Source organism: Manis javanica, chromosome 9, assembly GCF_040802235.1.
Source record: "Manis javanica isolate MJ-LG chromosome 9, MJ_LKY, whole genome shotgun sequence".
NCBI classification, from domain to species: domain Eukaryota; kingdom Metazoa; phylum Chordata; class Mammalia; order Pholidota; family Manidae; genus Manis; species Manis javanica.
Window position 1 is genome coordinate 588,543 of NC_133164.1, and position 51,067 is coordinate 639,609.

At 54.3% G+C, this 51,067-nt stretch overlaps 2 protein-coding genes across 7 annotated transcripts; one reads left to right on the forward strand and one right to left on the reverse strand.

Annotated features, from left to right (window-relative positions):
- Window positions 1-733: 733 nt before the first annotated feature.
- Window positions 734-24,496, forward strand: GRTP1 (growth hormone regulated TBC protein 1). Of its 4 annotated transcripts, none has more exons than XM_037024933.2 (8): window positions 734-892; window positions 1,014-1,165; window positions 7,177-7,335; window positions 9,966-10,090; window positions 11,899-11,995; window positions 19,649-19,821; window positions 19,901-20,086; window positions 22,775-24,496. In XM_037024933.2, exons 1-8 carry the CDS (start codon window positions 855-857, stop codon window positions 22,862-22,864), a joined length of 1,020 nt encoding a protein of 339 aa, XP_036880828.1. In that variant the 5' UTR covers window positions 734-854; the 3' UTR covers window positions 22,865-24,496. The 4 variants fall into 4 exon arrangements, with proteins under 4 accessions (XP_036880828.1, XP_073068411.1, XP_036880826.1 ...); XM_037024931.2 differs by lacking the exon at window positions 734-892 and adding an exon at window positions 1,647-1,754 and having other exon boundaries at window positions 1,028-1,165; XM_073212310.1 differs by lacking the exon at window positions 1,014-1,165 and having other exon boundaries at window positions 767-892.
- LAMP1 (lysosomal associated membrane protein 1) lies at window positions 24,320-37,924 on the reverse strand. 3 transcript variants are annotated; one of them, XM_073212308.1, is made up of 10 exons: window positions 37,714-37,924; window positions 34,794-34,912; window positions 33,015-33,231; window positions 32,743-32,901; window positions 27,485-27,568; window positions 27,171-27,361; window positions 26,463-26,588; window positions 25,882-25,948; window positions 25,643-25,813; window positions 24,320-25,220 (listed from the first exon to the last, which is right to left on the reverse strand). In XM_073212308.1, the coding sequence occupies exons 1-10, from the start codon at window positions 37,760-37,762 to the stop codon at window positions 25,081-25,083; spliced, it is 1,323 nt and encodes a 440-aa protein (XP_073068409.1). In that variant the 5' UTR covers window positions 37,763-37,924; the 3' UTR covers window positions 24,320-25,080. The 3 variants fall into 3 exon arrangements, with proteins under 3 accessions (XP_073068409.1, XP_073068410.1, XP_036880786.2); XM_073212309.1 differs by having other exon boundaries at window positions 34,794-34,915; window positions 37,714-37,913; XM_037024891.2 differs by lacking the exon at window positions 27,485-27,568 and having other exon boundaries at window positions 34,794-34,915; window positions 37,714-37,913.
- Window positions 37,925-51,067: the final 13,143 nt, after the last annotated feature.

A 51,067-nucleotide genomic window follows, 5' to 3' on the forward strand; every position in this document is an offset into this window, starting at 1 on the left:
AGGATGGGGCTCACTCCTGCCCCCAGGCTTCGCACACTAGTGCTTGGGCACAGGCAGCAGAGGGGGCAGGCCCCCTCTGCCCGAGTAGTCAACCCTGTCACCCCAGATGACGAACCTGCCATCCTGCTGGGCGCAGCCTCCCCCTGCAAGGCCCCCCCCCCAACCAGGCCAGCAGCTCCCAGAGGCTGTGCCCTCTAGTCCAGGGCCTGCTCCTGGAGGGCAGGGGGGCAGGAGGGCAGGACAGGTTCCTGGGCAGATGTGGGGATCATGAGCTTCCCTACAGTGTTCTAAGGTGTGAAGTGTAGGCTGTAGGACAAGTGAAAAATTATAACTGGCTCTTTTTCCTAAAAAGAAAATAGAATACCCTGGGGTCATAGGTCAGACCGCTGGCCTTTGAACCTGCCAGCACTGGGACGTGAAGGGATCTTGTTAGAACCCAGACTGGGTTTGTCTCCGTCAACCTTTGCTGGAGGCCAGGGGCGCCCAAAGGGGGCCGGGGTTGGGGTGACCGCTGAGCGCCCATCCAGCTAGTCCCAGGCCCCCCGTCCCTGCCTCTGAGCCCCCATCCTCCCGTTCCACCCCACGGGCTCCCGCCCCACCCACAGGCCCATCCCCTACCAGCGGGCGGCCCTGCGCCCCCAGCCGCGCCTCCTTCCTGCGCCCGGGGGCGGGCCGGCCGACAGACACGGCCCCTCCCGGGCCCCCCGCACCCGCCGCGCCTCCGCAGGGGCAGGTGCAGCCCCGCCCCGCCCCCGGCCTCGCGGCGCCCGCGGCCCGGCGGAAGGACGCGAGCTCGCGAGCCCCGGGAAGCGACTGGGCGCCCTGGCACCCCCGCGGCCCTCGGCCCTCCCGGCATGGAGCCCGCGGGGCGCGCGCGGGCCCGGGTCCCCAGGTGGGCGCGGCTGGGGGCGCGGCCCGCCCGGCCCGCGGGCGGAGGGCGGGGGTCGGGGCGTCCCCGGGCCGGCCGGGCGCGCGGGGCTTTCCCGTAACGTGCGCGCCCCCCGCGACCGCAGGACCGACCCCTACGGCTTCGAGAGGCCCGCGGACTTCGACTACGCAGCCTACGAGGAGTTTTCTTCCGCCTACCTGGTCGTCCTCACGAGGAGGGCCGCGAGGTGGTCCGGGCTCCTGCGCGGGGGCGGCGGCGTCCGCAGGAGCGAGACGCGTGAGCCGGGGGCGCGCGGGGCGCTGGGGGCAGGGCTCGCCTTCCCTCTGCGCCTGGTGGGGACGCGCGGCCCTCTTCCAAACCAGGAGCCCGGGCTGGGGGTCAGCTTGCTCCTCAGAAGGCGACTGGTCGCCCCGGGCGCTGCGCGTGCCCACTCCTGCCATCCCAAGAGTGAACGGAGACCGTGCTGGTCCCCGGCCTCTTCTGCCCCCCCCCGTTCCTGTCCCCACCTGCCCCCACCTTGCCTACCACCCTCTCCTGCCCCCTCTTCTACCTCACCCATCCCCTCTATCCTGTACCGTCTCTCCTGCCTCCCCTGCTCAAGCGCACCTGCTGCCCAAGCGCACCTGTCTCTCCTTGAGGGTCCTCCCCACCCCGTGGTACAGGTCTTCACGCGAACGCCACCTCCTCCGAGAGGCCTTCCGGTATCCCTCCCTTAACACTGCACACTCACACACTCCCTCCGTCCCCTGCTTGTTAGGGTCACTGTCTGTCTAATGAATGAATGCAGCCTCTGCCTGCAGTATTGCTGGAGGTGAAGGCAGACGTGGTCACCTGCGCGCAGAATGCTGGGGAGGGAGGCCCTCAGGTAAATCTGGCTTCCCGAAATAGGAAGCTAAAGGCCATTAAGGCAAAAGAGCTCCTGACCTGAGACCGGGGAGGCAGTGCAGAGGGGCTGGGGAGCCGGGGACCCTGCACACACGCATCCTATGACCCAGGCAGAGGAGCCGGCTGTGGAAGGGGTTCTAAGCAAGGCAATGAGAGGATTAATGTTGCTTTTAAAGGGTTAGTGATTAGGGCCCCAGGGGGCTCCTGCTCACAGCGCTGGGAAATCGAACCAGGGGGGCTGATCTGGGAGCTGGTGGTCTGGAAGCATCCGGGTCGGCGGGGGCCACCGCGGCCCTCCCTCCTCAGGGCTGCTCCCGCATGGGAGTGGGTCCTACGCAGCGGAGGGGCCCCTCGGCTGGGCCCTTTCTCGCCTAACAGTACCCTGTGTGTGCCCAGCACAGGGCACCCAGATACTCATGCCAGCCTCACCTGTGTTAGCACCTTGCCATCAGCGCACACAGTGTTGTTACTTTTCTTCGTTGACTTACTTTTGAAAGTTAACTGGTCTTTTGGCTTTAATAAGTTTCATACAGGTGTGTAAAAGTAAAATTTATGCACATAGTAAAACATCTTAGCCTAAGAGATGTAAAGTGACATGAGTCTCCTGCCCTGGTGGCACTCCGGGAGAGAGGACCGAGGGGTGACCCCAGGTGTCTGCCCGGAGTCTGCTCCCAGGGAGGCTGTGCGCTCACAGTGGGCACACGGGCCTGCCGAGGCAGCAGCTCTGCAGTCTGCCTTTAGTGCACGAAGAGGCCTCTGGCCCAGGATGGCTGACTCTGGGCAGCCGGTCCGCACGTCAAGAGGGTCACTGGGAGACGTAGGTAGGCACACACAGACCTTGTCTCTATGGAACACACATGTCTGTGTTTGTTTTCCCATTTGTTATTTTGTCATTTGATTCTAGTCTTTGCATAGGGTGGGCCCACTAATTTAAGTTCTTTTTCTTTCCTTCTGAAACTACAGCCCATGCCTCATTTTTCCCATGTCGGGGTTTTTCCCTAGTGTAGCAGGAATGAGCAGGGGGATGCAGAACCCAAACCTTCAGGTGTTCAAGCTTCCGCTACCTTGTGCGCCTGGTTCAAAGATTCTGTCTTGTTTCTGTGTTTGCTTTTTTTTGAGCCCCGTCTCTGTCAACCTTTTCTAATTTAACTTGTTTTTTTTGTAAGAAATAACAATTTTTCTTTTTTGGTTTAATATTTTTGATCTATGTAATGTCGTTAAACTGTGGTGATGGTTAACAGTGTGATTGGCCTGCCAGGTTTGGGAGGAAATAGGTTTTTTTCTGGTGAGTGTTCAGCTTGGAGGATGCGATTCAGTGTCTGTGAACTGGAGAGCATGCTGTCCTTCCGGGAAGTGGGACGCGGGCCATCTGGCAGGAGCTGTGCAGGCCCAGAACAGCTCTGACCCCGGGGTGATGCTGAGCTCAGTGTTGCCCCCGGTGCAGGTCAGGGAGCCGTTCGCACCTGCAGTGCCCCAGGAAAGTGCTTGTCCGGCACCGACAGGAGTGGGCCACGGGAGTCCGGTGTCTCCCTGCCAGGCACCCTCGGCTGCCTGTAGTTGGGCATGTGGCATCCCAGGGAGCACACGACAGGGTAAGGGATGCTGGGCCCACCGTGTGACATTAGTAGCCAAGGAGTTCAGTCTCGGAGCCCGCCCTTGAGTGCCCGCAGGCTTGCCTTCAAGTCTCACTTTCTGTTCTTTAGCCCTATCTTGCTTGCTTGTTCTCACCATGTTGCCAGATGTTTTTGGAGGACCTTCCTCTGCACTTAACGTCACCAGTAACACAGTCACGCACAGATCTTGGCATTCGGCATGTCTCAGGTGACAGCTGTAACCTACCCTGTTTGGTAACGCTATTCGTGGGGACAATGAATTTTTTTTTCTTTGTCCACAGCAAATATCCACCAGGAGCCCCAAGACAGCTGCTTCTAGAAAGATTATCACCAGACTCCTCCTGCCTTGGCCCCCTTCCTTGTTCCTGTTCATTTCCTGTCTTGGTTTGCAGGGACTTTGCAAGGGAACAAGACTCCAGCCTGCTGCTTCTGCTCCATCCCTTTTTAGTGGCTTAGAATGTCGGTGTCTAAATTAGAATTAAACTGTAAAACCATATTTTCAAAGACAAATACAAAAAAAATGGGATCTGCTTGATTTTGTGAGGCCAGACAGTTGGAAATTCATTCTCTGGAGTCTAGCTTCTTTTTAAAGTTTTTCCCCAGTGTTTTTCCTTTATATGCTACTCACCAGTGTCAGTCATCATCTTGGGGCAGTCCTGCCCTTGGGAAGGTGTCAGCCTCTGAGGGCCAGGAGACTATTTCCACGCTCTTCTGAAGAAACACTGTGAATTCATGGAGAAAGCCAGGAGGAGCAAAGGTCTTTGTTCTCTGGAGCCGCTGCGGGTGTCACTGCAGCCACTGCGGCCCAGGCGCACTGAGCCCGTGTGTCAGACCCTGGGCTGCGAGCTCTACCTCCAGGACACGGGAGGAAGTGGAGGCCCCTGGGGGCCTGGAGCCTGGACGTCATAGTAGAGCCAAGTGTCCGAGCAGATTGAGGGGTTTAGGCATCTTCACTCTCCCATTTTTCCCTTTGTATTTAAAATTTGCAGTGAAATTCACCCTCATCCTTGTAGACAAACACCTGGAGTCATGGAGCCCCTTCTATAGCTGGCCCAAGAAAAGTGGCCCCACCCCCGGCTGCCCTGTGTACCCCCTGCCCCAACCCGGGCGACTGCAGACCTCGTTCCCAGAGGTCAGCCACTGGGGGCCGGCGTGGGAAGGGCATGTACAGCCCGCAGCTTCTGGGGTCTGACGTCCTACACGTAACATGATGTGTCTGACATGCATTATCTTGGGTATGTCGGCGTTTCACTCTGTATTCTGAGGATTCTTTCTTTCTCTGGATGGTGCACTGAAGATTTTTATCTGTTCGTCAGTTGAAGGGCATTTGGGATGTATACAGCCAACATCATAAAACACTCACATACAGCTTTTTGCATGAACTCAGCTATCATTTCTCTTGAGGAGATACCCCGGAGTGGGGTTGCTGGGTCACAGGCTGACTGTGAGCTTGACTTGTGAGAAACTGCAAACTGTCTTCCAAAGTGGCTGCACGACTTTGCATTTTCAAGAGCAGCAAATGAGAGTTCTCGCTGATCCACAGTTTTGCCAGCACGTCACAATGTTGGCATTTCTTATTTTGGCCATTCCTGTTGGAAAGACTGTTCTGTCTGCACTGAATTTCCTTTGCAACTTTATCAGAAAGCAGTTAATTCTATTTATGTTGGTCTATTTCTGGATTTTTTGCTGTCTTCCACCGATAGGTGCACATGCTTTCCCCAGAGCCCCGTGGTCTTGACGACTGAGCCTGCGGCAGGCCTTACGTGGGGCGCTGCGATCCTTACAGTTTCATCTCAGATTGTTTGGGTTCTTCAGTTCCTTTGCCTTTAGACATACATTTTAGAATCAGCTTGTCGTTATCAACTAAATATTTTTCTTCAGTCATTAATAGGAACTGCATTGAATTTATTGATCGATTTGGGAAGAATTGACATCCTAACAACATTGGGCGTTCCAGTGCGTGGACGCAGTGGATGTGGTGCATCTCTCCACTCATCTGGGTCTTTGATTCTTTTGGGGCTTCAGCCTTCACATTCTGAAGATACTTTGCTAGATTTATACCTAAATATTTCTCCTTTTATTTTTGGTGCTCTTATAATTGACACTATTTCCAGTTTTAAAATTTTGTTTGCTTGTCGTTAGTTATGTAGAAGTGCCACTGATCTTTGCACACGTCTCTAAGTTAGAGCAGTCCCTGTCCACACGGGGGCTGACCCTTGCCCTGGCTGGTCAGCACAGAATGATTAACCATTCCTCCTGGGCTTTCCTGGGTGCGCTGCCCTCTGAGGGGTCAGGAGACCTGCAGCCAAAGCAGCAGGAGTCTTACTGAGTTCAAGAGGAGGTGAGGCTCAATCATTAGTGTCTTCTGTAGACTTAGACACAAAACAAAGCTTATGCTTCTCACCTTCCCGTCACAGTGTGAACAGGCCAAGCGCACGGAGATGCTCTTGCTGAGACGCGATCCCCCCACATGCGTCTGAACCATCGAAGAGGGCTTCTTAAGTTCTGCTCTGTTTTCCGTGGGCAGTGGCTGAGCGTGTCCTTCCCTCCTCCGGGTCACCCCTTGTCCTGGTGCAGCCTGGCGGCTACTGAGTGCATTTACTGCTCCCATCTGCCCTCGCAGGAAGCGCAGGGGCAGGAGCCCGCACCAGGCACCCTGCGGAGATGGTGCGAGTTGTGGACCAGCCTTGGGTGGGAGATAAGGCCCCTTCGTGGTGCTTTCCTTGGCTGTGACCGAGAATGTTACGCCTGTGGTTTTCTTCTGTTAAATGCAGCTGGTGCCCTGAATTTTTTTTATAATAGTTGTGTGTGGAATTTCACTAGTTGCATGAGCTTATATTTTTCCCTAAAGTGTGGTTTCTTTTTAAAAATTGGCATTTGTAATATAGTGTCAAAGGAAAACAAAGTTTTGATACTTAATTTAATGTCAGCCTCACGCGCCTTTCCCACCTGCCTGGGAAGCTACCGGGCAGCGGCTCGCCGCGGCGGCTCTTAGCTTCTGGCTTCCTTTCCTGTGTGTCTCTGGCCTTAGAGAATCACTGGCTGCCTTTTTATACATTTACTGTCAATAAAAATACCCTTCCCGAATGAAGTAGTTCTCAGTTTACAGGGATTGGCTACAAGGCAGGACAGCAACCTGTGCCCCTAACGCTGCCTGCTCCCAGCCCCGAGTCTGCGTCCACTCTCAGCTCGGCCTCCCCCCGAATCTGTGTCCACTCTCAGCTCGGCCTCCCCTGCCCCCGCTCCGTCCGCTGCACGGCCGCAGAGGGCTCTCCAGAACAGCCATCCGACCCGTCCCTGGTCCCCCACGGGCTCCAGGACACCTGGGGCCTGGCCGGCCCTCCAGTCCACCCTGAGCTGGCAGGTCCCAGGACCAGCTGAGGGCATCTTCCTGCGCCATGTCCCCGGGCAGCCCCGGTATATGGTGCCCACGCAGTCACCCTGGATCACGGACCGTTGATGGTCTGAGTTGCCCCCTGACTAGGAGCTGGAGGTGGGCCAGCGGCTCACCCACAGTCATGTTCGCAGCCCCTGGCAATCTGGGGGTGGGTGGCCGGAGGGTAACCCTGGAAGTGAAATCGAAGCATTCATGCAGCCCTGTGCCCAGCCCGGGATGGTGTGCACAGTTCTGGGCACATGCAGGTGCCAGCTTTGTTGATGGAGGGATGAGGTGTGTCTGTTCCATCTGATTTGGGGAGGGAAGTGGGGCCAAAAGTGTGGAAATTGGCCACTGTCTGAGCGTCCTGCATGGCTTCTGACCTCAGGAAATGCTCCTTCTCTGGGTTTCAGTGAAGCGCTACATCCGGAAGGGCGTTCCGCTCGAGCACCGGGCCCGCGTCTGGATGGGGGTGAGCGGAGCCCAGGCGCAGATGGACCAGAATCCCGGCTATTACCACCGACTCCTCCAGGGTCAGCAGAATGAAGGGCTGGAGGAGGCCATCCGGACAGGTGACGTGCTGCTGTCCTCAGGCGGGAGGGGGACGGGCAGAGCCCGGCAAGGCATCGTTTGCACCCAGCGCTTAAGGGCAAGATGTTGACGTGGAAATGCATGTTGTTAAAGGTGCACCAAGTGGTTTTAGTTAGTAATTTTATTTTTCTTAAAGGAAAATCAAAAGCAGCACGCACGAGGGGAGAGTGTTTGTAGCTGAGTCAGCAGACGCTTGGGGGCCTAGCTAGCGAGGAAACTGGTATGAAACGCCAAATTCCTCCCATGAAGAATCCCTCGAGTGAAGTGGGGAGGCCGCCGAGCGCCCTGACACACAGGATAGCAGCAACGGGGTGTGTGCCTGGGGGGGCACCGGGACGCGCAGGAGCCGCACATGGCACGTAAAGCCGCCCCAGTTCTCTCCCTTCCTGTCAGACCGACTGTCTGCACAGTCTAATGCTTGCTTCTCACCCCTACTTTTCCCTCCATTTTCAGGCTCACCAGCTCTTAAAAGTTCAAAGTGCTCAAAAAAAAAGTTTGACCTAAACTGAACAGATTTTTAGGAAATACATCTGCCTCTCTGAGTTTGACAGTTTTGGAGAAATACAGACACAAAATACTTTTAAAAAATCTGATTACCAACAAGTGCTGAGAGGTTGGCCTGACTTGTGACAGTAAGTGGCTTGTCCCCCATGTAGGGTCTCCTTGCCCAGGGCCGTCAGGGAGCCGGCGTTGGCCACGTTCCCCAGCCGCATCCCGATGGCACGGCGAGCTGCACCCACGGGACCCAGGATGGGAGGGGCTCTCCGGGGGCACCGCCAGCTAGCCATTGTTGGGCCAGGAGAGCTCCCCCAAGGTGGGCAGAGGCTGCGGGTAGCCAGTCACAGTGCAGAAAATCAAATGCTGCCATTTGCTTGAAAAGGATTTGAATGTGTTTGGTGACAGCCTTTTGGATAACTGTCTTTTCATTGTAAAATAGCATAAAACTTATCATTTCCTCTTCCTAACTGAAACTCTGCCCCATTGAGCACTGACTCCCCGTGCCCTGCCCCCACCCGAGTCCAGCCACTCCATGGGCCTCATGTCCTGGAATCACAGCGTCTTCGTGACTAGCTTGCTTCATGTTGCGTGTTGTCCTCAAGGCTTATCCATGTTGTAGCCTGTGTTCAGCCTTTTTAAGGCTGAATAATATTCCACTGCACAACAACACCCCATCTTGCTGGTCCCCTCATCCAGCGATGGACACCTGGGGGCTCCCCCTCTCGGCCACTGTGAATAATGCTGTTGTGAACATGTGAACAGAGTCTCATCAAGACTCTGATTTTAATTCTTTCAGACAGATATGTGCCCAGAAATGGAATTGCTGGGTCACGTGTAATTGTTTTTTTGAGGAGTCTGGATAAACCATATCACAGGGACAGTGGAGTGGACGCCCCGCGCCATGTAGGCACAGACACTGTCCCTGTCCACACATACCTCCACAGGGGAAGCTGGGAAGGAGGGGCATTTCCTACAGAAAATTTTTAGAATGTGGAAAAACTTCTTACAATAAAAAATATTACATAGGAATGAGCAGCTGGTCACTCAAGTCTGAGTTAGAAAACACTCATTTCTTCCAGACAGATTCTATTTTCTTGGGGAAAAAAAATATTTTCTTAAAAACCATACAATGAAAAATGTGCTCGGAGGCCCTGGACTTACTGTTCTGCTCAGATCTAGTTTTTTATAAGCAAAGGTAAGGCCTGGGGCCAGAGGCGGGGAGCAGAGGCCACTTGCTTGGCAGCCGTGATGGTCAGCGCTGAGGGCTCGGTTTGTGGAGGCGCCGCGCCTGCCTTACCGCACCACCGAGGAAGCGCACGGGTGTGAGTCCCAGCCGGTTTGGGTGACGTGCGGAGCACGGCAGACACATCAGCTGCATCAGGTCTGCAGGGGCAGAGCAAAGGTGTCATCGTTCACGTGGCCCTATGGGCACCGGTCCTTCCACCCGCCTGGGGCTGATGCTAAACAGCTTTTAAAAGGTGGCACCAGGCCAGTGGAGGCTCCTCGAGCTGGGCTCATCCAGCGCTGGTGCACACGGCCGGGGCAGCAGGGTACGGGGCTGAGGAAGCGGGTCTGGTGGCAGAAGGACTGGCGGGAGCCTCCTGCACACACAGGCTGGCAATGCTGTTTGTTTAGCGCTCAGTTTACAGCTGGTCTGCTTGCCTCTGAAGGAGCCTTGATGTGTCCTCCTCCGTCCCCAGAGCTGGGCAGGTCTCCCCGAGCACTGTGTGCATGTCCGCCCATCACTGGGCCTGCAGTTCAGTGCCCTCCCTTGCCATGGGGAAGCATGAGGCCCCAGGGGCCAGCTAGCTGTGCACAGAGGAAACAAGGACGTGCCAGGCCTCAGCTCGGGAAGCCCCCTCGGGGAAGGCCTGCCAGAGTTCACTGGACAGGGATCCTGAGCCCACAGCCCAGGGCCCAGGTGGAGAGGCCGCAGGTGTCATGGCCCGAGCGGGGCGTCCAGGACCAAAACCAGGCCTCCCACTCGAGGAAGAGCCCAGCACTTCACCAGTGGGATTTAGGGCACCTGGGGACAAAGGAGGATTTTCAAACATCTCAGACCATCTTCTGTTTCCAGCTTTTGAATAATTCCACGGTGTGAATTTTCCTGCAGATATGAACAGGACCTTCCCAGACAATGTGCAGTTCCAGAAGGGTGCAGACCCCTGCCTACAGAAGGCCCTGTACAACGTGCTTCTGGCCTATGGCCGCCACAACCTGGCTGTGGGGTATTGCCAGGTGAGCCCCGGGGAAGCAGCTTGCACCTGCGGCGGGAGTGTGCTGGCCAGGTCACCCCCACAGCCAGCACCCCTCACACAGGCCCTGACTTTAGGACCAGCGAGACGTCCCCATAGTGATTTCCTTTGGTGTCTGACCATAGGGAGGCGTGAGGACAGAGGCCAGGAGGCGGGCGAGCAGGAACTGCGGCGAGCAGAGTAGGGGCGCCCCGGCCTCAGTATCTGGGAGTGTGTTGTGTGGTGGGGGCGTCCTGTCTGGTTTCTTCTGGAAGTCGGGCCTTCCCCACTTTGACGGTAGCCGGGAGCTGTGTTGCCTGCTGGGCTTGTCATCTCGTCAAAGCCGCCTGTGCGGCAGGGGCAGCAGGAAAGGCCTGCATTAGGACACACATTGTGTGGTGTGTGGGGCTCTGGCAGGCAGTGGGTGGCGTAACGGCCAGAAACCTCTGGTCACCGTCTGTGAGCAGGAGGCCACGGCAGCCACAGTGTAGCGGCCCTCCTGTGATCGGGGCTGCAGGCTGCTCGGGTGCTAGGCTGAGGCCCGCTGAAGGCTTCCCCAGGGAATGGGGTGGATTTGGTGGAGACAAGCAGGTGATGTCCGCCAGCCGTGGGCGAGGGCTCCGAGATCTTGCTCCAAAGGCCCCTGGGCCCTTCTCTGAGGTTGGGCGAATATTTACACAGCGTGGCTGCCTTGGCTGCCCGCGCTCCCCTCGGACCTTATCGGATGCAGATGTGAAGGGGAGCGCGGGCTGTGAGCGAGGCGGCTCCTCGGAGGCATGGTGCCGGCTCACCCACCTGGCCACGAGGAGTTGGGGAGGCAGGATGGTTGAGAAACCATCTATAGATGGTTCGCTTACTCTCTTCGTGGGTTTTAAAAAGAGCTTTTTAAAAATTAAGTATCCCATATGACTTCAGATGCTGTATGATGCTGAAGCTTTCCTGGCTTTGGGGCGGGACGCACGCACAGGCAGTGTGGTCCTGGGGCCACTGTGGCAAACGCACACAGCCGACAGGTCTGCCTGGGTCTGGAGCGGAGACGAGGGGTTGGCAGGGAGGGTCTGTTCCGGCTTGTCCCGCTGGCAGTCTCTGGAAAGTGGGCACTCTTTGGCTTGTACACACGTTGCCCATCTCCTCATCATTTTCATGTGGCCTCACCGTGTGTGTGTCTCCGTGTCCATAGTTACCCTGTTTGTTGACAAAAGCTAGAGTTTTCCCTTATTACTTGAGAAATACATGTTTGTTTTAGAATATACAGACAGATCCTAAAGTAGAAAATAGAAGTCGTTTGAACCCCCATCACCGTAGGTGACGCTAATGGCTGCTGTGAGGCCCCAGCAACCCGGCTGCTTCTCCTGGCCGAGGGGCACACATTCGGTGTACTTTGGCAAAATCTGCCCTTTGGCAAGTGTGTGCCATGAATTTCCCAAATCGTCTCCATCACAGAACTCAGCATCCCCCTGTGCTGGGCCACATTGCTTACAGTTTTTATGAAATAGGGTCACTGGTACAGTCCCACGCTGTTGGTACATATCACATCAGCTTTGTCAGAAGCCAGCTGTAGGATGTATTCATCACGCGGTCACTGTTAGGGTGGGAAGGTGGTTCTCAGAAAAGCTTGACCATTTTTTTTCCTTTTCTTGTAGGCTTGACTAGACCCATTGCTAGATCCTTAGGGTCTGCAAAGTTCTGCTGAGAGGTCGTCCTAGAATTATGCAGGTCTCAGTGGGGAGCAGGGGAAGGCGTCAGTTGTTAGTGTCTTACAGTAATTTAAAATGTGACGTGAATTTCTATTTCTCATTTTTCTCATTTCAGGGAATGAACTTTATAGCAGGATATCTGATTCTCATAACAAAGAATGAGGAAGAATCCTTCTGGCTGCTTGACGCGCTTGTGGGACGGATCCTGCCTGGTACGTGGGGGGCCCCCGCTGTGCGCCGTTAGCTGGCCTGGTCTCGGGTGCTGTCGGGTGCCTGAGCTGAGAAGGTTTAATTAAAACACAGTTGAATTGCTTGGAGTTGAGGTTAAAGATCCTGTTGCATCTGAGGTGAGAAGAGCATGTGGAAGACGCCCGCTCCCAGAACAGCCTGCGTCCCGCCTGGCGGGGTTTCCTCTGCCCCACATCCTAGAGCGCAGATTTGTCTAGAATGTGTGTGGCTCTCTGTGCCGCGCATCTGAGCCTGTGGGGCCTCTGCTGCAATTCCCGTTGATCACGAAATCTGCGAGAGGTCGCGAGCAGCTGACAGGGTGCAGGAACCATCACTTACTAAGGTGACATCATTCTTCATACATTTCTTCCTATGAAGGGTTTAGTTAGCTACAAACTAATTAACACTTTATTTATCAGTAAATACTGATTCTGTGCTGTAGAGTACAGTCCCTTAGGCAGAGCGGTGGCCAGACCGTCTCGGGGGAGGGCTGGGGCAGACGCAACCTGCCCACCCCCACCGGTGCCGGTGGTGCCGGCCTGAAGGACTACACTGCTGTGTGCTTCCTGCTTAGAGCCACTTTTTCTGTGTCCCACAAATTTTGGACTGTTGTATTTTTGTTTTCATTTGTCTCCACATATTGCTTGATTTCTGTTTTGGTTTGTTTATTGATCCACTAATTATTTAGAAGCATGTTGTTTAACCTCCATGAGTTTGTAAGTCTTTGTTTTCTTTGTGTAATTTACTTCTAGTTTCATACCATTGTGGTCTGAGAAGCTGCTTGATACAATTTCAATTTTTTGAATTTATTGTGGCTCTTTTTGTGGCCTAGTATATGGTCTCTTCTGGAAAACATTCCATGTACATTTGAGAACAGTGTGTATCCTGCTGCGTTTGGGTGGAATGCTCTGTAGATATCAGTGAAGTCCATCTGATCTAATGTGTTGTTCTGTGCCTCTGTTTCCTTATTTATTTTCTGTCTGGTTTATCTATTGATGTGAGTGGTATGTTAAAGTCCTCTGAAATGAATGTGTTGCCATCTGTTTCCTCCTTTAATTCTGTTAGTATTTGTTTCACATATGCTGGTGCTCCTGTGTTGGGTGCACAGATATTTGTAATTGTTATATCCTCTTGTTGGACTGAGCCCTTTATCATTATGTAATATTCTTGTCTCTTGTTACTTTCTTTGTTTTGAAATCTATTTTGTCTGATACAAGTACTGCTAATCCTGCTTTCTTCTCCCTGTTATTTGTATGAAATATCTTCCATCCCTTCCCTTTTAGTCTGTGCATGTCTCTGGGTCTGAAATGAGTCTCTTGTAGGCAGCAAATAGACGGGTCTCGTTCCCTTATCTATTCTGTCCCCCTGTGTCTTTTGTTCGGTGCATTCAGCCCCATTTAAGGTAATTATTGACGGGTATGTACTTACTGCCATTTTGTTTTCCGGTTGTTTTTATAGCTCCTCCTCTCTACTCTCTCGTTGTTTGATGGTTTTCTTTAGTATTGTGATTAGATTCCTCTTTTTAAATTTTCTGTGTATCTATTAATAGGCTTCAGGTTCGCGGTCACCATAGGCTCAAGGATAGCTTTCTATTCCTATGTGACAGTCGATGGTAAGTCGGTGGTCGTGCTACTTCACACACAGTCTGAAAGCACATCACTTTTCTTCTTCCTCCCCCACACTTCATGTACTAGATGTCATGATCTGCGCTTTTTGTGTATCCCTTGACTGATTTCGTGTGCAGTTGGTTTTACTACTTTTGGTTTAATTTCATACTTGCTTGCTAAATAACTGGTCTCCTCCCTTCACTGTGGGTCTATTTTCACTGGTGAAAGCTATTTAGCCTTAGGAACATTTCCATCTCTAGCGGTTCCTTCACCATCTCCTGTAAGGCTGGCTTAGTGGCAGTGAATTCTGTCAACTTTGGTTTATCTGAAAATTGTTTAATACCTGCCTCCAATTTAGATGATAATCTTGTTGGGCAGAGGATTCCTGGTTGGAAACCCTTCTGTTTCGGTACATTGAATACATCATGCCGCCCCCTCCGGCCTGCGGAGTTTCTGCTGGGAAGTCCGCTGACAGCCTTATGGGATTCCCTTTATAAGTAACCACCTTTCTCTCTCTGGCTGCTTTGAACGCTCCTTATCCTTGATCTTCGCCATTCTAATTACTCTATGTCTTGGTGTTGTCTCTCTGCGATTCCTTTTGTCAAGGGCTCTCTGCACTTCCATGACCTATTTCCCTTCCCAGATTGGGAAAGTTTTCAACAGTCATTTCCTCAAAGAGACTCCTACCCCTTTGCCCCTCTCTCCTCCCTTTATCGCCCCCGTCATGAATCCCGTTCCATCCGGACCGCCCGCGCAGCTCTCAGCACCCTCTCGTCCCGGAAACCCTCTTTCCCCAGCCTGTGTCCCTGTCCCCTGACGTGCGCCTCACCGACCGTCTCCTCCCCGCGCAAGGACCCGCCAGCCCCCCACCCCCAGCGCACGCTCCGTTTCGGCCGCTGTGTCTTCAGTCTCAGCGGCTCCTCAGCTCCCCCCGGAATCTTCAGCGCCTTTCTGCGGACCGGCGAGCGCATTCGGGACTCCGAAGCCTTTGCAAGCGCGCTGCGGCCTCTGCCCCGTTCAGCTCCGCCTGGCGTCTGGCCCTGTGGGCGTGTTCGGGACGCGTTCCTCTGCCTCATTTCCCGAGTTTCTTCCTTTATACCAGGCGGATCTGCTGCGCTCCCTGGTCTAGGGTGATGGGTTTATGGGGAAAGTGTCCTTGGGTGCCCAGAAGCCCGGGACTCTTTACTGCCAGCGGCTGGTTCGCCCTTATGGTGGAGCCCGGTTCCTGCTGGCGGGCAGCGGGCGGGCCCGCCGCTCTCTCTCTGCCGGCGGCGGTCTCAGTCGGCCTCAGCTGGCCCTTTGTGACCACAGCAGTGGCTTCTGGGATTGTCATGGGCAGGGCTGCCCTCTGCCTGCCCCGCAGTGATGGGGGAATGCCCTGTAGTGAGGGTGGGGCAGCTGTGCAGCTCTGCGGCAGGCAGGGCAAGGCAGGGGCATGCGTCAGAGGGTCAGGTGGGCGCCCCTGGGTGGCAGCGTGGCGTGCAGCACCAGGCTCAGCCACCCGTGCAGAGGAAGGAGCTCTCGGGCCGGCTTCTGCAGGCATCCCCCTGGGTGGGCGGAGACAGGCCTCGGAGAGCTGGGAGAGCCTCCCTCTGTGTGCCAGGCAGCCAAGTCTGGCGCTGCTGGGCCGAGTGGGCTGGTGTGCCAGGGGAGTGCTGGGACATGCCCTGGGGCTGAGCTGCCAACGGGGGGCAGGAATGTCTGGGGCTCGGAGTGCCCAGCCTGGCGAGCCGAGGGGGGGCTGGAGGGGTGTCATCCACCTGCCCTTTCAGCTGAGGAGAGCGCTCCACCCAGCCCTCGCCCCTCTGGCACCCCTCCCGCTGCTGGCAGTTCTTTGCTCTGGGTCTCGGTGGGACCAGGGGGGCGTGCCTGCCCTCCGCAAGCAGCTGGAGACCCAGCCTCCCAGAGAGCTCCACTCCCCCTGGTGTCCTGCCCACGAGCCACCAGAACCCAGTGTGGCGTGGGCTCCTGCTCCCAGAGCAGATCTCCAGGGCCAGGCGTGCAGCGCTCCCAGGCTCCTGCCCCTTCCTCGCTCCATTCTTCTTCCTCCCATCCGTGGGCTGGGAAGGGGACAGGGCTTGGGTCCCACCCAGTCGTGGCTCTGCCACTTCACCCTTTTCTGTGTGGTCTTTTCTTCTGCCTCAGGTGTAGGTGGTCTCTTCTGCAGTCCTCAGGCCATTTTCAGGGTCAGTTGTATTTGCTGTATTTCATGTGTCTTTGGAAAGGGGGTTTCTGCTGTGCCTTCCTACTCTGCCATCCTTTTCCCCTCCAAACTTACCTATGGGGTGTTATTTTTTATCTAAAGCATTTATCCCAGAAGTTCAGGGATTGCTTAATCACATGGAATAATCAAGGGCAAAGCCAAGCCAAAAGGTTGAAAGAAGAATATTGGGTATTTATTATAATGCTGTAATCGTTAACATGGTGTGGATGAATAATCAGAATTGAGAGGCGAGAAGTCAATTAGTCTGTTATTGGTAAATCGTTCAGAACTTGGTATGGAAGCTTGTGGGCTAATGGGGGAAAGATGGACTATTATAATGTCATCCTGTGACAGCTGGCTGTCTCTGTGGAAGAAAACAAAATTAGACCCTTATTTCAATTCCTGATGGATGCAAGACTTATGTGGAAAAGTGAAACTTTGAAAATCAGGACATGAGATTTGGAACAGTTTTGTGATTCTGGAGTCAGGGAAGACGCTCTTGCACAAAGCTCAGAATATATAAAAGACATGATTAATGGTTACAGTAAAACTCAAAACTCATAAGCAAAGTAAAAGATAAACTGCTCTTTTGGAGAAGTTGTCTGTCATCCATACAATTAAAGTGTGAAGAACTCCTAAAAATCTAAGAGAAAGCTCAGTGGAAAAGGAGGTGAAGCACACGCCCAGTAAGCAGTTTACAAAATAGGAAACCTGAATGGCCAACAGCAGGGGACAGCCAAGCTCTCCTGCAAGCAAGGACGCTCAATTCAAATCCAAGCACACCTGACGTCCGACGTCTGGGCATCCCCAGCAGTGTGGCCAACTGAAGCCCCCACCGTAGGCTGGCAACACCGCCACTTCAGAGCACCAGACACGGTGTAGGAGTCACGGAGCTGAGGACTGCTGCTGCATCTCCTCACAGGAGGGCTGAGGCGGAGCCAGGCTGGTGCCCGCCCGCCGTCTGGCCTGGAGCTCAGTGGCCACCTGACAGGCTTACTCAGAGGACTGCGCTGGCATCAAGGTCCCCTTACAGTCCCTAGTCAACAGCACTAGCCAGCGATGTGCATCCCTGCTGAATCTGGCCCTGTGCGGGTTTGAGGGCCCATGCTGACTGACTGGCACCAAGCAGCCTCTTCTGGAGCCAGTGGAGACTGTCCCCATCCTCCAACCAAGGCACCCACATCAGCTGATGTGCCCCTTGCCAGCCTGCAGAGAGACTGCGTAGGGACAAGCTTAGCAGCCCGTGCTTACTGCCCTGTCTGCTGCCAGAGAGGAGAGGACACCGCCCGGGGCGAATAGGCGTCCGGCAGGGAGGTAGTGCCTGACGTCCCGGAAGGTGGGTCTGACCTGTCTTCCCTGTGATGCACAGGCGGGCACCACAGATTCCCTGACTCAAGCTGGGAGTGTGGCCAGGGCGTTGGGACAGGGTGCGCTCCTGGAGGGTGGGGGGTCCACAGTAGGAGGACGGCATGGCGCTGGCCCGGTGGTCCGCCCAGGCACGCAGCCCCCAGGAGAGGCGTCACGCAGGGCCCCGAGGGCTGCTTCGGGCCGCTGTGTCCTGGGCACAGCCCGGTGGGCTTTTCTTAGCCTGTGCGCGGGCGGGCAGGGCCCAGAAGGCGGGTGGGTCACAGTGCTGACAGGCCTTCCCTGGCCTCCCTGGATTGGCTCAGGCCTGCTGCTATTTTCAGGAGCCACTCTAAGCCGCTCTGGGACGGAGAAGGAGGCCACACTGTCCCCATGGCGCGGCACTGCCCCGGCATCCGGTGGGCTGCCAGGCACCGAGTCAGGCGGCTCTTCCGCGCTGACAGGAGCTGACTCCGCTCCCCTCGCCCCAGGCAGGCCGGGGTGCTGCTCATTTAGAGGCAAAAGCACAGCGCATGGCTCACAGTTACAAGAGACAGATGCAAATGAGGATATGAGAGGGAAAAAAAATTAATTCCTGTGTTTTATGACCAAATTGACTTTTGACAAATTATCTTCAAGTTACCAGTAAACACAGCTTACTTTATGCTTACCCTTTGAAAATCAGTAACATGACCATATTATGTCAATGACTGTATTTTAACCAAAATATTTAATTAGTAAGAGCATCTCATCCCTGTCATGTGACTGACAAACTGCATGTGGCCGGAGGACAAGGTGACACAATGCATGCCACATCTTCCCGTTTTATTCTACACATTACTTACTGAACTTAGAGCCAAAATGTTAAAATTCATTGTAATGCACCACATTAACATGCAGAAGAGTTATTTGCCAAGACAAACGTCCGTTCAGGAGACAGGCGCGCTGTGGACATGTCCTTCTGTGTGTCAGCGCACGGCCGCTGGGCTGTGGGGACGCAGTGGCGGGAGCAGCAGGGCAGCCGGGAGGGTGCCTTGACAGGTGGCTCTGTGTGCCGACATTGGGCTCCCGGAATGTCTGGGCAGTGAAATGACGTTAGAAAAGCACATGGGGTTCCAAGACTGTAGCCAGAGAGCCTTCGCAGCCGCCCTGCACCGCACGCTTCCCCACACCCAAGCTCACGCGGGTTGGCAGCATCTGGGAGCCAGTGAAGCGGGTCTGGCCCATTCCGGTGAGGACGGCTCACCAAGGGGCCACGCGTGACGATGTGACAGCTGTGGGGGCCGCAGAGCAAAGGGCTTCAGCGCAATGCAGCAGGCCCTGTCTGGACGCCGTGCTGGGTCACATGGCAGGAATAGCGGGGGCAGGCCCACTGACCTCAGTGATGACTGGTTCTCTGGGGACAGTGGCACGGGGGTGACTTCACCTGCCCAGTACCACACTACCTCCAGAACAAGAGGGCAGCAGGTGAACGCACGCACCCAGTAAAGAAGGGAGCACCCGTCTGTACCCAGAGGTGATGGCACCCTGCTGGAGACGTCCCTGACAGCCCAATCCACCCATCGAGGGCACACACTTTACCCACCTGTGCGGAACTAGACATCTGTGACTTGGACCAAATTTTTTAAGTCGTGTTTTATGACATTAATTTCTGTGCCTGAGCCACCTGTCCTGGGGAGATGGGCGTGTGGGGGGCCTCCTTACTCTGAGGGGGCAAGCAGCACCGTGGGGTCCACCGGTTCGCTTGTGCCTGGACCCCAAGGCCTCTCTTGCTCCCAGGAGGCGCTTGTCACTGCCCCTGCAGCCCCCCTTCCCCGGGGCTTGAGGGGATCAGAGCCACGGCTACCGAAGACCATCCCCCTTGGTTTGGATGACAGGAAACACAGCCACTGCCTGCAGACTTTTAGATTGTAGTGGACACAAATTTGTGCTTATTGTGGTGAAATACAGGTGACAGTCGCCATCTTAACAGCTTTGAAGCTGGAGCTTGGGGCGTGAAGCACATGCATGCGGTGTGCAGCTGTCCCCACCCTCTCGGGTCCCACATCTCCCCAAACTGAAGCCCTCTCCCCACTGAACACCAACTCCCATGCCCCCGTGGCACCGGCACCCACCGCCCACCTTATGTCTGAGTCTGACGACTCCAGGGCCCTCCTGTCAGTGGGGCCACAGTACTGCCCCTGGGAGGTCTGGCTTTACCTCTGGGTCCATCCATGTGGACCTGGCTGTTGAGGGCTGAGTCACATCCCACTGTGGCCGGGCCGTGCTGAGCTTACAGCAGCAGACAGCTGGCTGTGCCCCTGTCCGTGGCGGGCCCTGCAGATGTCCTTGCCCTCCGCCGGGTGCTCGCTGTCCAGAGCCTGCGGGAATGACTCTCTCTGACCTGCCCTCTTCCCAAGGAGACCCTGTGGGGGGGCCCCCACTCTCCCCGCCCGGCTGGGCGAGGACAGGGGCGCATTCTGGCTCTCCCCCTCCCGAGGCAGATTACTACAGCCCCACAATGCTGGGCCTCAAGACGGACCAGGAGGTCCTGGGGGAGCTGGTGAGGACCAAGCTGCCGGCGGTGGCGACGCTCATGGACGGGCACGGTGTCCCGTGGGCCCTGGTCGTGTCGCGCTGGTTCGTCTGCCTGTTTGTGGACGCACTGCCGGTGGAGGTGAGTGGGGCTGCGCCTTGCCAGGCCGGGGCCCCACGGGCTGCCGTGCGGTGACGTGCCGTCTCTCTGTTCTGTGCAGACAGTGCTCCGGGTCTGGGACTGTCTGTTCAACGAGGGCTCGAAGATTATCTTCCGGGTGGCCCTGACCCTCGTGAAGCAGCACCAGGCTTTTATTCTGGGGGCCACCAGTGCTGCAGACGTGTGTGAAAAGTTCAAGGAGATCACCAGAGGGACCTTTGTGACCGAGTGTCACACCTTTATGCAGGTGAGTGGCGGGTGTGCTCGACCACTCCATTTGCCTGTGGGGTGGGTTCCTGGCTTCACGCAGCTGGCACGACATCTGTCCATTTCCTCAGCTGGGTCTCACCCCGCACCCCCGCCCAGCAGCCCTTCCAGGCCCACCTCCTCTGGGAGCCCGGGGGGCCAGCAGACCATGCCTGCTGCCCCTCCTCCCACGGCAGGCGGGGTCCAGGGCCCCTGGGATCCCACAGGCCAGGTGAGGAACCCAGGCTCACCAAGCCAGCTCCGTCCCCTCCCGCACTGCCCCCCAGCCTGCCGCCGCCCCCAGCATCTGCCGTCTCCGAGGGCTTTCCTGAGGACCCCGTCACCACTGGGCCCCCATCCCTTCCGCCCCAGTCGGCTCGTGCTTTGCTGCCTGTCCACCCCCAGGGCAGCCCCCAGAATGGGCCTCTGTGCCAGGTCCTGGGCCTGGCGCAGGCTGTGTGGATGACTCAGGCCTGCTGAGTGAGTGACATGGCAGCTGCACCTGGTGGGCCTTCTGAGGCAGTGTCGGAGGCGGGGCCAGGCTCGGGCTGGAAAGGCAGGTCTTGGACCAGTGGGAAGAGGTCAGCAGGCCGACAGCAAAGCCCAGAGCTGGAAGGCCCCTGGCGGTGAAGAGCCGGCGCCAAGCGGTCTTCGTCTAGCATGCCCGCCCATCTTGCTGCTCACCTTTCCGCCTGGAACAATTACACACTCAACTCAAAGCAGGGGGCAGAGGGCCCCCATGGCTGCGTCCACGTGGCATGCTGTTTAATACCCACAGAGGCCAGGGGATCCTCCCGCCTCCAGAGGAGGGTCCTCTGATGGCTGGGACTCTCAGAACCGGGGGTGCTGACCAGGGAATGTGAGACCGAGCTTCCTCCTAACGCCATGGAAGTTAAACGCATGGATGTGGGGCAACATCAGAGGGAAGGCCTGCGCCTCTGGCGGTGAGAGAGGCCCACTTCCAGCCACGGGGAGGGGGCACACAACCTCCTGACTGCACCACAGGGCCTAGCGCACCAGGGTCTCATGTGTCCTCTATTCGGCGGGTGGGTGGGTACGGGTGCCAACATCTCAGCTTGGCAGCTGCGGCCTCAGCACAGGGTGGCGCTGGCGGAGGGGACATGCCAGACCGGTGCCTGATGCGTCGGGTTGGCCGGAGGGGGACCCCTCACCATGGCAGCACTGTCCCCAGGACAGCTGCCCTGTGGCTGGAGGTGGGCAGGCCGCCAGGACCCCGTGGTGAGAACATGGGGAAGCGCACGCCTCTGTAATGACACGTGAAGGTGCCTGTGGGAGCCGGACACTGGGTCTGGACAGAACCCGAGCTGGCCCTGGACTGTCCGACTAGGCAGGTGTCACGGACCCTTTGAGACTCCATCTCCTCACCTGTAACGGGAGATGAGGTCCTGCATCCTGGGGTCGAGACCTCCTTCAAGGGAAAAATGCCTGTATCACAAAATCCACTCATGACACACACTGTCAGAAGGCTTTAGTGCCTTCACAAGACTGCAGCTGGAACTGTTATCTAGTTCTGAAAATTCTCATCACCCCATCAGGGAGCCCTGAACCCCCCTCAGGCCCCCCAGCCCCTGGCAACCACGAGTCCCTCTGTCTCTGTTCATTTGCCTCTCTGGACACTTCCCATAAACAGAGGCGGACACGGGTGGCTCCGGCTGGCTTCCCTCCCCAGGCGTGCTTTCGAGGTGGTGTCGTCCTACTGTCGGGTGTGTGGCAGGGCACTCTGCCCTTAGTAGGTGCTGGCAGGTAGAAAGGGCCAGAGGCCACCAGGCAGCTGTCCTTCCGTGAGCAGCAGGCTCTGTGGTGCCACTGTGGGGCACTCTGGACCGAGCTGGGCAGGCTCCAGGGAAGCCCAGGAGCCCAGGATGCTGGGTGGGTTTCGCCCCCAACCCCACTGAAACAAACACTGTAACCATCACACAGATGTGGTCCTGGTGCAGCGAGGCGTCTCCCACGGCCAGGGCGGTCGTGTGTCTCTGCATCGAACTCAGATCAGCGCCATGTCATGCGCCTGGTCTCCGCAGTCCCATACGGGAACCTAGTGCTCGCTGGCAAAGAGAGGCAGGCGCACAGGTTGCCAGGGCAACACGGACAGGCAGGCGGTAGGACGGGGCGCCTGGAACCACTCAAAGACCTTGGGTGCCGTGCATTATGGTCCCGCATCAGTCTCTGAAACGAGTTCATCAAACCTCCTTAATGCCTGGCCTTATGCCTGGCCTGATTCCTGACTCTCTCAGCAGCGATCACACAAACGATTATTAGATCATGCACGGACAGCGTGAGCACACGCCCGCAGTCTGAACGGAGTCCGAGACTCTCCCTGCTTCCACTTCTCATGTCTTTGTCCACCCTTGACTGGCCCCGACTGGCGTAGGGCCGCTGTGGGACGTGACTGAAGGGCTGGGACGAAACAGCACACAGGCAGAGGCGAGAGCAGACCCCTGGGGCCACCCAGACGTGTGGCCTCTCGGCAGCAAAGGGGTCGGCGAGGCCCTCGCGCAGCGCCCCCAGCATCCGCACAGCTCGTGTCTGATGGGGTGGGTGGATGAGGGACTGCAGCCCTGCTGGGCGTGTGGCCTGAGGCCTCTGGCCTGCCAGTCTAGCCTTTAACAGGACGTGTGAACTGAAGACCTACTGGCATTTTTTTAAACTAATTCTGTTTTTGTTCTAGAAAATATTCTCACAGCCTGGAAGCTTGTCCATGGCCACCATCACCAGGCTTCGAGAGAGCTGCAGGGCCAGGCTGCTGGCGCAGGGCTGACAGGGCACCCCCGCCCCCGCCCCCCAGAGGCAACCACTTTTTACTGCTTTCCTTTTGTGCCATGAACATGTCTCTGTTAATTTTTTAAGACAGTTTAGAATTATGTCGCTCTTTAACTCTATGAGCTGTAGTCATAAATTCATAAAAATACATTTTTACCTGAGACACAGACGTGTAAAATGTGGTAGACGTGTGTCTATACCTAATAAATACGGTAACATCCGTCTGTGGTTTCAGCTTGTCAGCCAGTTGAGAATCAGCACCGCGAGCCGAGCTGTCTTTGGTATCGATGCCGATGAAGTGTCATTGTCCTGCCTGTATTTGAGTTTGTGCCTGTAGCAAATGATTTCTTTTTAAGTGGTTTTTTTAATGTGTTCACATGAATGAACCAGAAGCAAGTGTGTACCACTTTGGGAGTATCGAGTCTCACTGGGGCCTGTGGTGTTCCCGCAGCCACCTCACCCTGGGCCCCTGGAGAGGGGAACGAACCCAGCAACACCCATCCTCAGCCGGTGAGACGATGCCCAGCCTACCACCCCTGCCGACTCCATCTCCCGATGCTGCTGCCTCCAGCTGGCTGGACGGCCCTGCTGCGTGGGCAGGCAAGGCCCAGAATGGGGACACGCAGGACACCTGGGCAGCCCACACCCCTGCCTGCCCCCAGCAGCCCCAAGGAGCCCGCTCCACTCAGGAATGTCGCCTGTAAACAACCCTTGGTTTCTCCTGAGGGCCTTTCCATTCCCCAACATCTCCTCACCCCGTGTCTGTACCACTGTCACCGTCAGCACCTCTGTGGCCACAGCCTCACCCCCCGAATGAAGCTTTCAGTCTGCCGGCGACCACAGCCCCGCTCCACTTCCCCATCCCTCACGCAGCCTTGCTCTACAGTCCTGGCTGGGGACCGCACTCGGCCACCTCACGCTGGAGTGAGTCTCCTGCTGTGCGGACGGCGGGGCCCTGGGGTGGGGACGGTGGGCGTGCACCTCCCAGCACGGCCGCCCAGCAGGCAGGCTCCCACGGCCCCACACGAAGGCATGCTGGTCCTCAGAGGGCACAGGTCTTTGCTTACAAGGCAAAGATGAACTGAAAACTCAGGTCAAGTTCCTGCTCTAAGCACAGCCAGTGGGCCCCCCACCGCCTTCCTGGAGCACCCAATCAGGGTCCCCTGCAGGGCACTCTGGTCCCCAGAGCACAGGTTCCACACCGGGTGAAGCCTGAGCCACCCTGCTCCCATCTGCCGCTGCACGGGGTGGGAGGACCTGGAGACCGTGGCCACCGCAGCACAACTGCAGACCAGCCTCAGCTCAGCTTGTGTCCTCAAGTCACCACGGGACGGCTGGCCGGCGACACCCGCTCCTGAAGGCAGGCTGCCAACCACCCCGCCCGCTCACGCACACGCCCCTCCACTGTGCATGCCACTGCGACCTTGTAATGCGAGTAGACAAACACATGCGGTCTAGACAGACAGACAGACATTTTATTAGCATTGTTATAGAAACAAGTTCCATGGAGGGACCCCCACCTGAGCTGCAAGCGACAAGTCAGAGACTGATCACTGCGCAAGTGCAGAAACAGTCACCCGAACCTCAGACAGAAGACGGAATCACTTTACAAAACAGTAAATAAAAATAACACCCACTTTCTATTTTAAAAAGTACCAGCTCTAGAGTGAGCTACAGAGCAGGGCAAGACCACAGGACTGGGCGCCTGGGAGCCGCGGCACACGCTGACAGGCCCGTCCAGACTCATCCTCTGGAGCACTTGGGCTGCCACCTCTTTCTACCAGCTTCTTCAGCGCGTCAGCCTAGCAGCTCGCTGGCCTTCCCCAGCCCGTGTCAAGAGCAGAGACCCCCTTGGTAAGGCTTGAATCTGAGCCAATCATGAATAAACCAAACACCAGAATCTTGAGAAGCCAAATGAGTGGAGCCAGCGCCGATCCAGAAAAGTGCTCCGACCCTCCCCACTTAAAGTTCTACTTTGGTAAATATTAACATTTATTAACCAGTTAGCAAAATACATGACCCAGTTAGCAAAATTAACACCATCATTTCCAATTACCATTTTGTGCATAGTAAATGTTGCAGGATGAACTTCACATTGGATAAAGCAGATCTGAAAACCAGTTTGCAGAAAAGTGTGCCCCACTCAACACAAACCCACACTCAGGGCGCCTGCAGCGGCCCTGCAGTGGCAGCTGGGTGCTCGGCGTGGCTGCGCTAAATGGTCTGGTAGCCGGCGTGGCTCCTCTTCCTGCCGATGAGGTAGGCGATGAGGACGACGAGGACCAGCCCAGCCAGGGCGCCGCCCACGGCGATGGGGACCAGCAGGCTGTCCTCGTCCAGCTGACATTCCTCCACTGCAGGGACAGGCAGGCTGAGGCTGGTCCCACACGGGGCCGGGCTCCCCTCCCCTTCCCACAGCCCGGCACAGAGGCTTAGGCTGGGGAGGGGCTGTGATCCCCGTCACCTGCCCTTGCCGCAGCCCCTGGACAGCAGCAAGCACTTGGGAGTAGTTGGGCAGCTAGGGGTGTGGCCAGGGCCCCCCTCTTCTGTCCTGCCCTCACGGGGAGGAGCCATGCGGGTTCAGACAAGTAACCCGCTCAAGTGGTGTGTGTCCACATTGCCACGATAAATGGGCTGGGGCCTTTCAAAGAAAGGCAGTGGAGGAAAGGGGATCTGCACTAAGTCTAGTCCGGCATGGCCACCCTGCCCCCACCCGCGCGGAACCACAGCCTGCTGGGCCCAGCCAGCCGGGCCCACCCCCCACCACGCGACTCACCAGACCCAAATGTGCCGCCTTCCACGTGGAAAGCCTGCACCCACACCTTGAACATGTTGACAGCAAAGGCCCGTGTGACCTGGACGTGCTCCCCAGAGTTGCACCTGTATGACTTCCCGACGGTGGCCTGAAGGGCCCTCAGCGAGTTGTTGGTGGCCCTGAAAGCAGGGTCTGCAAAGGCATGTGACTCTGAGTGTTCCGCGGCCCCAGCACGGGCACCTGAGTTGTGTGGGTCTTACCTCTGGCATCGGGAAGAGTGGTATTCAGCTGGACTCCTTGCAGGAAAAACTGGTTGGAACTCGCATTCTTAAAGAGAAGAAGGCAGCCCTTAACCACTCACTGGACTCACGTGCCCCCTGCCAAACCTGAAGGGCCCATGGTGATGACTCTGACCTCTTGCATTCCCAGCTTCACAATGAGACTACAGAGAGTTGTCTATAAACATCAATATATCTTGAGAACACAATTCTGATTAGCTCCTTCTAGATCTTTCTACAGAATCAAGTTCTCGGCTGCAATGTGTATTGGAGGGGCCATATTCTAAAAAAGTAAACTTTCTCCAAATGTTCACTGAGCTTTAGGAAAGTCAAACTTTGTTGGAAGACATGCCACTGTTCATCGGCTCACTTGTGCAAAGTGTTGCTAATATGCTTGAATGGCTTTCTGCTCCTTCCCATTCTAAACTTTGCTGAAGTCACAGGAGACTTCCATGGCCACCTGCGACTCTTCCCAGACTACACAGAACTCCTCCCGGGCAGGCGTAAAGGAAGGAGGAGCCGGGTGCAGAGCTGCTGCTCCTCGGGAGGGACCCGGCCCTCACCATGCTGAACTGGAACACCAGGACCGTGGCATCATCGCTCTGGAGCTCCGCGGTCACCAGCTGGGCAGTGCAGCTCCCACCCACGGTGGTCTTGTTTGGGCTGATGTTGAACACGTGTGTCACCGTCTGAGCGAGAGAGGCACACGTTACCACTCCATGCCCTCTGTCCTCCGCACTCTTACAAGAGTAAAAGCAACTCTGATTAAAAAGCAGCTTAGGGGCCACTCTCACAACTGAAACCGGGAGAATGTGGGAGGTTTACAAAAGCACCAACTCTTGCTCCTTCCTCGGAGACACACACCTACAGGAGAGGCACAGACCCTCATGCCCTCTCACCCTGCCCCCAACGCCAACACACATTCATTGCAAGCCCCACAGACACTGACAGCGTTAGTGGAAGGCATTACTTCAAAGGAAAAGTGTGAAAGTGACACCAACGTTTGGGTAAAAGTTCCAGTGAAATTTTACAGGATATCCCGTAGAGTGGCACACACACCTTGCGCTCTGCAGGCAGCGCAGCAGCCGCCTGGCCCTGCCATCTTGGAGCAGGGGCCTCAGTGTGCACATGGACATGGGGTGTGCAGACGGGCGCTGTGAGCTCAGCCCCAATGCAGACACCCCAGCCTCTTCTCACAGACTCACACTCAGGAGCAGACTGCTGCGTCCTGACCCGCGTGCCGGCACTGCAGGGCCCCAAGCCAAGCCTACCGTGTTGTCTGTCTTCTCGTAGGTCACGTTCAGCTGCAGCCCCATGCTGGCCAGTAGACAGGTCCCGTTGGTGCCAGTCACGTTGTACCTGAACACTGAGGGGTTCTCAGGCTTTGGGGACGGCGAAGGCCGGGGAGGCACTGGTGCAGGTGCTGTTGTCGGGGAAGGTCCGTCTTGCTCACAACGTGTCTCTGGAGGAACAAGCGGGGATGCATCAAGCAGCTCATAGGAAGGAAAACAAACAAGAGTCGCGGTTCCTGAAAACCACCAAGAGCTACGGCAGCCCCCAGCACAAGCTCCCGTCCCAGGCTCACCGCAGACCCCAGGCTTCTCAGACAGCAGGGCCCAAGGAACTGGACTTCTCCACCTGCCCCAGGATGGTGCAGGTTGACACCATTCTGGATGGACAGGGCAGGAGGGTATTGTTAGATGGTGCCACTGCCCCACAGAGCCAGCCAGGTACGGGAGTGTCCCATCCACCTGTCCCCAGTCCTGCCACCACACACACCTCTAACTGGATGCCCTTCCATCTCAGCTTCTGAGGGGCCCTGGGCTCAGAGCTTTCCTCTCCTGCGTGATCAGAGAGCCGAGACTCAGGCACATGGGGTCGGCCAGCTGTTGCGGGTCACGCTGGGTGGGTGGCGAGAGCACAGCAGGTGCAGGGCAGGAGGGTCAGGACAGCCTCCCAAGGGAGGGAAGCTGGGGCACAGGCTGGGGCAGAGGGACCCAGGGTCTGCACGAAGAGACCCCACACACCTCCAGAGGGCATGCTGAAGAATGAGAACATGACTCCATCCTGTAGAACTTGACCCACTGTGACCATTTACAGCTAAAGTTTATATTCAAAATCAAGGCAGAATGACTACAAGATAACTGAGCGTTCTCTACAGGAGCAGTAGGGTGGATGCAGGTCTTTATGAAGATTACTTAACACCCTGAAATACCCAGCTACGCAGCACATTGACCTCAAAGTTAGGTTACTTCTTTCACCACTTTGTTTCAGTAGAAAATCAGGTTTAGAGTAATAAACCAGTTTTATCCAATTCTGGCCCTTTCCACATTTCTGCCTGGCTGAGCCATGGACGGCGGAGTGTCCTGCTGGGAACGCGCTGCACCTTCACAGGCCTCCACTTGTCTCGAACCAGAGCTGAGCACTTTCCTTTACCTCCACATCCATGGGAGGGGACACAGGAAGCTCCTGCTCCGAGACTGAACCACAAGGACAGTTCCAGTGCTCCTGGACAATCTGACCTCCAGCATTCCTTCACACAAGGTCATTCTGTGGGCTAAGACCCTGTGCCAGGCAGCACAGAGATGGTAAAGCAAAGCCCCATGGGCTGGACCGGACCCTGAGCTAAGGGGGCAGGGCAAATACTGCTGGAAATGCCCACCCCTAGGGTGTGCTGGCCGACACCTCCCCCCGGCTACAGCTAAGCTACAAGCTGGCACTGGAGTTGTACTACTGGGAGGAGCCTCACGGTGACTTTATAAACTGCTACGGAGCACGATGTGATGGATGCATAAAGCCACATCAGAACCTGGCCGGTCAGTGCATTCTGGGCTGGAGGCCACACAGCACACACACAGGGGAGCAGGAGAGCAGCCCAGGCTGGCTGGACAAGCACTTCCAACAGGCCAACTTGGGGACAAGAACAATGTCCCATCAGGGCTGACCACAGTCAGGAAATCCCAGGACTCTGGAAACCTATACAGGAGCGATGGCCCCCTCCTTCCCCACTTCTGTCTGAATTATAAATGCAACGTCCACACTCCAAGTCACCTGTCGCCTCGCAGACCCCACAGCTCTGCCTGCAGACAGCTCGCAACCTGCCAGGAGACGCCCACAAACACACACTCCAGGACGCCAAGTGCAGGGAGGCCTCCACGCCCACGAGGAGAGCAGGGTGACAGGCAGCGCTGAGCACACTTCCACATGCTCTTCTCACTACGTTCAAGCATTTATAGGCCCTGAGGGCCCCAAAAGACCTCCAGGCAGAACAGATTTTCAAATAATTCTTATGTTGCAATTAAGACCCAAACAGAAAGTGGTGTTTTAGGATCAATTCCTTCACTAGGCTAGACAAGGAGCAAGACCGGTTCCTACAGAAGGAAGACGATACTGCTGAGCTAGCAGGAGGTGAGGATCAGGACGAACTGTGTTCAGAACTCTGTATCTTGAACTTCCAATGGTCACTGAAGCATCAGCTCGTACCCGCATATCCAATCTTGAAAATAAAGATGAATAAATCCAAAGCCTCTGCTGAGCCATCAAGTTTATACCCCTGCATGAGCCTCACCCCAAGCCCACTGGCCCAGCATGGGCCCGGGGCTGGACATCCCATCTGCAGCACAGCCTGAGACCCACTCACCCGCTACCTCCAGCTCAGGCCATTTTGTAAGGGTGACCATCCTGTAAGGGTGACCATCCACTCCACTCTACACACCTTCAGGAAGAAGAAACCTGCTTCCTTCAGAACTTACCAACGAAACTGACAGAGGGAAAACAAAACAGGGAAAAAATTGTTCAAACATACCCCCCCCCCCAAAAAAAAGAAAAGCTGACTTGAGCAGCCTTGCCTGTGCTTCCTAGGAAAGTGAGCCTCAACTTCTGTGGTTTCCCAGATAGGATGACGTGCGTGGGAAGGCTCTGTGCTCAAGGCACCGCCACACTCAAGACCAAGGCCCCTCTCACATCCTCAGTTCATCAAACAGAAGCCTTCCTGGGCTTTTACGGCCAAAAATTTACTGGGTTCCTGGCTACGTGCTCATCAGCAACTCTCTGATAAGCATCCAAGAGAACAGACTGGAGGGACATGAACGTATTCAGCGCGGCGTCTTTTCCCTGGAAAGCTTCTGGTTTAGTTGACAGGTAAGTTACAAAGACACCTACGAACCAAAAGAATGAATGGCACAAAAGGAGAAAGAAGAAAGAAAGGGCTCAATTTTAGTAGAAATCAGTTATTTTCACAATTTATGCTGTTGGGTCAGTTTATGTGGTCAGTTCCATCAAATCTCCTCCTGCAGGGAAATTACTGGTCCCTTTTTGCAAAGTAGCATTAATACCAACCACTGTCAAAAATACCCGATTTAAGAAACCCAGCGAGGCTCTGCAGGATCACACTCAGCGTCAGCTTCGTGACAGGCCAGGGACGGTGGGAACGCCGGCCCAGAGCATGTCGCCAGCCACCGTCTTCTGCCGTACGGCGCGGCCCCTGGCTCTGGAGCGGCCTGCGAGCTGAGCTCCTTCTTCCGGCCTCCCCTTTGCAGACCCCTCTCATCACTGGGCCTGAGCCACTGACGTCCAGGCCCCACAGAAGAGCATGTCCAGCAACAGGTCCCAGGTTGTGGGAGAGGGCGGGTGGGAGTCGCTTCAGGGGAAGAGCCCTCAACATTCCAAGGGCACCCTGAAAGGGTCCTGGAGCTCGGGCGGCGGGTCTGCTTTCTGCTGGCTTCCTGCCTCCAGCACCAAGGCTGCACACTGCGCAGGAAGCAGCCAGAAACCAGACGAAGACACGCCGGCTCCTACGGGCCACCCCGTGTAGCTTCCTCCTGGTAGAACTCACAGAGAGGATGCACCAGCGTCTCTCAAAGAGCAGCAAGATTTCCTTCCCAAAGTACACACATACCTACATGGGCAGAGTTACCATAGAACTGAACCAAGCTCTGCTGAGAGGGCACCACCACAGGGCATGAGGGGAGGTGGCGGGGTCTCAGACCCCTCCCACAAGCGGGACCAAGTTCGGCGAGCAGGCTTCTGATGAACAACCTCAGGAAGGGCCGTGGGCAGCCGCCCTGACAGCTCTATACGCCCAACTCCCAGGAGAGAGGGCCAGACACCGGAGACTGTGTGTGGCACCGGGCACGCCCCTGGGGAGGGGCTGGTGGGCGGGGCCAGGTGCGGGGGCAGCCTCACTGCTGTGCCTTTTCCGCGCGGAAGCATGGGGCTGTGTGGGAAATCTCTCCTTTCTGATCAGTCGTACTGTGAACCTAAAACTGCCCGAAGAAGATAAAGTCTAACTAAAAGACAAAGTAATTACCCTTACAAAACAAAATTATGTCCCTATACCATCACAACTGTTTTTGGACTAGAAAGGGGAGCCCGGTGCCCGTGTGAAGCCCGGCGCCCGTGTGAAGCCCGGCAGCTGAGCACTGTGCTCAGAGCGCCACAACAGACGAGGGGGCTCAGAAGGTCTCAGAGCAGAAGAAAACAGGCAGTAAAGGCAAGGAGCTCGTCTTGCAGCCCCCTTCAGCCCTGTGGGGTCACTGCATGAGACCTTCACACCGGAGGCCTGTCACTTCTGCAGCCTGACCGGGTCTGCTCTTTCCCTCCGCCCCTGAGACCCAAGGAGGCCGACATGATCCAGGTGTGTAGTTGTGAACTTGTCCCAGAACTGAGCTCGGGACTCCAACTTGAGCTTGGCTTGCCCTTGACCCCTTTCATCCACCTGTGAGGTGCACAGTAGTGCACCCTGCACCTGTTGCCCTCACACGTGGCACACACCAGCCCCACCTGGTGCATACCCCCCCGCCCCCAGGCCCACTCTGCGGAGAGGCACACATGGAGACGTGGGGCCCGCGTGCCTCAGAGCTGCTGCCCCAGCTGGCACGGAGCTCCACTTCAAGCCCCGCACGCTCACTGCCGGGTGCACAGCTCCTTCCGGGCCCAGCTCTACTGCTAACCCTCTTGCCATGGGGTCAGGAATCAGCAAGTATCCTCTGTAAAGGGCCAGAGGGCGAACATTCCAGACTTAGAACCTGTACCAGCTCAGCTCCACCGCCTCGAGCGAGGGGGCAGCCACAGAGGCAGGTGTCGAGCGACCATGACCATGTTCTGGAAAGACTTCAACCACAGGCGCCAAAACTTGAATTTCATAGACTTTTCATGTGCCACGACATGTTCCTTTGATTTTTTTCTGACCTACAGTTTTTAAGCATAAAACCATGCCTGTCTCACTGGCTATATAGAAACCACAGGTGGGCTGGGTGGGGCTGCAGGCCAGTGTACCGCCCGGTGAGGAGCAGGCCGTCTCTGGCGGGACCGTGACAAACTGCACAGGAGACGACTGACTTGCCGTGCTGCTGAGCACCTGCCGTGCAAGGTGCATCAGCCCCTCCAACAGTCACCTGGGCCGTGAAGCAGGACTGCCGGGGACACTGGAAATCAAAGCCTGTGGGGCCTGGGCTCTGCAGAAGGGTGCTGCTTCCTCCCTGCTGGAGGACAGCACCCCAGGCCACGAGCCCCTCACCCTTTAGGAAAACTACAGAGGTGCGAGCTGACTGGCAGGAGGTGGGAAGAGCACCTTGCCAAGTCTCAGTAAAGTGACAGTGCTACCTGAGGGCAGACACAGAGACAAAGTCCAGCTGCTCACCCTTCTAGCTTTTTAATCAGTCTCTCCCATAAAGAGGTCGCTTTGTCGAAGAAGAGATTTGTTGGGCAGTTCTAGCCACAAGCTGCTAGCTTGGTTCCCGGCCATGCGGATACCTGCTCACTCACGTCTCCCCAGGTACCGGGCAGAGACCCTCTGCACCAGGGAGCCAGACCGGCGGCGCCAGGGCCAGGGCAGGGACTTACCTTCCCGGCTGAAGCTGTTGTTCGAAAGGTATGCCTGGATGGTGGCATCACGGAGCGTGACAGTCACATTGTTCATGCGAATCTGACTGTTGCTCACACACCTGTACTTTTTGTTTATGTCTGCGCTGATGTCAGTTACAGATTCCACAGTCTTGGTTTCTGTATTTAAAAAAAAATCAATTTTTAACTACTTGATGTACTCAGTTCAAAGTACCTTCAGACACCCCCAACCCAATGTTCCCCACTCCACATTAGTCAGTTTTTCTTCTTACCATTGGAGCTGGCATTGGGGAAAAGCTGTGTGTCGGACAAGTTATAAACAAAACTTATCAGCTGGACACTGTAACGTGTTGCATTTCTTGTGAAATTTAGGGTCAGTATGTGTCCTCTTCCAAAGGCAATCATGAGGCTGGGGTCAGAAGCATTCTCTGTACCACAAGAGCTGCTATTTAACACTGTTGCATTAGGTGGCAGGTCGAAGGTCACATTCTAGAAAAGTGACAACAGAACCCAAATAGAAAGTAGGTTATTAGAGTGACTCAGAAAATCCAAAGATCTGTGAGTCTGCTATCAGCTCCCACCTCAGGTCCATCTCGGCTACCACCCATTAAGTACTCATTTTAAACAGAAACAGGAACACAATGAAAGCCGGTGTTCCGTGTCAGTAACAGACTGAAAGGAAGCTCCAGTGTAAGACAAAGCTGGCAATTATTCAGTCAGAAATTCCTCACTGACACATCTGAGTTTACAACAGAATTAAAGCTATAGTTATCTAACTGAAATTCACATCGGGCTTCAGAGGACCTGTGTTCATATTTTTATATTTGAAAGAAGCTATCAATGCTTGTTTGCTACACAAATGTCTGTTTAAAGAATATCTCTTTAAACAAAGAAAAGAGGGTGTTTACTGCAGAGCTGTCTGAATTTACTATTATAAGCAGAACACACATCTAGAAAACCGACTGTCCACCAGAACGAACTGAATGGGCTGGGAGACTATGACCAAGCTGCATACTCATGCTAAGAAATGACAGAACTGCAAGAGGTGACAAGACATGCTTTGTGAAGCAGGAGGCACAGAGCAGCCCAAGGGGGTTCCCATCTGTGTGACGTAATATATAACAATGATATTTTTAAAATACACACACAAAAAAAAGAAACTAAAAGGTGCTCGGACAAATCTTTATAATTTGAGACATTTCAACCTTCCCAGTTTTCTTCTGTTTTGACAGAGACTACATTATATGGAGCCTGGTACAAATGAGCCAGTGAGGCCCGGGCAGCTGGCACGAAGTCTGGAGTGCTCCGAAGGGACTGCTGAGTTTCCCAGCCACCCCAAGGCCCACGACTGCCCTTTGGATGGTGGTATAAAGACACTGTGATGTCAGTTTGGAGACGGGTAAGGAAAAACGGTGGCCTCATCAAAGAACTAAAAACAAATTTGGTTTAGGGATCTACTTAAGAGCATTAAATAGAGCAAGCGAAACGTCCATTAAGGGGTAATTAATGGAGGAAATACAAGCAAGGGCTGCTTGTTAGAAACCTAGCAGACAGAAAGGGCCTCCTGTGGAAGTGCCCAACAGCTTTAACCCGGCAAAGACATTTTAATCACCCCAGCACAGTGCTACAGCACGGCACACCAAACAGCTGTTTATGTACAATTCTTGGAGCATAACAGTTTATCTAAAACAAATTCAACATCAAAAAGCTCACAGAGCTGCATACCAGGCATAAGAAACACTGGAGAAAATTTTAACTACCAACGGAGAGGTGGCTGAACAAACTAAGATTAACGTATGAAGTATTGTGACTACAAAAGGTAATCATGAAGAAAGCTGGAAAAATGCTAATAACATAGTGGAAGCAGAACACAAAAGGGTCTGTTAGGACCACAGCTTCAGTGCATAAAAGCACTGGCTCCAGAGGAGAGCAGGAGGAAATACGCACACACGAGCTGTGTTTCGGTGCAATCATTTTTTAAACACTTCTTGAAATTCTATAATCACCTTCACACGTACACACAGTGCACGAAGCACTCTGGCGCCTCCTACCTTAGGGCCACTCCTGGCGCCGTAGCTGGTCAAGAAGGCAGCAGAGAAGTTGGCCATCACACAGGCTGTCCCATTGCCGTCTCTCACCACAAACACTGCCAGGGCTCCGTGCACGAGGGCTGCTAACCCCAGGAAAGACAGAAACAGCCAAACACTTTTTTGAAAATACTGGGTATTTCTGTTGTCTACAACTGCAGTAATAACAGATTTTATGAGAAGACCCCAGTGCGCCTCTCAAACCAGCAAAGCAGCAGGCTAGGTCCAGCTGGGTCCTCCTTCCGTCCTGGATACAATCCTGGAAATGTTCTCTCTAAACCCATCAGGTCAGTTTGCCAACTGGGTCGATGACTCTTTAATGCTTAACTCCAGAATACTTATCCAGAAGTCACGTGTCGATTTTAGGGTCACCCCTGGGCATATGCTGCCCCAGCTCACTCCTCTAGAGGCCTCCTGGGACATGCGCTGGGCACCTGGTGGCACAACTCAACCTAAATACTGACCACAAACAGAAACCCTCGGGAGAGCTGCACAGCGTTCACTGTGGCCCGAGCTGCTACTTAAAGTTGGATTTGGTATTACTGTCACGGACTGGTGGCCAGAAGAGCCATGTGCTCTCTGCCCCATTTCAGAAACGTCCTTTAAAAAGTCATCCAGTCGAACCTGGACTTGGCTGTGTGACCAGAGGACACTAGCCCACCTGTTCTGGCAGGGCTGCCGTATCCCAGAGGCAAGGGGCAGCCTGAGCTCTCGCGGGTGCTCCCAGCCTGGGGCCATCGCCAGGTATTTACCCCCAACTGAGTAAGTTCTCAGGGCCACTGTCATCTCTGCTCCTTCCTACCCACAGCCCTGGTAAAGCCCTGCAGCGGCACACATAGTCTAACCACTGCAGAAGAGAAGCGATTTATAAGCCACACCTCCTAGAATACTGTTTTCATGTGTTTTTTTTTTGATAGATGGGCAAAAACAGTTTTGATTAGTTTCAAAGACAAACAGTTGCCAGCTGCCACTGTGCACCATGACATCTGGAAGTGATGTGCCCTCCCTTCTGCTGCTACAGCTCCTACACCCCTTCTCACCAGTTGCTGTAACGGGCACAATCTGAAGGCGGCCTACTGAGGATACTGAATTAGCCTCACATTCTACAGTGAACTGTCTTGGCAGAGTAAATGACTCCAACAAGCCCAGTGCACTTCACCCTTGGGACCTGCACAGAATAATATCTTCAGACACAATCACTCAAGCCTAAAGTGGACAGGACAACCAGAAACCCCACATACCTTCCCATAAATCTCAGTCACACCCTCAAGAGGTGTGCAAGTACCTCCATTTCTAAAAGCTGCCTGCTGCATATCTGTTTAGTGACCACTGCGGTACATCTGGCTGTCTCTACACGTATGTACTGAGCACTTACTATGTGTGCTGTAAGAGGGAGATTCATATGTAAAAATAGTCACAGCACAGATTAATGGATGCTCCAGTGAAAGCATGTGCTATACTGTATGTACTCAAGTCCTGTGGACACAGAAAGACTGGAGCGATACTGCACTGGGGTAGGTCTAACAACGTACATTCAAAATTACGGACCCAACACAGCCTGACCTCAAACTTCGTGAAGAATCCCGTGGCCAGGCTGCATAACTGACAGTCCCACAGTGGAGGGGACATTAATTGGCTTTAGAGTCTTCCAGCCTCAGAGGGGACGGTTCTTTACTTGGAAAGGGGAAGGTCGGCCAGTTGATAGCACTAGTCTGAAGAGTCATTACGAAATCACACCTAATCTGCCAAAGTTTCAGTTCATGCTTTTCTATGCTTTCGAGTAGTCCAACACAAGAGAGGCTTTAAGTGGTTTCTAATTACCAATGCAGGAAAAATTAGTAACTTAGAAGTCTGAAACATTTTCAGAAAGATGCTTTCTAGTGAAAGTGTACACTAAAATAAATATTTTAAATAGATCTAAAATCAACTTAACAGACCTTTGTAAAAGTTGGATTGAAAATGGATTAACAGATGACAGAATGGGCATCAGAAGGCTAATCACGCGCACAGTACCGCAGGCTGCCACGACCGAGGGGAGCTGAGGATTTTCCTCTGCACCGTTACGGTGCCTTTCAAAACCTGAGGCTCGGCGAGAACGTCCCAGTGCCTGTGCGCGCCCGTAACACGGCGCAGCGCGGCCGCCGGCACGACCCGGCCTGTCGGGCGCGCCCTGCCGGACCTCGGCGCACCTGCCGGAGGGGGCCGGGCCCGCCGCGCGAGGGCGGCCCGTGCGCCGACGACCGCACCTCGGAGAACTCACTCACCACAGCAGGCGGAACAAAACGGTGAAACCAAAATCCACCCCGGCCCCTGAACAGCGTTTTAGGGCAGGAAGTGAGACCCTGAGAGCCCTCGGGGCGGCTCGGGGCGGGGCGCGCTCCCGCTCCCGCACCCGCTCACGGGCCCCACGGCCGTCGGGTGGTCGGCATCCCAGGCCCCGGCGCTTACACCCCCTTCCCACGCCACTCGGGCGACGGGAGCCGGCGGCGACACGGGGTCACCAAGGGCCTGGGCACCCAAACCCGGGCCGCCGGCCGATTCCGGCGAAGGCGCGGCAACACGCCTCCCGTGGTCGGGCCTCACGTGAGCACGAAAGCCCCCGGCCCCGGCGGCGCCCGGCCTCGGGGACACCGACCAGGTCAGCACCGCGTCACACCCACGGCCAGGCCTGCTCGCGGGCCGGGTCACCCACCGGGCCGCCCCGAACCAACGAAATCGTGCCCAGCTTAACGCCCCGGAAGTTCGGTGACCCGCCGGGGGACCAGCCCCCAGCGGACGTCTAGCCGCACCCCGCGCCCCCGGCCCTCACCCGCAGGCCCCGCACCCTGCAGGCCCCCCACCCCGCGCCCCCCGGCCCCGCAGGCCCCGCGTCCCCCGCCCTCACCGAGCAACAGAAGCAGCGGCCGCCGCCGGGCGCCGCCAGGGGCCGCCATAGGAGCGAGGCCGCCGAAGCGGGCGCGGAAGCGGGTCGCGCGGGATGGGCGGTTGGCCGCGGCGCGGCCCGTGTCCAGAGGCGCGGCTGCCGCGGCGCCCACGGCTGGAAGGAGACCCCACGGCCGGCGGCGCCCGTCACGTGAGTCAGCGCCGCGCCCGCATCGTCACGTGGCCCCGCGGGTCTCGCGAGAGGGCGGAGGCGGCCGGCCGCGTCCCGCGTGGCCCTGACACGTGACCACGACGCCACGTGACGGGCAGCGGAGGCGCCCCGCGGGCTGTGGTTTCCGCGAGCGGAGGGTCCGCGCAGGCACCTCGGCCCGCGGACGATTCTCTCCGCGGCGTTCGGCGTGAACTCTCGGTCGCTGAGTCCGCGGAGCCCCAGGCGGCGGCGGCGGCGGGGTCCGAAGGGAGGGCGCCGTGTGGGCTCCAGACCGAGGGCTACGCTCCCTGGTGGGACCACACCGAGGCCTGTGTTCAAGCAGCAAGTGCAGAATCCAGAGCGAGGCCGGATCGCGGTCGGAGAGGGTCCGCAAGTGACAGCGAAGCTCCTCACAGTCGCCCCCTGGGGAGGCCTCCAGAAGCGTCCTGGAGCCTCCCGCTCGCTCCCTGCTGCCCCGGGGGACAGCGGCGCCCCTCGGTCGGCTGCCTGCGGGCTCGTTCAGCACCGGGCATCCTTCACTGTGGCCCCAGCCCGCGTGATGGGACCTGTCACTCTCCTGAATAGCCCTTGGTCCTTGTGGGTTCATTTCCTTAATTCTTCCGTTTTGCTTTTAGTAGATTTTGCCTTTGTTCCTGCCTGGCTTCCCATCTGTACCCCTCCAGCTTCGGAATTTTGATCCGCTGGGAAGTCGTGAAACTCAATAGGACTGCAAGCAAAATGGGGGCAAACAGGCTCCGAGAGAAAGCCCGCCTTGGGTTCTGGTCTGTAGTTTGGAGCAGAAATCTCTTAACTGAAAAGTGTACTTTGGGGCCGGGGACAGCCAGGTGAACTACTTGGCTGGGGCACACACTCGGGAGGCGCCATGTCACCACGGCCTGCTGCTGGGGACGAGGACCGTAGACACAATGAGTGTGTTCTCACGAGTGTGGGATCAGTTCTCAAAGTATCTAATGTGTTTACCGGCGTTAAATCTAGGGGTGTTTTGTAGGTGGTGAGACAGGCAGGTTTCTCACTGTGGGAGGAAGAAGTTACAAATAAGAGGGAAGGAGAGAATGACTGCCGCGGTGCTGGGACCCCTGTGTATCTGAAAGGCATGGTCACCAAATACACAGACTGTGTGTGTACCTGGTCAGCCACACACCTGCCCCCTAATTGTCCACGAGGCTGCACTCCAGACCATCCTGTCCAGCAAGAGGCGAGGCTCCTCGGAGCTGCTGATTGCAAGGCTGAGCGGGGAAAGCCCCCGGGGAGCTTGGGGCGTCTTGTGGGCCAGAGAGTAAGGAGGGGCTTGTCCCGGGGACACGGTCACCAACTTGAGAGCTCCCAGTGGCTCAGCTGGACCAGACTGAGGAAAAGGTAAAAGATGATAGGATTGGTGTGCAACCAAAAGGATAAAACGTCCTTGAACCCATCCTGATGGAAGCTAAGCGGGAGAGAGGAGCCAGTCTTCATACAGGGATTCCCTTGACAACTGTAGGAGAAAGGGTGGCAGCCACAGACACTCCCAGTTTAAGGAGAAGGGGGATTTGGGTGAGTATGAAGGCTTCCCTAAGACGAATCATTTTCAGGGAAAATGATTACTTTGTGGTGGGGATGACAGGCCCCCCACTTCATCAGGTGATAAAACGTCTGCATCCCCAGCCAGGCTGTGGTGACAGCATACCAGCTCTGCTGTCCAACCTAGTCTCAGAAAGTGTCAGACACACAGATTTCGGGGACTGCTACAAAGCTCCCCTGTGCTGTGAGTCTCAAGACAGGCACGGTCACAGACGGGAAGAGGAGACAGACAACTGAGTGCCATGTGCTGTCCCGTTCAGCCTCTAGGACAGATTAAGGACTTTCATGGAAAACTGGCAACATCCTTGTAAACTGTAGTGTAATTACATAGTACCACCAACATTCATCTCTGCTTTGGGTCGTTGTACTACGCACGTGAAAGGCTGGGTGAAGGGCAGAGGGGGGAAATCCACTGCATTTGCAGCTCTTCCGTAAGTGTAAACCCAAGAGGGTTTTATTTGGAGCATGTTACAGACCACTGAGGGGCTGCCCGTCTTTGTGAGGGTGAGTCTTCCTATCTAAGACCGCTGTAATTTGTTGAGGTCTAGCTTACATTGTTTTTAAGTAGTTTAATGTTTTCTGTATGAAAATAGTATTTATACATGATAGACAAATTGGAGAAGGGGGGGAATTTACTGCTTACCAAAACCAGGTTTGTATTGATATTTCTAAGTCTCTTTCCATACGTTTTTAAATACAATTTTTAAAAATATATTTTATGTCCTTTTTTCATTTAGAAAGAATTGTTTTTCCATGCCATCCAAACTCAGAACTACACTTTTAATAGTTATGTAATACTGTATCACTTGTCCTTAATATTTTACTAAGCCATCCTGCCTTTAGGTGACTCCCTTCTGTGTTTGAGTAAGCCTTCAAATGCACCCAAATCCCACCGATCCTGTTTTCACACATTCCCAACACCCCCAACACTGAGCAGTTCTGACACCGGCTTGGTGTTGTACAATTTAACTCGGTTCTGACCCTGTCTACCTGGAGATACCACAGGGGAAGGGCTCAGTCCCGCAAGACCGCCCCCGATGCAAACTGCAGTTAGCAAGTTCCCAGCTTACCCATGACTGATGTGGGTACCAACTGGAGGTTCCCCCGACCTTCTCCCCGTTGGATTTGATTATTTGTTAGAGCGGCTCACAGAACTCAGGGGCACATGACTCACACCTGTCAGTTACTAAAGGATCTGATGAAGGGCACAGCTGAGGAGTTCCCTGGGGCAGGTCCGGAAGGGCCCACAGCCTCCATCCCTGTGGTGTCGGGCTGCACCACCCACCTGGAAGCTCTCTGGGACTTCTACGGGCTTCCTCATGCAGGCATGGTCGGTGGTGAGCTCAGTCTCGGGCCCCTCGCCCCCCTCTGGAGGATGGGGGGTGAGGTGGGGTGCCTAGTCGTGGCCGGTCTTTGGTGAGCAGCCCTCTCCGGGAGCCCAGCCGTGTCCTCACCACAGCAGCAGACGCTCCCGTCACCCAGGACACTCCCAGGGGTTTAGGAGCTCTGTCGGGAACAGGGCCAGAGGCCACATATTAGAGCGGAAGGTGCCCCTGGTGCTCGTGTCCATAGGACATCGCAAGGCTTAGGAGCTTTGTGCCGGGAACCGGGGCAGAGAGCAGTATATATGTCATCAACTATCTCACAAATACTACGATAAATATTTTTGAGGGTAAAATTTGTGCATCTGTTTGTTTTTCTCTGAGATGTAGTTTTCCCATAGATTACACTTCCCCTGGTAAAAAGCAACCGTGTTTCTTGCCCATTACCAGTTTACCCCCAAGGACCCTTACAGCATAATATGGTATCCTTTCCCAGGCCGCGCATCACACCATGACACTGGGCCAGTCACTGCTTGCATTTGCTCCACTCCAGTTATCCATGATCTTCTCTTCCCCAGACTTGCTGGTGGGCCACCTGCAGAAGGAGGACCATTCACAGACTGGGCCCTGGAGGAGACCCAGGGCCAGAGGGCTGCTTGCCTGGGCTCCACAGCCCTGCGAGGCTAGGGGTGGGCACTCAGAGCTGAGCCCGAGGTCAGACAGCCCAGGGTATGCACTGCACTCCTGTCTGTCGCGTGTGACCTGGGCATGAGGAGCAGCTTTCACTTCTCTTACCCAGTTCTCTTGCCCACTTACCTCAAGAATAGTTACTTCTGGTCCATTAATGATACAAAAGGCAAGTCAATCATGGCTGGTAAGTGTAAGACTCGTATTAATGAAGACAAGTCATTAAAATCACAAACAGCTTTCAAGTGACATATGCCAACGAGTGGGGGAAAGTGCGGCAGGTAGCTCAGCTTCTCCAGCTCCACACTGTATATGTTTTGCTGCCTCAACCTTTGGGCCAAAAGGAAAAAAAAGGAAAGGGGCTTCTGCTCAGGCTGTAGCCCTGCATGCAGGCTTGTTAATCATCAGAAGGAATTCTGTTCACAGCCTGAGATTTCTGCAAATAGCTCTTTATCCAGAACTTGCCTCCCCCCATGAAATAATGTTTGCCTTGTCCAAGATTATAGGAACATTGTGACCAGACCTGCGTGAGCAAGAGTCTGAGAACCAAGGACACGAAGTTTCTCAGCGCTCGGACCTTTGCTGGCGCCCCGTCTTCAGCCTCGGTCACCCTCTGACCTTTCCGTTCCTGCTCCCCCTTCCCCAGCATAAAAAGAGAGTGCAGGCAACCGAGTCAAGAGGGGGCCTTGGGACAAAGGTCTGCCGCCGCCCGTCTGCTGGCTTTGAATGAAGTTGCTTTCCTGGCCCCAGTGCTGTGTCTCTCAACTTACCGGCATGTCAGGCAGCGAGCGGCACAAGCCTGGGCTCGGGGACAAGAGAAGGAAGACGTCCATAGCAGCGATTCGAGGGCAGCCCTCTCCCTCAGGAGATTTCGGCTGCTTACACTTTTAAAAGAAGTGTCGCTGAAAACATCTTTTATGCACATCTTGTGTACATCTCTGGTGATGATTTCCTTTTGACAGATTCCTAGAAATGGTTGAATCATGGTAGTCTTCCTTACAGAAGATTACAGAAAGGGAACCCTCTCACAGAAAAGGGCTCAAGCTTTTACTTTCTTAGCACATTAAATCCAATAGTTTGATTTAATTAAATCAAAAGTTATTTGCGGCATGAAAAAATCTGTCAATTGCAGTCATGTTCTAGTTTCCCACTTACCTGGCCTGCTGTCTGTGGACCTGGGGTCTGATGTGGTAACCATGCCTCTGCTTCTTTGAGAAATGAAATGTAGTTAAATTAACCAGGCCTACGTAACAGTGGGAGGCACACTGGGAACAGGGATCAGCGTGCGGCCGAGAGACTCACAGAGACTCGGAGGCAAAAGATCTTCATGCGCCCCGATCAGACGTGGAAGGTGCAGTGCTTGTTAGGACGGCTGGATGGTGTTAATTGATCTGGCTGTTTGGTGTCTGTTCTTAGTAACAAAAGAAAAATTTAGGACTGAGATGGAAACGTTAGGAAAAATCACAATAACCATGATTCCAACTAAAAAAAAAAGCCTCAACTGAGGAACCATGCTTCCTGTCTTTCAGCTTAAGCAACTCATGCATTTACTGTTTTTCTTGTAAATTCCCTTTTCAAATCAACTGTATTAAGGTTAGTTTATAGAAAATACCATTTTAGGCATACAGTTTGATGTACTGACAAACGTGCACACCCCTGAAACCAGCACCCCAATCACAGCAGAAACCCAGCCCTAAGCCCACACAGCCCCCAGTCTGCTTTCTGTCACAACTTGGTGTTTGTATCGCAAGGTTTCGACAGGTGGAATCAGTCGTGCTTCTCGAGCCCGGCAATGCACCCGTGCTGAGCTGCCGCACAGTCAACCCTTTTACTGCTGATACCAGCGTGTTCCAGCACATGGATCATTCCGAATCCGTTTACCCATTCACCTTTGAAAGATAGATGGGTTGTTTCCAATATTGTGGTTGTTACAAATAAAGCTACAAACACTCAAAATCAAATCCTTGAGAAGAAATGCATGCTTTCATTTCTCCTGGAAGGGTGGGATGGTTGGGTCACACGAGAGGTGTGTGCTTCACTTTCACAAGAAACCGTGTGCATCCAGTCACGCGCAGCCCCACATCCTGGCCCACACTTGGCATTATCAGGCTCTTGAGCTTCGGTGGTACCTCACGGTGACTGTAGTTTGCATTTCCTGATAACTGAGGAGGAGGAAGAGGTCACGTGCCTAATAACCACCCACATATCTTCTTTGCCTAAGTGTCTGTTCCAACTTAGTCCCATTTAAAAATGGGTTATTGGTTTTCTTATTTTTGAATTTGAAGTGTTTTTTTGTATTTTCTAGATGCAAATGCTTTGATACATTGTAAATATTTTCTCCCATTATGGAGCTCGCCTTTCTTAATATCTTTCAAAAAGTAAGCTTTAAGTTTAATGAAAACTCAGTTTATCAATATGTACAGTTGCCTCTTGAATAACATGGGTTTGAACTGTGGGCCCACTCATATGCTTATTTTTTCAATAAACATGTTGGAAAAATATTTGGAGATTTGCAACAATTTGAAAAGATGTTTTCTATAGCTAACTGTATTGTTAAGAATATAGTTTATAACGCACATAACATACAAAATATGTTAAGTGACTGTTTATGTTGTAGGTAAGGCTTCCAGTCAACAGGAGGCTATTAGTAGTTAAGTTTTTGGGTTCTCAAAAGTTGTATGCGGGTTTCCGACTGTACAGGGGGTCAGTGCCCTGACTCCTGCGTTGTTCAAGGGTCATCTGTATTTCCTTTATGCTTCATGCTTTTTGTATCCCAAAAAATCTCTCACATCCCGACATCATAAAGGTTTTCTCCTAATAGTTTTAAGGTTTTACCTTCCAAATTAGGCCCATGATCAAATTAAATTTGAATTTTGTGGATGGTGTGAGATAAGATTCAATGTTTATTTTTTTCCAGTTCAGATAGCTATGTGATAATAAGATTTTCTTAGCCCATTAAGTTTCCTTGGTGTCTTTGCCGACAGTACCTTGGTGGGTTTATTCTGGTGCTTCCTACTTCATTTGGTCGATCTGTATGTCAGCCGCTTCCCTGTGGGAACCTGCACACACCTTTGTCCCAGATAACCATGTGACCACACGGCCTCCTCCTCCGGGTGGTGCGCTGGCCAGACCAGACCCTCCTTGTTGATAGAAACCTCTTGCTGGGATGCAGACTCATCTGGCCAAGGTTTTGTTCCTTGAGGCGCCAGTCGCACAAGAATGAACCCTTGAAGCAGAACAGCCAGTAGGTGATAAATCACACGCCCTTTGGCACACGTAGCCCCTGCCCCCTGACCCCCACACCCATGTGGCCCCTTCCCCCTCGCCTGTGGCCTCTGCCCCCTTGCCCCACATAATCAGTTCCCTCCCTGTCCACCGCAGCAGTGTGCAGCCTCCTCCAGCTGCCCTCCTGGACTCCCCTAGTCTCACTGGCCGCCTCCGGTCTGTTCTTCCCTCTGGAGTGCCTCCTGCACGAAGGCTCAGTCATCACCGAAAGGGTGGTGATGGGACTTGGGTCCATCACTGTGGCTTCAGAGTAAGCCTTGAAATTAAGCCTTCTCTCAGGGTAAAGAAATTCCCTTCTATTCCTAGTTTCCTGAGGCTTGTTTTTTAAATCGAGTGTTGAATTTCATCAAATGCTGCTGCTTGGATTGAGATGATTATACCTTTTACTTTTGGAATTTTAGATGTTAACCTTGCATTCCTGGGGAAAACTTCCCTTGGTTTTGGCATATTATTGGTTTTATGTTCTGGTGGATTCGCACACATATTGGTCTGTGATGATCCTTTCTCCTAATATGGTGACTGGCTTTTGTGCCAGGGATACTGGCCTCACAATCAGCTGTGAAGTATCCTCTCCTCTGTCTCCAACAGACTGTGTAAAGCAGGTGGTATTGTGTCCTTAAAGGTTTGATGAAGTTCTCCAGTAAAGATTCTCTTACCGGAATTTTCTCTGTGGAAAGATTTACATTACAAAGTCAATATCCTTACTAGATAAAGAGTTATTTTTGTTTTCTGTTTTCTCATGTCCATTTTGGTGATTTGCAAATGCCACGGAATTGGACCATGTCATCTAACTTGTTGAATTACTGGCTGGAACCAGCTCCTAACGCTCTCTGCAGGCTCTGTTCTTACGTCCGTCTTTCACTCCTGGTTTTGACAGTTCCTGTTGCCTCTGTGATTCATCCAGCTAAAATAAAGGCTTAGCATATCAATTTTGGTGGTCTTCCCAAATAAATGGCTTTTGGTTTCTGTATTGCCCATTTTCTATTTCTTTTATCTCTACTTTTATCTCTATTTCCATCCATCTATTTACTTTGGATCTGAACTGCTCTCCTCTTCCTCTCTCTTTAAGGTGGGTATCAGCATGGCTGTATTTAAACTTTTCATCTTTTTTTTTTCTAAGCAGAATGAAAGCTTTATTTGAATACATTCCCAGGGAGGAACTGGTCAGAGTGATGGAGACAAAGGCCCTGAACTTTTAGGGGAGGGTCTATGTGTCACGACCTAGCGGGAGGCACTTCTTCTGATAGACAGGGTGAGGTCATTTGATTGACAGCCCGCCTAGACCCGTCTCCCTTGGTGCGCCTGTCTTTTCCCAGAATGCATAGAAAAGCCCAGGGAGAAGCAGGGAGCAAAACCCACAATTTTAATGGGAGTACAAGGTGTGACCTGGGCCTTAGTTCTCTATCTAATACTCCCCCCTCGAGCAGTTGGGACCCAGGTCTTTGGGCACCGGGGCAATGACTGCTCTGGCTGTTTCCTGCTACGTGGACTGGTTCCCAGGCTTGCTGTCAGTCCGGGTTTGGGGTCAGCACTGGTCGGCTACTTTCCGTGGGGCCCAGGATCAGGGAGGCCAGGCCCAGATGGAGGTCCTGTTGAGCCCAAGGTCTTGTACAGAAGCTTCCTTAGCTTCTTGCACCTGAACTGGCTGACAGCTATCTTGAGTCATGTGTAGGTGTAGAGCTTGAAGCCAAGGAGAGAGAAACTGAATAAAGTGGTTAAGTAATGGGGGTCGGCAGCAAGGGTTCCGACTCGTACCATGAGGGTGGTGCCGGGGGTGACGGAGGGACATCAGCCAGGACTTCCAGCTTGCGGCAGGCGTGCCCACAGTCTGAGTCTTACCTGCAGAGCCTAGGATCCCTTGACGTCGTCCTGTACTTGGCCTGCCTGACGGGACCATAACTCCCCCTTAGACACAGGCAGACCCCCACTTGCAGCGAGGGGTCTAATGTTTTGTGGTTTTGAAGAGCCGCCCCAGCAAGGGACTCTGGTTCAGCTCTGAACCCCTGACAAGCAGCAGCCACCTGCCAGAAACCCTCAGCTGTTTCCTGGGACAGCTAGGATTGGATCCCTAGGGAAGAGCCTCCAGTGGCTGGCTGCCCCCACAGCTGCCAGGAGCCCCACAAACCCCACTGCTAGTGGGAGAAGGGGTCCCACCTGCTTGGTCCACTTGGATTGGTGACACACCAGACAAACGAACGACATACTGGCCATAGCCGTGTGCTACCCTGAAACCTGAAGAGCTGCACCCAGTCCACCTGGGACAGAGCTTAAAATAGGCTCTATGTCCACACGCCCAGTTCACACCCAAGGAGGGGGGCTGGTGGGTGGCAAAAGAGGTAATTAACAGGGGAGCTAAGGTGCTGGGGTGTCCCAGTCTACTTGGAAATCTCTGCTCTCTGAGGTGAGTGTCTGGGCAGTGAAAACTGCTCCTATGAGGGGAGAGCCAGCCAGGTGGTGGGTGTGGCTTAGTAGGGTGGCCCATGGGTCTGCAAGAGGGTGCTTTGGGCTGGGCTCCAGAGCAGCTGGTGGCCTGCTCGTGTGAACAAGATGAGCAACCAGTGGATGACTGCTTTAAGAGCAGACTGACAAATGTGAGTGGTGGGCCACCTTGACAAAGATCAGTTCGGTGGGAACCGGAAAGAGGGCTTTGACAGGAGTTCCTAGTGGCTGAGAGGGAAGTTGGTCACAAAGTGGTCTGGCCATTCACCAAAGCAATTCCCACAGAGGTATTACGGGAAGCATGGACCTGGACGTGGACGGTGTCGTTACACTACAAAGGCTGGAGAAACCTGATACTGGGCCCAACGGAAAGCTTGCTAATAATGCAGAAGGGGTGGACCACCCTCTGGCTATCTGTACAGTGGTCTTTCAGGATAATAAGTGGAATCATTTCCAGCAAAGTGGGTATGTTTGCAGGGATCTGACCTGAGGTCATCTCAGCTAATGGTTGTCATGGCTAGGAACCCCCATCCCAGGCCTACTGGGAGAGGGCTGGAGCGGTGGCCCATTGACTACTGGAGCTGGAGTGGCAAATCCCCATCTCTTTGTGGCAACGCACGGCCAACAGGGCCTGGTGAGATTGAGGAACTGACCGTGTGGTTCACTAGATCGAGGGCTGCGTTTTTTGTGCGGAAGCCACAGTTAGGTGGGTGGCCAAAGACAGAGCTCACAGCAGCCAAGGTAGTGACATTACTTTCCTGAGACTGCTGGCGTGGTCCTCTTGAGAAGGAATCTTTGATCTTCTACAGGTTCACAGGTGTTCAGTTGGCTGTCTTGTCTCAGGCCCAGGTGGGGTCCAGGGCTTGACCTGTGAGTGGTGAGCCCAGCTAGCGAGGGGATCCGAGTCACAGCACCAAATATGTTATGGGTTGAGTTCATCCCCTCAGTCCTTGTCCCACCGCAACAAAGAACTGAAAGGGAGAGACACAACAGCAAAGCAGAGGGCGAGTTTTATTTGATACACCCCCAGGGAGGAGCGAGCCAGAGCCAAGGAGGCAAAAGGCACCTTTCATCCTTTTGAATGTAAGCGCCTGAAGCTATGAATTTCCCTCTGAGCCCTTGTTTAGCTGCATCCTACAAATGTTTGGTACGATGCTTTTCTATTCATTCAATTAAAAATACCTATTTTCCTTGTGATTTTTGACTCCTTATTTATGTAAAAGCGTGTTATTTATATTACGTTGGCATTAGAATTATTGGATTATTTATTTAGAAGTATATTGCTTAATTCCCAAACATTTAGTTATCTACCAGCTATCTTTGTTAGGTTTCTCATTTAATTCACTGTGGTCAGAGAACATATTGCGAGAGTTCAGGCCCATGAAATATACAGTCTTGTTTTACGAACCACAACGTGCTACCTCAGTGAGTGTCTCCTGCTCACTCCAGAGAACGCCATGCTGTAGCTGGGAGTGAGTTCTCCGGTCATCAGTGAGGGCACCTAGTTGATAGGGTCTCATGTCCTTCCTGACTGTCTGTCTGTCTGCCAAGTGCTGAAGGAAGAACAAGTGCTCCAGCCAGAAACAGGGTGCATCCGCCTCTCCCGATGCTGTTCCAGGGGCCCACGCATTTGAACGCTGATCAATGTCCTACCTCTGGAATTACTCCTTGTCCTGAGGCTCCTTCACGTTCACACATAGCATTGCTTTCCTAAGCAAGAACCGCACCATGTGCTGTAATGCACATGACACCCGTTCACGGTCAGTGGTACGTGTGCTGTGTCCTGTGGGTGCCTGTGTATGTATGAACTCAGAACTGCCCCATGAGCCAACCAATGTTATGATCTCCTTTTAAAAGATAAGAAAACAAAGTTTGGAGAATTCAAGTAATCTTGTTAAGGGTACCCAGAGAATGACAGAGCCAGGCTTGGACCGTTGGGCCCTGTGAGTCCAAAGCTCCAGCCAGGAGCCGCTCCTCTTCCCTGGGGCCAGACCCCAAACACTCCCAGTCCAGTCACAGGCAGGCAGACTCAGAACGCGGGTCCCACTTCAAAGGCCACCTTACTTAGCAGGTGACCCTGATTCCTGTGTCGCTGAGCACAGACACCCTTAGAAGCTTTCCTGTATCCCACCGCTCCGTGGTTATCTACATTTGACTATTATTTACCTACATCTACATGACGCATCCTGTCCCAGCACGTGCACACACACACACACTCACACACCTGGGCTCCCCATTCTCCCCAGTGCCTCTGCCCTTGTCCTTCTCTGACCCCCAGCCCCTCCCTTCCTCCCCTCCACCCCCGGTTCCTTCCTTTTCACCTACAAACCCATTCATTTTGTCACCCAAAATGCACTCTCCCTTGTCTCTGCCTTGAGCCACCACAGCCCCGCCTGAGCCTGTCCCCTCGGCGCCACCATCACTCCAGTGCCTCAGGCCTGGGCACCCTGGCTCTGCAGTGTATCATCAGACTTCAGACTCAGGGACAACGATGCTCCTTGGACAGCATGTGTGCTTGGTGAGCAGAGCCTGAGTTACACCGTGTGGCTGCGGCTGGACGGCACTGGAGGTGAGCAGCACGTGTGGGGGGCGCCCGAGGCCCCAACCAGTACCCACCACACAGGACGGGCCTTGCCGCAGCTTGGAGGGGCTGAGGCAGTTGGTACACATTTCAAGTGCCTGAACAATTATGGAATACGTAACAGTGACCTTAGGTGGCCTACACAGCCAAGAGTGCTTACCGTCTGCCCTTTACACAAAGTTTAGCAACCCTGCCCAATGTGAGGAACGGGGAAGAACTTCAGACATTTATGTTAGTGCCCTGAGTTTCAGAAGACACTGCAGCTATTAAAATTGAGTCATCAAACAACAGGCAGTGACGACGGTTAGAGATCACTGCCAGAACAGTCCACCAGACGTGGGGCGGGGGCAGGGGTGGGGGGCGGGCAGGCAGGCTGGCACTGCGGTTTTCATTATAATGTCTTCTGGCCTGTTTGCTTAGAAACTTCCTCTTACAGAAAGTGACAGTGAAATCACTGGAGGGGTAGATACAACATGGGAAGTAAGGTCTCCTAGAATGGAAGGAAGTCACGAGTCTCCAGAGGAAGCAGCTCACTGTGTCCGGGCAGGGCAAGTGGAAAAGGTCTTACTCTAGACACATTCTTGCGAAAAAGAAAAATTCGGGAATAGATTTCAAGTTTTATGAAAAAAAAAACCAGGTTGGCTACAAAGTGACATCAGATTTAGACCTGGAAATTACAAGCACTGAGACCACTGCCTTCAAGTTCTGAGGAAAATGATGGTGGACCTGGAACTCTACATGCAGCAAACAATTAAGCAGAAATGCAAAATAAAAGACAGGCAAGGATTCAGAAAGCATGTCTCCCACGCAGTCTCTGAGAAGCTCAGCTAAGGCTTTTAGCAAATCAATCAGGTGGGGAGGGAGGCTGCTACCCGCCCAGGGGCAGAGGGCAGGCCCAGGACCATGTGGCAGGTCTTGGAAAGTACACAGTCCGAGTGAAAACAGTTTCAGAGGGTCTAAGAAAACATCTTTGAGAAAAAGTTGGACTTGAGTGGAGAAGAAAGAGGAAAGTTGCAGATCTCAGTGGTCAGACAAAGGCAGGTTTCCTTTGTTGACATGGCAGGTAAAACCTCCAGGGAAAAGAGCTGGCCACAGTCCAGCCATGGTCCAATATAAAGCAGCCTACACGACCTGCACACTGGGCACATGAGGAGTGTGATGCTCAGAACATCCCATGAGCTGCAGTGCTGCACAATCACACTTCCTTTGGGCCAGGCACACTCCTTGGGCCCAAGAGGGCAGATTCTCATTGGGTCATATGTGCCAGTTATGA

Coding starts and splice junctions, on each gene's coding strand:
- GRTP1 (XM_037024933.2), top strand. CDS start 855: ATGGAGCCCGCGGGGCGCGCGCGGGCCCGGGTCCCCAG. Junction 11,996..19,648: donor TGTGGGACGGATCCTGCCTG/GTACGTGGGGGG, acceptor CTCCCGAGGCAG/ATTACTACAGCCCCACAATG. Junction 20,087..22,774: donor AGTGTCACACCTTTATGCAG/GTGAGTGGCGGG, acceptor TTTTTGTTCTAG/AAAATATTCTCACAGCCTGG.
- LAMP1 (XM_073212309.1), bottom strand. CDS start 37,762: ATGGCGGCCCCTGGCGGCGCCCGGCGGCGGCCGCTGCTTCTGTTGCTC. Junction 32,902..33,014: donor CCCCAATGCCAGCTCCAATG/GTAAGAAGAAAA, acceptor TTTTAAATACAG/AAACCAAGACTGTGGAATCT. Junction 25,221..25,642: donor AGGCGGCACATTTGGGTCTG/GTGAGTCGCGTG, acceptor CTGTCCCTGCAG/TGGAGGAATGTCAGCTGGAC.